We start from the raw sequence: 72,089 nt of genomic DNA, 5'->3' as shown, positions 1-72,089 counted from the left end.
GGATGTTGTGGATGGAACGTTGTTTTAGAAACAATACTGGAAATTTTGTCTGGTTATTAGATATGGCCAATATGGACTCTGTATCCCACTTTGCTAGGAGACTTAGCCATGGCAATCCTCATAAATTTCAGGGAGTTTCTAAGGCCCTAGGATTCTAGCTTGACTAAGAGGTGCCACTCCCACTTCAGTGGTCTTTGCAAAGAATCTGTTCCTTTGTCCTCCCCTTCTATTCTCATCCCACTTCATTCCCATTCAGTCCCCAAACCCTTTCACCCATGGTGTCTATTCTATTTTTGGCTCGCAGGGAGATACATTTTTTCCCATATCGTGCCCTCTTTATTACTTAGCTTCTTTAGTTATATGTAGTGTAACACACCATGGATATTCTTATCTTCCTTATAGGAGGAAGATGAAAATTATGTGCTTAAAATATTAGGGTCATAACTGCCATTCTATTTACTATATCCAGTGAATGTATTCCTTGTAGAAAAAGGAGAAAGAAAAACTTTCAGGATGAACACAATTATAAGACGTCATAAATAATAAATGAGGACTCTGAATAACATTCAAAGAACTCCATCATATTTAAAAGTAAGAAGAACACAAGAGGTCAAAATAAAGTATAAACACCACTAAAATGCCTGACAGGAAAAACAGGTATAAGAAAAATATTGAACACTGAAATAAAACCTAAGTAATAATTTACACATAATTTTTGGTAGTAATAGAGTGTTTGGGCTCATCTTCTCTAAAAAAAAATCACAGAAAATGAGTTTAGTTTATTTGTATTGCTACTGTTATTGATAATATTTTATTGATTATTTTGGAAATTCAAATCATACATCATGTTCATACCCCATTCCTAGTCCTTTCATTTTTTTTCTGTCTAGGAATGCACCCTACAAAAATAAGATAAATTAAATTTAATTTAATAAGATAAATTTAAATAATATAAATTAAACTAAAATTTTAAAAGTTTTCTTTTTGTTATATATATATGTGTGTGTGTGTGTGTGTGTGTGTGTGTACATATGTATATTAGATGTGATGGTTTGTATAAGTTTGGCACAGGAATTGGCACTATTTAGAGAAGTGTTCTGTTGGAGTAGGTGTGTCCTTATTCGAGGAGGTATGTCACTGTGGGTGTGGGTATTAAGACCCCCATCTTAGCTGTTCTGAAGTCAGAATTCTGCTAGCAGCTTTCAGATGAATATAGAGAAATCTCAGGTCCTCTTGCACCATGCCTGCCTAGATGTTGCCAGGTTCCAGGAAGATAATGGACCGAGCCTGTTAGGCTGGAAGCCAGCCCCAATTAAATGCTCTCCTTATAAGAGTTGCCTTGGTACTGGTGTCTGTTCAAAGAAGTAAAACTCAAACTAAGACACTAGAGTATGGTCACACTCTCAATTTCTGCCCCATAAATAGAACTTAGTTATTACTGCTAAAACTCCCTCAAGAAGCAGTCAAGTTTGGAAAGCTAACTTTGTATTCCTTACTATATGTTTTAAGATTTATTTTTATGGTTTCCAGTTTAACCTGCTTCTGTTTCTTGGATTCTGGGGCAAGTATGCAGGTTGGGATGACAATAGGACAGTGAGACCTTGTTTCAACAAAAACAAAAACAAAAAAGAAGAGTTATGTTTAATCATATTTCTGGAGAACATGACATGAGCCTGTGAAGAATACACTCTATGATGGCAACATCAAACCTAACATGATACAAAAGATGCAAATGCAGAATACAGAAATCCACAATATTTTCACCATATTTTCAGGCTCTATAAAGCCTTTTCACTAAAGGAAACACTCCACCTTCCAGCTCACTATACAGAAACTCAGCATCTCCTCACCACAAATGCAATAGAAGTGGATATATGCACCTGTTTTTCTGTTTCTGCTTACTTTGTTAAGGTCTGTCATCCTAATGTTATTGAGGTTATTTTGGTTAGCTAATATTTGAGGTCTTCTTTCCCATGTTTTTTATGTCCTTCACACACAACTGGTTAAGTTGCTCTTATTAAACACTAACTATAAGCAAATTGATGAAGAAAAGTTCAACTTGGCTTATGAGTTACACTCAAGGGAAGATAAGGCATGGATCTGGAAAATGCAACTGAAATGTTGTCACTTAAGGAACTCTGCTTACTGGCCTATTCTGCATGATTTCTAATGTCCCACTCCCTACAGGCAATACTGATCCTAGTATTTTGTTGATATATAATAAGCTCATAAATATCACATTCAATATAATTTTTGAATGGGGTAATTAAAACTCCTGATAGAATGATACATCTATTTTTTTTTCAGTTGCCAACCTCTGTGTGCAGTGCTGATTGTGGTCATGGATTTAGAAAATTCAGTAAGAATGGAATGTCAGCTTGCTGTTTTGATTGTAGTCCCTGCCCAGAAAATGAAATTTCTAATGAGACAAGTGAGTATTTCTTTCAGGGTTAAATTCTTCAAATTGATTATCATCTTGCACCCATATAGGAGCACTGAAGTGGTCTAAAATGGAACGTTAAATTTGTATATCGGTTTTTAAAGTTAGTTATTATAGGAATAAAATAATTAAAATATCCATTTAAGAAAAACAGAACTTGTAATATATCATTGACTCCTTGAAAATTTATACGACATAACATATTCTTAAAGAGTTTTGATAAGAAAACCTCAGTGTTAGCATGTTCTAGAGAAGATCCTTTTTAGTGATTAATTCTCTCTAAAGATTGGGAATCTTTAAATATTTATTAATATTGTCTTGATGTATGTACCCTTACATAAGTTTGTGCATCTCTATCAAGTACAGAAGGACGTGAAAGACAGAATAAGGAAGGTGGTTAGTGGGAACTAGATCCAAGTCCTTTGTAAGACTAATGAAGAGGATAAATAATAATTTGTTAAAATTATCAGAAATTGATAAGCATGAATCAGAAGATTTTGTATGATATAGACACTTTTTGATTAAACAAAATTATTTTAAGAAAATTTGACACAAACTTATATCTTTATTAGAGAATTTTTTTAAAATGTTCAACAATATTTGAAACATAGAAAACTGAGAATCACTGTTGACACATGATGTGTAAAAAGTAAAAGTATTCTACTCAATACTAGAATACATAGTACCTAGTTCATATTTTCCATGAGAGAATAGATTAAAATTGTTTTGTCCTTAAAAGAGTTAGCCACAAGTTTTAAATGTTATCTGAAATTATATAGCCCATATTAGTCAAAAAACTATTTTCAGTATTTACTAAACATAATTGGCAGGCATCCATTTATTCCAACATTTAGGATGCCATCCAACATAATTGAATGGAAGTCCTTAAAGGCTTTTATGGTTAGTAACATGGCTTAGCAGTTAAAACTATTTCCACTAATTATGATTGTGTTAGTTTGTCCCCAGAACCCATTACAAAGGAGGTCACAAACTCCTACATGTTGTTGTTCTGATATGCCTGCAGTTCTACATAAAATATACACTTAAGCAATTCGACAGGGCTGTTTGGGTTCACCTGACATTTCTTCTGGGAACCAAACTCAAGTACTCTCTACGAGCAACACATTCTATTCACAACCAAGCTAAAATCCTATTCCCTCCAACAAATTAACTGATATAAGCTGTCAACAAAAGCAATTTTCCATATAAAAGACTTCAAATCTTGACAGTATATTATTCCTTATTGCAATTATCCAGTAATTCAGAGCAATGGCAATCAGATTTTTCACACATACAATGGTGGGTGTTACAGAGGATTATACCTTCAAGGATAGGGTTATTGCTTTGTATGACAAACCCTCAAGATTATTGTGGTACTATAGCTGAAAGAGGATAAAATTTGATATATATATATATATATATATATATATATATATATATATATATATAATATTTGCAGTTACAAACATTGAAAATATTTTCATATAAGCTTGAATTTTTATTCTCAATGTTATACTTCACCCATACAAAACCAATTACTCTCATGTTCATGATAAAACACCCATGATAAATGATCACAACAAATAAATAGACAAAATAAAAAATATTCTTCCTTTCATTCCCCATAACAATGAAAACCATTTACTAATGGAATCAATTATTTTATGTAGCAACAACCTTCAAAGTATTCTCAGCAACCAGATTCACATATTTCAACAATTTTTCTATACTTAAATAAAATATCCTGACAGTAAAATTGCTGAAGCTGCACTAATAATACTTTCATTTCTCCATTAGATGTGGATTTGTGTGTCCAGTGTCCAGAGGACCAATATGCTAACACGGAGCAGAATCACTGCATTCACAAAGCTCTTATTTTTCTAACTTATGAAGACCCCTTGGGGATGGCACTTTCTTTAATGGCCTTGTGATTCTCTGCTCTCACTGCTATGGTTCTTGGCGTCTTTGTGAAGCACCATGCTACTCCCATAGTTAAAGCCAATAATTGCTCTCTCACCTACATCTTGCTCATCTCACTCATCTTTTGTTTCCTCTGCCCCTTGCTTTATATTGGCCATCCAAACAAGACCACCTGCATCCTACAGCAAATCACATTTGGAGTTGTATTCACAGTAGCTATTTCCACTGTGTTGGCCAAAACAATTACTGTGGTACTCGCATTCAAAGTCACAGCCTCTCAGAGAATGAAGTACTTTCTTGTTTAAAGGACATCTAACTACATCGTTCCCATTTGTACTCTCATCCAAGTTATTATATGTACAGTCTGGCTAGGAGCTTCTCCTCCTTCTGTTGATACTGATGCACAATATGAGCATGGCCACATCATCATTGTTTGCAACAAGGGTTCAAACACTGCCTTTTACTGTGTCCTGGCATACCTGGCCTGCCTGGCCTTTGCAAGTTTCATTCTCGCTTTCTTTTCCAGAAACCTACCTGGTGCCTTCAATGAAGCCAAGTCCATAACATTCAGCATGATGGTGTTCTGCAGTGTCTGGGTCACTTTCCTCCCTGTTTACCACAGCACCAAAGGCAAGATCATGGTCGCTGTGGAGATCTTCTCCACATTGGCTTCTAGTGCAGGGATGCTGGGCTGCATCTTTGTTCCCAAATGTTACACAATACTGTTTAGACCAGACAGAAATTGTCTTCAAAAGATCAGGGAGAAATCATCTTCCCCTACTCACTGTTCATAAAATATAACTGACACATGTATAGTTGGTTCATAATCACCAAATATTAGATTACATTATAATAACTATCCATTTTGGAATGACTCTCACTTTTTTTCTCTAATGATACTGCCTAACAATATCATGTCTACTGAGGTCTACATTTTCTCCTATAACCTTCCCCAATGTCCTACAACAATCTTCTTCTTTGCAAGAAAGAGGTAATATAATCCTGATCCATTCTAAGAGTTAGATGAATTATTCTAGGAATGTAACAGAAAAAAATATTATTATCATCAAGTTGATAGAATATTACAAGAGATGGACTGATGTCTCAGCAATTAAAATCATGCTCTGCTCTTGTAGATGAACCAATTCAATATCAAAAGCCATCAATTGCTACTAACAACCTCCTGTATTAATAGCTACAAAGGATCAGATTGTCTATTCTGGGCTCCAAATTTACCTGAACATATTTATTCACATAATCACACACAGACACACAGACACACACACCTAAAATTACATGACTTTTTAAAAAAATATAGAATATGGTTAAGATTTTACATTGGCATTCTGCTTTTTAATGTTCTACTAAGAAGTCACAATTACAGGAACCTACACAGAAAGGATGAAATATGAGTAGAGATGACTGGGTTTAACTTCATGCATTCTACATAAGAATCCTAAACTTTTAAGTGTACCATAAAAGACACAGTAAAGAAACTGGCAAAGACAGCCTGGTGTGTTGAAACAATCTCTTCAATATATGAAATTTATATGACTCTGTGAAAAAGATAAGCTTTGACATAAAATGAGGAAGGCGTCACTAGGGTGTTGGTGTTGAGAGTAGCTATGGGTGTTGCTGTATGAAATCAACTGGGCCTGATCGTTCTGGAAGACAGCTATTAGCAAAGATAAAGATAAGATGGGGAAATAAAGCACACACACACACTATGCTTGAATAATAACAAGGTCCAGTAACAGACATACAGACAAACATACAGGTAGACAGACTGACAAACACATATTTTTTCACACATAAGAAGACTGGAGAAATGCTCCCACAAAAAGGATTTCACATATACACATATATGCATATATACACATATGCACTTACAAAAGTATGCACAAGTACTGGTGGACAGATGGAACTAAGTTCCAACAAGCAGGCTCCAATAAGTTCATACATAATATTCACATATATACACATAACTGGTGAAAGAAGCAAGCTCCAACAAACACCCAAAGTTTGCATATGTACATACATATACATATAATGTGTGAAACAAAGTTCCAACACACACTCATACAAACTTTTCACAAATATATATACATATAAATGTATACAAATACATACACATATACATATAAACATATACATATATACAAATTTAAATAAATATACAAATATATAGATATTCAGATACATATTTACATAAATACATAGATAAATACTTAGATAAATAGATGCATACACATACCTACACACATACAATAAACACACACACATAAAAGTGTGTGAGTGTGTGTGTGTGTACTTGGAAGGTGGAAAGAATGTATTTACAACATACCCTCAGACAAACTTTATACATGTACATATGTACATAGAGTTGATGAGTGAAAAGAACAATATTCTGACTACTTTATTCTTTCTCCCATGGCTTTTATAGCCCAGAAATTTCTTTCAGAAAGTGTTAGATTATGCTTTAGTTTTCTTCTAATAAATGAGTATGAAAACAAAACAAAACTATGTTCCCAACACCTTTACAAAAAATATATAGAGAACACAGAAACAATTTTTTTTAGCTTGACAAAGTGTAGACAAACAAGATATTTTTCTCAGTCAGTTTCTCTGAATGGAAGGCAGCAATCTGCACCTACAAAGAAAGGAATGATTATTTCATTATTTATCTTTATTAGTAACCTTATAAGAGTCTTAAAAGATTCACATACATAAACTTTTATTTAAAGATCAGTCATACTTAATTTAAATTATCTAAATGTGAGTGTACTGATCAGCAATTCTTATTTAATCATATTGCGAAGCTGAGAGCAAGATGGGTATAGGAAAATGATCATCATTGGTTAGCCTCAGTTAAAGGCACATCAGCCAATACTGCCATTTTCCTTGTTCTGTGTCCTTAAAAAGAACCAAATACATAAACAGCAGAGGACTTCCTCATGTGTCCACAGTGAGAGAAAAGGCACCTAACCCTTGAGAGACTTGAGGCCCCAGGGAATGGGAAGGCCTCTCAGGGGAGGGATGTGGAAGAGTGGTGACATATTATTAAAAAGGGAGCAAAAATGGCATGAGGAATTGTCAGATGGCAGAACAGTAGGATAACTACTGGACTGTTAAAAAAAGATTAAAGGTAAAAAAAATACTCTGGCTTAACTAACCAAATTATGTCTTTCTAAACTTCATACTGTTCCCTAAGATTTTCTACATCAAAGCCAGTAGCAAAAGCACCTTAATAATGCTTCACTAAATGCTATCTAAGGGTGGTGGTTATTGCTGACAATCTACACCTCTTTGTTCTTCCCAAGGGTGGTGATTGAATCATTACTTTGCTCCAGCCTGGAAAAGATCAAGCATTAATATTTTGAGTGCCAGTGATACTACTCAATGAGGTGCTGGACGCCGCTTTTGAGTTTTCATATAATTCTTAGATTAAGAGGAAAATCATGGCAGCAAGCAGAACAGAACTCCATAACAACATGAAACCTTCAGGACACAGTTCTTTGTATTTTGCCTTAACTAGGGTGTACCCATAGTGGTTTTGCTAACTGGTGGGCCATATTCCATAAATTCTAAGCCATTTGTCACTCCTGCATGGTCCTGTCCAAGAGTAGCCCTGAAAACTCTGCATTTATCACATTAATCTTGAAATAAAACATCAATCTCAACACTACTGTATTATATAGGATTTATAAATGATGGTGAATTTATAGTATAAATTCCTCTGTAGCTAGGTTATAAATGGTAGATTTCTTTTCTAAACAAATATTTTTGTTAACTTTCCTATATAAGATTGTTTAAGAATATGCATGTAGAAACCACAGAGACAAGAATAAGGCTTTGAATATTAAGAACTAGAAGTGAAGTGATTGTTGTCTTCCATGGGGAGCTGGCAAGTGAACTCAGGTCCTCTTGAAGAATAGTCAGACACTTTAAGTGCCCATGGTTAGGAGATACTTAACTTTCATGTTTTATCTTCTGCATGCATGAATGTTTGTATGACTGTTCTGAAACTGTGGAACCACTAAAGTGAACTCTAGTAGGAAATATGTCCTGCCCCTCTAGTCATGCTCAGTTCTTTCCACTATTATTCTCTTCCCACATATATTTATTCCATTAAGAAGTCATATAGTATATGGGTTGGAATCAATATTTGGGAAATTGTACTTGCATTTTGATTATTTATCCTGTTGTGTTTGGTATTCTGCGACGACTTAGCATTTAATAGCACATGCTATTCTTGGAGAACAATTCGATTTGATTTCTAGACCCCATATCATGGCTCAAAACTGAGTATAACTCCAGTTCTTAAAAATTTGAATTGCACAGGCACCAGGAATACCTTCGGCAAGACACATATACACACAAACACATATCCACAGGCACAACATGCACATAAACGCACATATATGTGTATATGCATTATAAATATTCATACACATGCACACACACATGTATACAACTTTAATTTCTCAACCTAGAGTTTATATTACTATGATATTTTCCTCACAGTCATACAAGCAAGCGAGCATCTAGAATATAAAACTTAAGTCACCAATGACTTCTAACTTGGGGAATTTAGAGAACTGACTGTGCTTCAAGGGGAACTTAAGTTCACTTCCTAGCACCCACATGGAAGCTAAAACTCATCTCAAATATATATATATGTAAAACTCACGTATACATTCAAATAAATACATGGTCAGGGAAAATTTGATAACATTAGCTGTATCAAGCAAATAATAATCAATATGAACACTCAAGTGGGTCAGGAACCAGAATCCTAGTTGTATTTTTATTCTGCAAATTTACAGTATTTATTGACATATGTTTTCAGACAATACATGTAGATCAAGAGTTAACAAAAGTTAACAATAAGCCAACAAATAAGTATGGATTTCAGAAAGAGGGAGAGAGAGACAGAAAGGGAGAGAGAGAGAGAGAGAGAGAGAGAGAGAGAGAGAGAGAGAGAGAGAAAGACAGAGAATATTTGGCGTATATGGGAACTATTCAAAGAACTTAAAAACGCAGAAAAACTTGTTTAGTTACATTCTAACTTCAAAGAAAAAATATTAAGAGAAGCAAAGTGAGGTATGAAACGATTCTTAAAAAATTGACAATAATGCCATACCAGCAGCAGCAACAATGGGGGACAGGGGTCAGCAGAAAGGAGAATGTACTGGTGAGCAGCCTGCTGGCATATTGGGAGAGACAAGGGGAGAAGAGAGAGCTCTGGCACAGCACCCCACATGAAGTGCTCACTTATTCTACTTGCTTGGCTTGGATGGCACCTCCCATGGCTGGAACACAGGAAAGTCCTCCATGACAACAGTACAGCAGCAGGCCCCAATAACACGAGAAAGTCCAGGGTTCCATAAGCTTTATTGACAAGGCAAATGATAGTTGAATCTGGATGTGCCCCCCCACTTAAGCCAGGGGGGGGGACATGACTTAAATAGGAAGGGAGAGGGGGAGGAGGGTCACTTAATTTAGCTACACCTTCTGGCATTTAGATCATTAATATGGAAATCTCTTGAGGCTGAAGCCTGTAGTCATGCCCTCTCCCTGTGTAGGGTGACTTAAATTTCTTAGGGAGGGGCTTCATCCTACATGACTGGAAGGCAAGGCCAGGATTAATGGAATTTGGGGGGAGAAAAGCCTTGTCAGTAGTCTGGAGTCTGGGGGCATGGCCAAACACTATTGGACAACTACTGGAGTGATGAAGACAGCAAACCACCCACAAACTTCTGACCCAAAATTTGCCCTGTCTAAAAGAAATGCAGGGACACAAAAGGAGCAGAGCCTCAAGGAATGTCCTACCAATATTTAGTGCAACCTAAGGCCTATCCCATGCGCAAAAATCAATCCCTGACACTAATACTATTACTCTGTTATACTTGCACACAGAAGCCTAACATAACTGTCCCCTGAGTGCCTCTACCAAGGAGCTGACTAAAACAGAAGATACACACAGATAAATATTATAAGGAAGTCAGAGACTCTTATGAAAGAATTGGGGAAGGATTGATGGTCCTAAATGGGTTAGGAATCATATAGGAGACCAACAAAGTCAATTATTCTGGATCTGTTGGAGCCCACATAGACTGTGCCACCAAACAAAGAGCACACACAGGTTAGACCAAGGTGCTTTACACATCCATAGAAGATGTGCATCTTATTCTTGATGTAGGTACCCCAACAACTGGAGTAGATGCTCTCAATAAAGCTCTTTCCTCACTGTGACAGTGATTCAACTCCAGGGCTGCCTCTTCTGGCCTTACTGGGAGAGATTGTACCTAATCCTACAGCAATGTGATGTGCTAGGTTGGGGAGATTACAATAGAAACCACACTCTCTCTGAGGAGAATGGGAGGGGCTATGTTGTAGGGACTCTGTGAGAGGGAATGGAAGGGGAGTGTTTCGAATTAAGAAAGAAGGAAAGAAAGAAAAAAGAAAGAAAGAAAGGAAGGAAGGAAGGAAGGAAGGAAGAAAGAAAGGAAGAAAGAGAGAATTGACTACATTTGTGCTGCATATATATATATATATATATATATATATATATATATATATAGAGAGAGAGAGAGAGAGAGAGAGAGAGAGAGAGAGAGAGTCATCAACACAAAATCATCAGTTAATTTTCACTAGCACTAAGGTTCTAAACCATAATAAATATTTGACCAGGAAAATTGCATCAGAACTTTTTATTTTAAACACAATATCAATTTCTACTTACTACTTGCTTCTAAGAAGTTCAATATAAAACTTCTTCAAAGTCACTACTGGAATTTAAAATGAGCAAAATCAAGTCAGAGAATCAAAGATAAAGTATAAGAAACCTAGTTACACAAGTATTAATATGTGAGACCTGTGGATCAGGGAGGAAGATCATGTTTAAGAACCCAAAATTCAGTTTAGTTTCTAATTAATAATGCTTGGCAGAAAGAATGCTAGGTCTTATGTTACATCTGATATGAGTTACACAGTTTTGGAGTTTTCACTTGGTCTTTTTGAATATTTAAAAGCAAACATTTAATACTGTTCTTCTATGAAGTTCTGCATACTTCTGAATAAAGCTGGATGCAACAAATTTCTGGATATGGCTTTATTATGTTTTTTTATCAAAGCAATGAGAGCAATGGTTGAGTATAGCTATTATATATATATATATATCACTGTTTTACCATAGTCCACAGATTCTCAGGGGATTTCATGATTTCAAAATATGAGGCTGTCTTCTCTTTCACAGGAAGTTTGTGACAACTTGGCCAAAGTTTAACCATGAACTCTGACTTTGTGTGTCCTTCTCGAGCCATTAATGCATGGCTTACTGTGGGTCAGCTAACAAAATCTATTCACATAATTTCTAAACGTGTTCATATAAACATATTTTGAGACAGTCTTGGGACCACACTTTCCCAACTTGGCATCCTTTTATGAACCTTAACTTTCAAAAACATGGTGATGTCATGGAACTAACCATCTTCATCTGTATTTATCAACCAGGTTTCACACGCACTGTGAACATCAGATGCAGAGCCCAAGAAAACTGTCAAAGATACTTCCAGAGGTGAGGAGCCACTTGGAACACAAGTAGGCATGAATACACAAGTAATCTCTTCTTTGTCCACAAAAAGAAAAGCAGATTGTAATATATAGTGCATGTTTGATTTCCTGATCTGCATGGCACTTCACCATTCCTACTTACCAGGCTTAGAGCAGGAAAACTACACTCACTTTAATTTTATTCTTCTTGCTCCTGAATATTCCACTCCTCATGGTCAGTTTGATTCATCCCAGGTGCTTTTGGAGAATGAAGCAGAATGAAAAGAAGGATGGAAACCTGAAAACAGCTTGTATCTACACATTTGGACTAGTGAGATGGCCAGTGGAGAGAGAATACTTCAATACTATTCTCAATACTCAGTATGAGCTTTTATATTTTCCTTGTAAATGTCATCATGAATATTTCCCAAGGGTTCTAAGGATGGTTAAAAGGACAATGCTACAAGTCTCTGTCATATTCACCACACCTGATATCCAAGAAACTACAACAAATACTTTTAGACACTCAATAATCTTCTACCAATTTAAAGTGACCCAGTGTGTACTTTTTTTCTGTCTGCTTCCCACTGACAAGGCCATAACCAAATAAAAAAATCAACATTGATCTATCACATGAATCTCTCCTCTTGACAAGTTCAACAGCACAGTAACTAGTGATATCTTCTCAAAAGAGTCCTCAGAAAATTTTAACGAGCTTTATACTAGGTGTGTGCAACCAAATGGTTATTGCATCTGATGATGTTCCTTCCTTCATTATATAATTCCAAGTGCATGTCCATTTGACACTAATGTTGGTACCAAACTTTCACTGGAAGCTTCACATAGATATTCAGTACCTACATCAAATTCCCTACAAGTCATCACTCTATTCCTGTAGATGCTGCATTGAAAATTGAAGGAAGATATCTATCCACTGTGAACATCATATTGCTCTCCATAATGCACTGATATATATAAAACCTTTTAAGGATTACAAACACCAATTCCTTACTGTCTCTTAAGAATAAAGAAGGAGAGGCCTGGACCAGACCTCTGCCCAATCCTCTCTTGAGTGGACCCCGGATTCCACCAGAGACATCCTGGAGGCTCCATGGATCCCACAGCCTTAGGTAGGAAGACCCACACACTGTCCTAAGCCCATAGCTGGGTGCTGGGAGTGCTCGTATTCCAGCGGAAACCCAACACACAATGCCTCCACTATTAACAAAAGTAACAGGAAGCAACATTCTTCTCTCCTTAATATCTCTTAACATCAATGGACTCAATTCACCAATAAAAAGATAGGCTAAAGGACTGGATACACAAACAGGAACCAGCACTTTTCTACACACAGGAGACTCACTTCAGTGACAAAGACAGACACTACCATAGAGTAAAAGGCTGGAAAACAATTTTTCAAGCAAATGGTACCAAAAAAACAAGCTGGAGTAGCCTTCTACTATCAAATAAAAACGACTTTCAACTTAAAGCTATCAAAAAGCATAAGGAAGTACATTTGATACTCATCAAAGGAAAAGTCAACCAACACGCACTATCAATTCTGAACATCTATGTGTCAAATGCAAGGGCACACACACTCATAAAAGAAAGTACGAAGAACACATTGCACCTCACACAATACTACTGGGAAACTTCAACACCCCACTCTCAGCAATGGACAGATCATGGAAACAGAAACTAAACACAGATACAGTGAAACTAACAGAAATTATGAATCAAATGGACTTAACAGATATCTATTGAACATTTCACCCTAAAACAAAAGAATATACCTTTTTCTCAGTGCCTCATGGTACCTGCTCCAAAATAGACCATATGATTGGTCACAAAACAGACCTCAACAGGTACAAAAAAATGAAATAATCCCATGCATCCTATGAGATCACCATGGACTAAGGCTGGACTTCAATAACAACGAAGACAATGGAAAGCCCACATTCACATGGAAACTGAACAACACTCTACAGAATGATAATGTAGTCAAGGAAGAAAAAAGACAGAAATTAAAGACTTTTTAGAATTTAATGAAAATAAACACACATCATACCAAAATCTATGGGACATGATGAAAGCAGTGCTAAAAGAAAATGTCATAGCTCTAAGTGCTTTCAAAAAGAGACTGGAGAAAGCATACACTAGCAGCTTAACAACACACCTGAAAGCCCTAGAACAAGAAGAAGCAAATACACCCAAGAGGAGTAGAAGGCAGGAAATAATCAAACTGAGGGCTGAAATCAATCAAATAGAAACTAAAAGAACTATACAAAAAATCAATAAGACCAGCAGCTGGTTCTTTGAGAAAATCAACAAGATAGATAAACCCTTAGCCAGACTAATCAGAAGGCAGACAGTATCCAATTTAATAAAATTAGAACTGAAAGGGTGACATACCAACAATTCAAAAAAATCATCAGATCATACTATAAAAGCCTATACTCAACAAAATTGGAAATTTTGGATGAAATGAACAATTTTCTAGACAATTCCAGTTACCAATATTGAATCAGAAGCAGATAAACCATCTAAACAGACCCATAACCCCAAAAGAAATAGAGGCAGTCATTAAAAGTCTCCCTATTAAAAAAATTTTTTTCAGAACCAGACAGGTTTAGTGCAGAATTCTATCAGACCTTCAAGGAAGACCTAATACCAATTCTCTTCAAACTATGCCACAAAATAGAAACAGAAGGAACACTACCCAATTCATTCTATGCAACCACAATTACACTCATGCCTAAACCACACAGAGACCCAAGAAAGAAAGAGAACTTCAGACCAATCTCTCTAATGAATATGGATGCAAAAATACTCAGTAAAATTTTCACAAACCAAATTTAAGAACACATCAACACAATTATCCATCATGAACAAGTAGGCTTTATGCCAGGAATGCAGGGTTAGTTCAATGTACAGAAATCCATCAATGTAATCTACTATATAAACAAACTCAAAGGAAAAGAACACATGATCATATCAGTAGATGCTGAAAAAAGAATTAGACAAAATTCAACACCCCTTCATGATATAAGTCTTGTAAAGGTCAGGAATTCAAGGCCCATACTGAAACATAGTAAAAGCAATCTACAAACTAAATGGAGAGAAACTTGAAGCAATCCCACTAAAATCAGGGACTAGACAAGGCTGCCCACTCTCCCCCTACCTATTCAGTATAGTCCTGGAATCCTAGCTCGAAAATTAGGCAACAAAAGGAGGTCAAAGTTATACAAATTGGAAAAAAAGTCAAAATTTTACTATTTGCAGTTGATATATTAGTATACTTAAGTGACCCAAAAACTTCACCAGAGAACTCTAAAACCTGAAAAACAACTTTAGCAAAGTGGCTGGGTATAAAATTAACTCAAACAAATCAGTAGCCTTCCTATACTCAAAAGATAAACTGGCTGAGAAAGAAATTATGGAAATGACATCCTTCACAATAGTCACAAATAATATTAAATACCTTGCTGTGAATCTGACCAAACAAGTAAAAGGCTTGTAGGACAAGAACCTCAAGCCCCTGAAGAAGGAAATCAAAGCAGATCTCAGAAGATGGATAGATCTCCCAAGCTCAGTGATTGGAAGGATTAATATAGTAAAAATGGCTATCTTGCTGAAAGGAATCTACAGATTTATTGTAATCCCCATCACAATTTACACTCAATTCTTCACAGAAATAAAAAAGCAATCTTAAAATTCATTTGGAGTAAAAAAAAAAAAACAGGATAGCAAAAACTACTCTCAACAATAAGAGAACTGGGGGAATCACCATCCATACCGTCAAGCTGTATTACAAAGCAATAGTGATAAAAAAAATGCATGATATTGGAACAGTGACAGGCAGGAGGATCAATGGAATAGAAGACCTAGAAATGAACCCCCATACCTATGGTCACTTGATCTTTGACAAAGGAGCTAAAACCATCCAGTGGGGAAAAAGACAACATTTTCAAAAAATGGTGTTGGTCCAACTGGAGGTCAACATGTAGAAGATTGCAAATTGATCCATTCTTATCTCCTTGTACAAAGCTCAATTCCAAGTGGATCAAGGACCTCCACATAAAACCAGCTACATTGAAACTAATAGAAGAAAAAATAAGATAAAGCCTTGATCACATGGGCACAGGGGGAAAGTTCCTGAACAGAACACCAATGGTTTATGCTCTAAGATCAAGAGTTGACAAATGGGACTTCATATAACTGAAAAGCTTTTGTAAAGCAAAGGACACCATCAATAGGACAAAGCAGCAACTAACAAATTGGAAAAAAGATTTTTACCAATCCTCCATCTGATAAATGGCTAATATAGAAGATATACAAAGAACAGAAGAAATTAAGCTCTAGACAATTAAATAACCCTATTAAAAATGGAGTAGAGCGCTAAACAAAGAATTCTCAACTGAGGAAACTCGAAAGGTTGACAAGCACCTAAAGAAGTGTTTAGCATCCCTAGTCATCAGGGAAATGCAACTTAAAACAACACTGAGATTCCATCTCACACCAGTTAGAATGGCTAAGATCGAAAATACAGTGACAGCAGATGTTGGCAAGGATGTGGAGAAAGAGTAACACTCCTCCATTATTGGTGTAAGCTGGTACAAGCACTATGGAAAGCAGCCTGAGGGTACCTCAAAAAATTGAACATAGTGATACCTGAGAACCCAGCTATACCACTTCTGGGCATATACCCAAAAGATGTTCCAACATATAACAGGGACACATGTCCCACTATGTTCATAGCAGCCTTATTTATAATAGGCAGAAGTTGGAAAGAACCCAGATGTCCTTCAACAGAGGAATGGATACAGGAAATATGGTACATTTACACAATGTAATACTACTCAGCTATTAAAAACACTGAGTGCATGAAATTCTTAGGCAAATGGATGGAGCTGGAAGATATCATCCTGAGTGAGGTAACCCAATCACAAAAGAACACACATGGTATACACTCACTGATAAGTGGATATTAGCACAAAAGCTCACAATACTGAAGATATAACACATAAACCACATGAAACTCAAGAAGAAGAAGGAACACCAAAGTGTGGGTGCTTTGGGTTTTCTTATAAGGAGTATCAAAATTCTCAACCATAGCTCCCAGGATCTAAACCTCCAGCCTGAGAACACAAAGGGAAGGACTCATAGCTCCACCTGTATAGGTAATTGAGGATGGCCTTGTCAGGTATCAGTGGAAGTGATCGGCCTTTGTCTCCAAAAGTTTGGATTCCCTAGTGTTGGGGAATTTGAGAACAGGGAGGCAGGACTGGGAGGATGGTGGGAGCATACCCCCATAAAAATAGGAAGAGGTATGAGATAAGGGATTTTGTGGGGGAATGGGAGAGAAGATGACATTTAAAGGTAAATAAGTAAAATATCCAATTAAAAAATCAGATAATGGGTCTGTCAAAAAAAGGCAGTTTATATTTCAAATTATTTTCAAAAGTTTCTAGATGTTAATTGGCTAAGATCTTATTTTAAGCTCTCCTCAAAAGAATTTAAGTCTCTGTTTAATATTCTCAAGAGAGATGCAAATCCTAATTTCTCTCAACAATTAAGTGACAATAAAGTAGTAATTTTACAAAATGTAGAAGAAGCTATTATTAATTGATATATTATATAGACTGATTAGTTGTTGGCTGTTTTATAACAGTCCTTTTGATAAAAGATTATTAATATAGATTTATATTTCTTTAAATAGTGTCTTCATGACTCTCTGAGTGTGGAAGAAGCGGTTTCTTGTGCTTCTGCCCTGATTTTACAAGAACTCTGAAAAAAAATTGTCTTTAAAAACAAAAGAGGGGGAACTGTACCTTGCAGGAAAAGTATTGCAGAAATACTCTCCATCATGTGAATTAAAGGAGTCAGAAACTAACAGATGAAACATTACAACAGACCAAAAATTTTAAAATACTCTAAAGATGTAGAGAATACTCCTCCCTTGCAGGTGGGACTTCAAGCTGGTAAAACTACTTTGGAAATCAATCAGTCATATCCTCAGAAATTTGGAAATAGTTCTACCTGAAGACCCAGCTATAGAACTCTTGGGCATATACTCAAAAGATGCTCCAACATATGACAAGGACACATACATCACTATGTTTAGAGCAGTCTTTTTATAATAGCCAGAAGCTGGAAAGAACCCAGATGTCCTGCAACAGACAAATGCATACAAAAAATGGGCTACATTTACACAGTGGTGTAATACTCAGCTATTAAAAACAGAGACTCATGAAATTGGCAGGCAAATGGATGGAACTAGAAAATATCTCCCTGAGTGAGGTGTCCCAGATACAAAAAACACACATGGTATGTACTCACTGTTAAGTACATATTAGCTCAAAAGCTCAGAATACCCACATTACAATTTACAAACCATATGCAACATGAAAAGAAGACAGACCAAAGTGTGGATGTTTCAATCCTAGATAGAAGGGGGAACAAAATAATAACAAGACATAGAGGGAAGTAGGGACTTGGAAGAAAGAGAGGAGAGCAAGAAAAAAAAAAGGAAGGCAGGATCAGGTATTAGAAGGTACAGGAGAGAAATACAGAGGGTCAGAAAATCAAATAGAAGTATGTTACAGTGATTGATGGGGAACTGGGGTAGCCACTAGAAAGTCCGAGATGACAGGGAAGGGAGAAGCCTCCTCGACCCAAAGGTGATGACTTTAGCTGAAATACACCACAAAGGGGAGACAGAACCTGTAGAGACCACCTCCAGTGGATAGGCATGGCCCCCAGTTGAGGGATGGGACCACCCAGACATCTCAAAATTGTTAACACAGAAATGTTGTACCTGTCCAAAGGAAAGACAGGGACAAAAAATGGAACAGAGACTGAAGAAAGGCCATCCACAGTCTGCCCCACCTAGGGATCCATCCTGTGTGCACACACCAAACACTGACACTATTTCTGGTGCCAAGAACCACTGGATGACAGGAGCCTGGTATGCCTGTTCCCTAAGAGGAGCTAACAGCACCTGAACAATGCAGATCTTGATACTCAAAGCAAACCATTGTACTGAGTCTGGCCAGGGACCCCATTGGAAGAGCTAGGGGAAGGACTGAAGGAGCTGGAGGGATTTGAACCACATAGGAAAAATAGTATCAACTAACAGGACAACCCAGTATTTCCAGAGACTAAAATACCAACCAGAGAGTATACATTGAGGAATCTGTGGCTCCTAGACATATAGATAGCAGAGGATAGCTTTATCTGACATCAGTGGGAGGGGAGGCCCTTTGTCATGTGGAGGCTCAATGACCCAGCATGGGGGGATGCTAGGGCAGTGAAGCAAGAGTGGGTGAATGAATGGAGAAGCACTTCCAAAGAGTCAAAGGCAAAGGGGAGGAGGGATGGGATGGGAGGTTTCTGGAAGAGGTACTAAGAATGGGGCTATCATTTGAAGTGTAAATGAACAAAATGATTTAAAAATAAAATAAAAATACTATAAGGGAATATTTTCAAAAATTTTTACTCCATTAAGCTGGTAAACAAAAAAAAAAAAAAAAACAGGTAAATTTCTAGGTTTAGCTAAACAAAAAAAATTAAAATTAGATACTCAACAATTAAATATAAATTAAAGATAATCAACAATTAAAATAAAACAATCAACAACCCAAATAGTCCCATTAACAATGAAGAGATTGAAACAGTAAGAAAAAACCCTTCCAACTAAGAATTGAGGACCACATATATTCATAGCAGAATCCAAGAGACATTCAAAGAAATTCTACACCCAGTGTGGGGAAGAAATCTCGCGGGCGGGGAGGAGGGAGTCTGGTGGCTGGTCTCGGTGGCGGGCTTCCCGTCTTGCCCGGAAGGTCCCACATTCACGGGGCTGTCGGTGGGCTGGCGGTGGCTGCATCGGCAAGGTTCCAGGGTTCCAAAAGCTGGGAATCAGGCGGAGAGACCATGGACACGTGGAGTCCGGTTTTCCAAAGCTTTTATTGTTCATGGCATGGTGAATAGGCGCAACTGGTACGCGCTTCCCCCCCCAAAAGCCAGGGGAGACCAGTCTTATAGGGAAGGGAGAAAAGGGAGAGAATAACTTAATTAGCTACGCCCGTGGCCTTTTGATAATTTATTAATATTTAAATCTCTGGAGGTAGAGACTTATTAATCACGCTCTCTACCTATGCCCTATGTGACTGAAGGTAACAGGTTAAATGGAGTTACCTCGTCCAAGGCCCAACAACCCAATACTTCTTAAACTATTCAAAATATAAAAAGAGAAGAATCACTCCCCAAACATCTTCACCAAAATGTGTATTGCTCTAATACCAGAAAGGAAAACAATAAAAAAGTACAGGAAACTATACTTGATGAACATAGACTAAAAAATGCCAAAAGAGCAGGGCCGTGGTAGCACATGCTTTTAATCCCACCACTTGTAAAACAGAGTCAAGTGATTCAAGTTTGAAGTAGCCTGGCCTACAGAGAAAGTTTTACACAGCAAACCCATTTCTCAAAAGAAATACAAAATGAAATACTTGCTATCAGAATATGGAGACATACATTCAAAAATAATGCATCATGACCAAGATGACACTATCCCTGAAATGGAAGGATGGTTCAACATAAAAGCAAGTCAATAAACGTAATAAGCCTCAAAAATAAACCTAAAGACAAATATCACATGCTTATCACAACAGACACAGAAAAGTTCTTTGATAAAACCCAAAAATGGCTTCATGATAAAAACCCTAGAAAATGTAAGGCTGAGGGAAACATAAGATACCACAATACAAACTAAATATGAGAATCCCACAGACAACCTTATCCCAAATAAAAAGCAGTGTGAGGCAAAGCCAATAAAGTCAGGAACAAGGCAGGGATGTTCAATATCCCCACTCCTGTATTGTGACGGGAGCACTGGCTGTAGCTGGATCAATAAGGCAAGAGAAGTAAATTAAAGAAAATTGACAAAGAATAAGTTGGATTATCCATATTTGTGAATAATAAAACAAATAAGAGATCCCAGAAATTCTATGGAAATTTTCCAAACATTATAAACTAATTCAGCAGTTGGGGCAGATACAAAATCAACATGTAAACATAAATGTTTCTCTCTCTCTCTCTCTCTCTCTCTCTCTCTCTCTCTCTCTCTCTCTCTCTCTACATATATATGTATATGCATATGCATATGTATATGTAGATAGATATAGATACATATAGATACATGTATGTATTTATATATATATGTATATATATATATATCAATGACAAATACACAGGGAAAAAATTCATAAACATAATCACATTTACAACACTCTCAAGAATTAACTAGTAACAAACTTAACCAAAAGAAGGAAAGGAACTCTACAATAAAAAATTTTAAACGTCTAAAGAAAGGAGACACAGAAACACAGTATAAAATAGAAAGACTTTTAATGGTCATGGATTGAGAATATTAACCTTGTGAAATTCACAATTTTCTCAAAAGCAATTTTGTCACTTTAATCCCAATCAAAATCTCCATCTCCCTTTTCAAAGAAACAAAAAAAATTATCCTAAAATTTATATAGAATCACAAAATACCTCAGACAGCCCAAGTAACTCAGGGATAAAAACCATGCTGAAGTAATTACCATTCTAGGTCTTAAGGTAAATTACTGAGCTATATTAATAAAATTATGTACCTGGCACAAAACAGACATACATGACAAAGATAACTAAAGCATACGCTGAAGAAGAGAAAAAAAATCCTCAACTAATGGTGCTGAGAAACTGGATCCAAATAGAGAGGAAAGAAGATAGACCAGTATCTATCACCTAATACAAAAATAAACTCCAAGTTGATTAGAAATAAAACCCTAAAACATTGAAACTGCCAAAAGGAGCATGAGCAATATCTCAAATGTCATCAGTATAGGACTTTCTGAATGGGTCCTAGAATTATAGCTAACAGCTGATAAGTGGGATTTTATGAAACTGATGTTCCTGCATATCTACAGTAGTCGTCAAGCAGGAGAAAAGGGATCCACAGAATGATCGAGAGTCTTTGCCAGCTTCACATCTGACAGCAGATTATATCCAGGATACACAAAGAACTCAAGAAATAATGAATCAAAATAACAAATGACCAGTTCAAAGAAATCTGCCAGGGACCTGTACAGAGAGTTGTAACAAGAAGAAAATAATGACTAAGAAATCTCCCCATAATAACATCCTTAGCTTCTATGGAAATTCTAATTAAAAGAATTTTGATGACTCATTTTTACCTCATTCAGAATCACAAAGATTAACCAAAAATTGGATGACAAATGTAGTAGAAAAATCCTATTCAAGCAATGATGGAGTCCCCAGGAGTGAAGGTATAGTGGGAGGAAGGGCTCCTTCAGCTAGACTGTGAAAGTGGAGTAGGGCAGGAAGCATAATGAAACTCACCTGTGTTCTAGCCCAGTAATACAATTCATCCCTATCAAAGAGAAGCCATTATTTACACAATTATTCACTCTATGCTGTGCATAGTTTTCATTGGGGTCATTTGCACTAACATGCATCATAGCTACAGTGCCCCCAGAAAATAGAATCACTGACTTAATTCATCCCTGCGTTTTTGGAAACAAAGCCCTTTTCTCTTGACAGCTTTACTCAGTGTTTGTGGGGGGAGGAATACTTAGATGCATTTCTAAGGTATTATATTTCTTCATGGTACTCTGTTCTCAGATATGAATATTCAGTGGGTGGACCCAATGATCTATTATTATGGGGAATCATGACCATAGGTATTCAGTGATTCTTGGAGGAAAACAGAATATTACAGAAAGTCAAATTTCAGATTCAGACAGATAACTTGGTTTCTGAGTTAATGTGAAGTTGATCCTTTGGAAATTAGTGCAAAAGAACGACTAGTTTCATCTGAAAGAGACACAACTTTTAAGAATGGGGCATGTACATAACAATGGTTGCTGACACAGGTCCATAAAAAAAGGGAACATTATGTGAATCATGGAGATGCCAGAAAGCCAAATTGGGATGGATAGTCTCCAGTTCTACAGAGCATACTATCTGCTATTGGTCATCAAAAGTTTGACAGGCCTGGCATGGGCCTGTTTTTGCCATTTACCCTTTCATCTACCATGGTATCATGTGGTGTGACATGCAACATGTTTGTATCATCATAAATGGCTTTCCCATGAGTAGTCCTTGGTTAACATTTGTGGCTGAATTCACTAAGGTTTTCATGTCTTGGGACTGGATCTCTGTAGTCTTGGGTGAAATCATACTGCCTGTCACTGGAGACGATTCTTAAAAATATTGTTTATTCATAATGAATGTAGAAACTCAGATTTAAAGCTTGTGGGCATTAATTATTGGGCAATTCCAGATGGAGCTGAAGAGTCATTTCAGAAGGAACTTGGGATGATTAAAGTTATAATTTCAGTCACCAATAAAATTCTAAACAAACATGCACACACACATGCGTATGAGTGCTGGACACTACAGAGTTCACCTTACCATGCTCACAGAGAGGCAGATATTTTGCTAATATGCAGTTCTCTTGGATGTCTATCTCTTGGTTTCTGCAGATTCCAATTCTTGCATGCTCTTACAGAAGCAGTGAATGTTTAGTAAGGATGAACTACCGTTTACATGCAAATGGAAATGTGGTGATTGTTGGATTTTTCCCTGCTTATGCTGCCTATCCACTCAACAAAACAACTGATTGGAGGATGACTAAATTTACCAATGAGCTTATGATCGAGTAAGTCTTTTACTCATTTATTCTGTTTCAATATTTGGCATCCCTGGAAAAGTACCCATTCAAACATCATTATTCCAACACTTTACCACTTTAAGACATTTCCTTTTTTCCATTTCTACATCTCTTTACATTGCTGTCTTCTTAGTGATTCATCTGGTACTTTCAAAGGAAAAAAAGTAATTTGGGGTTTTTTACCTTATCCCACACTGGGAATTTACCTGATATGATCTGCTATGCTTATAACTCCTCAGAGTTGAAACGTTTTCAATGTTAGCTCTGCAGGAGAAAGATTATCTAGTAATAAAGTATTTGAGGGGGTTCTGGAAATCTAGCTGTGCTCCTATGAAAAGGGATAATGATACTGAGGTTAGTTTCCAGCAATTTTCTTGTGTGACACTAGAGTGACAAATAATGCATGTGTGTGCTGATAAAGACTTGGGAGCAGGAATGACAAAATTAGACATTGAAACTTACTTTCTGTTTTAGAAATAACTTATTTGTCTCAGATGATTTATCTAACTTTTCATACTTGTATTCTTTGATAACTTACCATGGTTACCTGTTTGTTGCATATATATCCATTGTGTATTTGTTCATTGTCATGATTGTGTTTCTATGTACACTAGATTGTGCTGGGCCTCTGAAAAAACTTTTCTGGCATTCTCAAAGATACAAGATCAAGACACACATCAGACAAGTCAGCTTGAGTTTCTTAGATCCTGATAATGCGAAACAATCACACATGTTAGCGTTTAAAGGAAGACAGTTGCATTTTATCCCAGGCAAACATGCCAGTTGCTATAGGTAACCACACAATAAGTATTTGAAATGAGAATTATAGCTTGTATACAAGTCTCAACTCAGCAATGGAATATGGATTAATACCATAAATTAATCTGCTTTAATCAGGTGGTAGAAAAATTTTGTATATTTAGAACCTATGAAATATTCATATACTGTCTTCTTAATTTTGACAGCAAGAAAGTTAAATTCAATTAGAAAATTAAACCTTTATGGCTTATTTAATATATACAAGAAGAGAGTGCTGTGTAAGTGCAATTTAGTATCTTTTGAAGTTAGAAAAAAAAAAAAACAAATTTACAATTATAAAAGCAATAAAAAATAACGTGTCTGATTTAAGCAACACATTTTTAGATTACACTTTTAGTAGAGGGTAGAGCACATGCAAGCATATATACTTCAAGGCTGACAGTTACTTTCATATATTTGATAAAATTTTTTATATAGGTGTAAGAAACTTTAATTTGAAACAGAAATTGTTCTGTCTTTCTTCATTTAAATTTCATGTTATAATTGTAGCTGCAGAATTATACTTATTTGCCATAACTACAAAAGAACAAAAGTAGTACAAATAGATTATTTTCAATGATATATTTTTGTGTGGTCTAATTTTCTAATTGAATTTAACTTTCTTGCTGTCAAAATTAAGAAGGCAGTAAATGAATATTTCATAACTTCAAAATATATAAAATATGTCTACCACCTGACTAAAGTAGATTAATTCATGGAAGTACATGTGCACACTATAGAATCTTCTAAGCATGATAGTTAATTTTCCTGCGAAGCAATAATGAAAGATAGTTTCTCTCACTGTGTATTGGAGTAAATTAAAAATATAGTTGGCTTAGCACAGACTTAGTATGTCCAAGTTGCCTTTTATCAGTTATATGTGCATTTATATATTAATAACTTGAAAAGATTTATGTATTAGAAGAAAACAAAAAGTCAGATTTTCAGGTTTTTTCTACTTTTCTGTGGATATTTTTCAGTTTTCAGCATTTTTCTAATTCAAGGGCATAATTATCTATTTACTGGTTACTTGACAACTTTTTATAACATGTTTATTTAAAATAGGTCTGATAGTTCATGCTTGAAGGTATAAAATTACATAAACATTTAGTTATACAAATATTTATCAGCTCTTAAACTCTATTTTTCAGATATGGCACATTATTCCTGTTTTGTTCTAAAACCATTTACACCAGTTTCTTTATGTTTTGCATTGGTAGAGCTACAGTCATATTTATACACATTCATTTATCATCATAAAGTCAGTAATTATTTGTGGGATATAAGATGACATTTCATCCTATGTGAAATGTATAATGATTAAATCATGGAATTTAACTTATTTTCTTTTTCAACTATACTCATGTTAATTATACATCTTATTAAAAACCATGTACTCTCAAACCGAGTATCTTGATAGGCATCACGGTGGTGCATGCCTTTAATTTGAGCATTTGTGAGGCACAGACTGGTAGATCTATGTTTGCAGGACAAGCATGATCTACACAAAAATTCTGGAACACTCAAATAAATATATTGAGTACTCATTTAGAACTACATTATTAGATTCTCTTAAGTGCCAAAGTTATTTTTTAAGTAAACGTAGTAAAACAACACAGTATGTAAATACCTTTTGGTGAAATTTTATATAAAATACTGTTTGGGAAGGATATAAATCAGTGTGCTTGTGTCTTGATTCCCAGTAGAAGCAAATGCCAAGTTCTAGGTCTGTGTGCTCACAGTAAGACAGAGAACCATTGTCCCATATATATTTGCATTGTTGTTTATATAGTGTCCTACATAAAGGAGTCCTTATTTACATCATCTGGTCTCTATGAATGTAAAAATGCTTTCAAACTAATACATTTTCTGTTAAAATGGTCTTCTTAAATTTTGAGGCTTCATAAACCATTGGTTGATAGAGAACAAAAGGATTCTTGGGACAGAATGCTCAAATTTTCAAGACATTTGGAAAATATTGTTTTATGTGGGTGGGTCATTGAAGGCTGCCAGGTATATAATGGACAAACAATACTTGCTGTAAACATGACCTTTATCTAGAGGTTTAGAACGTACAAAGTGTTTTACATATAGGAGTAGAAATGACTAATATTATAACTTAACTTCAGAATTTCTCTATTTAATATTTTTGTATTACTTGTCTATTGCTGAAAGAGGGGTGCTGAATTGACTCACCATCTCTGTGCTTGGGTTGATCTGTGCTTTTAAATCTAATACTGCTTCATTACGGAAGTTGGCTGCCCCTATGTTTGAAGTGCATATGGTTAAGATGGTAATATCCTGCAGTTGAATTTTTCCTGTAATGAGTATAAAGTATGCTTAATTATCTCTTCTGAAGATTTTTTAATGTCTACTTTGTAACATCTGAGGATAGCTATGCCTGCTTATATTTCTTTTTATTATTGGTTTTATTTTCAGTTCAAGCCAACCACAACTTTTTCTCCCTCCACTAATCCCAGCCTCATTCCAAATCATTCCCCCTCTGATCCTTGCCTCCATTTCTCTTTAGAAAACAACAGGCCTCTCAGGGGTACCAGCCAAATACAGACAGCAAAACAAGGTTCTATAAGACTCAGAACAAAGATTCACATCAAGGGTGAGTGACATGATACAGAAGGAGGAAAACTGCCTGAAGAGCAGACAAAAGAATCAGACACATTCCAACTCTCACTACACGTAGAACCACAAAATCACCAAGCTAAATGACCATAACATATATGCAGAGGACCCAGCCCTAGTTATTTTATTCTGTAGGCTGTGGATTTCTGGTGTCCACAATATTTTCTGGCTCCTGTAATTCTTCTTCCTCTTCCACAGGGTTCCCAGTGCTCCAAAAGATGAGACACAGTGGAGACCTCCAATTTAGGTTCTCTCCCCACCTAATATTTGGCAGTAGGATCTGCATATGCTGCCATCAGATCCCAGTGGAGGCATCTCTGATAACTATTGAGCTAGGCACTAATCTGAGTAGAACAAAATATCACTGAGAGTCATTTTATTAATTTTTTTATATATGCTTATATTCAACCTCTGGTTCCTGCTCAACTAGACAGTATCCAGCATGGGTTCACCCTCCTGATGTGGGCTTCAAGTAAGACCAATCATTCTTTGGCTACTCCCACAAGTTCTACTTCTCTATTGCCTCAGCACATCTTATAGGCAGGAAAAATTTTAGGTGGAAGGTTTGCTGGCATTGATGTCTGCCAAGGACCAGCCTTGGCTTGAAGAGCGTTTCTGAGAAAGGGGTGTCTAGCAGCAATTAAAAAGCAATTCAATGTCAAATCATGGTTTGCAAGTTGATAGTGTACACTCTGCTCAAGACAATTTTGAGATTTTTCTCTCTCTCCCTCTCTCTCTCTCTCTCTCTCTCTCTCTCTCTCTCTCTCTCTCTCTCTCTCTGTGTGTGTGTGTGTGTGTGTGTGTGTGTGTGTGTGTGTGTGTGTGTGTGTGTGTATTTTCTGTTTAAGGCATTTTTCTCTTGCAATTCTAATATCCCTGGATAGCTAATCTCTTGCAGATAAAAAGCCCAGTGATTTACATATATATCAATTCAGTTATCCACTCTATTCCCTTTTGATCATCCCATGAGTCTGTATTTCATGAATGCAGTCACTTGATTCTTAGAAAGAGACAGCAAGCATATTTTTAACATTACTAAAGAATTCAGAGTTCTGCCTGCCTTTGTTAAACAGGCAATATGCTACTTGGATAAAATTACTATTCTTAGAATGCCTGGATCTGGACCTAAATGCCCTCTGTCCCAAGCTGACCTTGAACTCAGAAATCTGCCTGTCTTTGTAAGCATAAACAAACAATAAAACATAACTGGGTAGGATTTCGCCCAGGAATCACCACTCCCTAAATCTCTTTATCTCATTCTTAGTATATTTCTGATATGCTGGTTCATAGTGCAGCTGCCCCTTTCATACAGATCAGTGATGATCCATAAGCAATTCACATTACAATCTTGTATTTTGTATACTTGAGAAATTTTTTATTTTTAAACTCATGTTTTCAGAGTTCTTTCACACAGCCTTAAGGGCTGTCCTGAATATCATAGCATTTACATTGTGTTGAGAAGTTAGCCACACCCTCACCTCTTATGACTCATGCTGTTTCTGATTACAATGAAGTTATAAACTTTGGCAGGGAGAACATGAACTGATAACCATGGCAGGGAGAATATTTTCCAAACTAAACACACACACCTGTGTGTGTGTGTATATATATATAATATCACATTTCTCTTTCTAGGTGGGTGTTGCCTGACTCAAGATGATTTTTTTCTAGTTTCACCAATTTGACTGAAATTATCATAATGAAATTTTTAACAACTGAATAATAATTAATTATATACATATATCATATTTTTCTATCCATTATTCAGCTGAGGGAAATCTTGATTGCTTCAAGTTTTTGGCTTTTATGAATAAAGCCACTTTAAACACAGTTGAGCAAGTGTTCTTATACAAGTATGCACTACCACCAGCAATGGAGAAATGTTGCCCTTGCTCCTCACAAACAGGTGCTGCCCCTTGTGTTATTGATCTTAGTCATTCTGACAAGTGTAAAATGGAATCTCAAAGTCACTTTGCTTTATCCTGATGGCTAAGGATGTAGAACATTTCTTTAAGTGGTTTACAATCATTTGAAATTTCTCTTTTGATAATTCTTTCTTTAGTTCTCTACCATGCATTTATTTAAATTAATTGGCTTGTTGATATCTAGTTTCTTGAGTTCTTTATATATTTTGGATATTAGCACACTATCAGATGTATCAGGGGCAGACCCAACAAGTACAGGCTATTACTGTTGCTCTTGACTACTGTGTAGAACATATGGTAAGGCCCTACTAAAGAAGAAAGTACATACTTGAGTTAATGCATACAGAAATCAAGCGTATGTGTATCCTCAAGCTTCATTCTTGCTAGCTAGCTTTTTCAATGTGATATGATGCTCTGAACACTGTTAGAGGAAAAGAGTAACCACAAAGCACATGTAACTATCAGCTTTCTGAATTTTATCAGTGAACATGGTAAGATGTGCCACCTGGTACAAGAGTAAAATAAACACTGAGCTGGTTATGCATAAATCTAGACAGGTATGATAAGATTCATTCTCCATTGAGAGTTTCATTCTATAAGGCGGGTGGGTAGGCAAGATTCCATAGAATTTTCTCAATTAATGATTGATGTGTAAGGACTGAGGCTACTGTGTGTGGTGCCACCCTGGAAAAGGAGTTCTGTGCTATATTAGAAATCAGGTGAAGTAATTCATGAGCAGCAAGCCGGAAAAAATTTGCTCTATCATGGTCCCTGCAAAGTAGGTTTCTGTCTCCAGTCTCCTACCTTGATTTCTGCCATGGTTTCCCATGTATATGGACCTGTAATAATTCTTTTCTTCCCTAAGTTGCTCTTGGTCATTGCTTTACCATCAGAACAGAAAGAAAACTAAGACATACATCAAGGGAGTAATGAACCATTCTGTGATTGAAGTAAATCCTTCTTGATATGACAAACTTATCCCTTGTACCAGTGTTGGCCCAAGTATTAACAATGGTACGAAACAAAGACCCTAGCGGGGAAACAATTACTACTATCCTTCTAAATGGACACAATGTAAAACTTAATCCTAATAACATATCGTTATCTCCATTGATCCCTCAACACTTGTCAGACAGGTTACTACTACTGCTATTACTGTATTTTATTATTATTATTATTATTATTATTATTATTATTATTATTGTTATTATTACTATTGGCAACCCAGTATAAGGAAAATGGTTTCAAAGGCCATCAAAAGTACTACAGACATCCCTCAATGCCACTGTTAGGAGTCCTCAAGAAGACCAGGCTCTACAACTGTAACACATATATACAGGGAGCCTAATCAGTCCCATGAAGGCTCCTTGGTTGTCAGTCCAGTCTCTGTGAGCTCCTATGAGCCCAACATAGTTGATTCAACATTTCAGCAGGAGATCATGTATCCAAGAATACGTAAGCAGCACTGATTTGTCTTAAAGGGTTTATATACAAGGACAAAGCATTAGATAGACAGACAATGGGATGTGTCTTGAAAGAGTTAGTGAAGATGCATGTCAGAACAAGATAATTTATCAAAATTCCAGATTATCAGGAAACATGTAAAAACCCTGGCACTCTGTATCTAATAGAAAATAAAGTAGAAGATGTCTCTTGTTTAGTTTGGTTAATGGTTTCTCTATCCTGTTGATTTTCTCAAAGAACTAGCTCTTGATTTTGCTAATTCTTTTTATTGTTCTCTTTGTTTCTAACTGATTGTTTTCAGCCCTAATTTTGGCTAGTTCCTGTCTTTTACTCTTTTTGGTGTGCTTGTTTCTTTTTTGCTAGAACTTTCGGGTGTACTTTGAAATTGCTGATAAATGAATTTTCTAATTTCTTTATAGAGGCACTAAGTGAACTTTCCTCTTAGTACTGTTTTCTATGCATTTCATAAATTTTGGTATGTTATGACTCCATTTCATTTAATTCTGGAAAGTCTTTAATTTTTTTTCTTTATTCCTCCCTGACCATTCAGTAGAGAGTTGTTCAATTTCATAAGCTTGTAGGCTTTCTGGTGTTTCTGTTGCTTTTGTCATTGTAATCCATGGTGATCTGATAATACATGAGGCATTATTTCAATTTTCTCGTATATCTTATGTCTTGCTTTGTGACTGACTGTATGGTCAGTTTTGGAGAAGAACCTATCAATTGCTAAGAAGGTATTTTTTTTTTTTTTTGCAATTTGATGAAATATTCTGTACCTTTCCTTAGGTCCATTTGATTCATGATATCTGTTAGTTTCATATTTCTATGTTTAGATTTTTTTCTGAATGTCCTGTCAATTGAAGAGATTGAAGTCTCCAACTATTAATGTTTGGGGTTCTATATATGATTTATCTGTAGCAATGTTTCTTCTACAAATGTGCCCTTTGTTTGGGGCATAAAAGTTCAGACTTTAGGTATTATCTTGATAGAATTTTCATTTGATACATGTGAAGTATCCTTCCTTGTCTCTGATGATTAATTTTGAATGAAAGCATATTTTATTAGATATTAGATTGTCTACTCCAGCTTACTTCTTGGGCCTATTAGCTTGGACACATTTTTCCAGGCCTAGATTCTGAGGTAATGTCAATCTCTACTGTTGAAGTATATTTCTTTTATGTGGCAGAATGATAGATCCTGTTTTGGAAACTATTGTTAGCCTGTGTCTTTTGATCTTTATATTGAGTGCATTGATGTTGAGAGATATTAATGACCAATGACCTGAGCTGACTCAGCCATATTTCTAGGCATGGTCTCTCATTGTTGGGGAATTGACTGGAATGACTAAATAAGAAAAGAGTAAGATTTAGGGATCCTAAACTGAACTCCTGAACTGGAACTAAAACAGTCCACCAGTGTGCCTTGTGAGATACATGTGTACTGGGGTTCAAACTCATGTTCTCATGCTGAAATGGCAAGCATTTTCCTTAGAAACAACTTTCTCAATCCCAGTGCTCATATTTTTAGATAAAAATAGTGATTAAACATTTAATATTTTACAATCCTAACTGCCTCACAGTTGAGAATTAATCTAATATCTAATTTCTAAAAATAAATACTATCTACTAGATATAATCTACTATCTAAAAAAAAGTCTGCAAACAAATATACTCAAAATATGCATGTGATGTTACTCACAGATTAACAGGTCAAATTAATATATGAATCAACATTAGAACCTTCTGATTTATTATGGAAGTGGGAAAAAAAGCAAAATGAGCAAAAAAACCCACCATCTTACATAAAATGCTGGGATACCTAGAAAGTAACCAACAGAAAATAAGGTTTGTCCCTAGTTTCTCACCCTAAGAAAAAATTAACTCAAATCAATGGATACATGAATGTCAAACTGGGAAACATGTTTAGGCACCTATGTTTTAAGTTGTCCTATTCTTTGTTTCTTCCAAATATCTGTACATTTTTATAATTCTACTTTCCTTAATACCATAAATATCTTAGCACTTGTTTTCCCTGGTTTTAGATTGTTACTGTTCATTGAGAAAAGTCTACAGTACTAACTACACAGGGTTCCTCTGGGTCATTCTATACATACAAATGCCAGGACTGTTTTGTTTTCTTATGAGCTTAAGAGGTTATTCATCTCCTTATCCAAAGCTCCTACCAACATGAAGAAAATAATATTGCATTTTTATGAATCATTAAAGTATATCAACATGAGAGTGAACTTTGAGACACAAATCAAGTAACTGTTTACAAAATACTACCCTAATGAAACTAACATATATAAATATTAATTTTTCTTGTGAGATCCCTACATGTGTATAAATTTTGTGGTTAAAGCATATGTTATTTTCCTCCCTACTGACTAATATTAAGTGAATGAGCAAATAGTGAAAAGGTAACCTGCTTACAGTGATAATGTGAAAACTGAATGTACATCTACAGATTGTTTATTTAAAGGAAAAGAGCAGGGGCCATTTCACAGCCCATGTATAATCCTGTTGCACTTGGTGAAATGAGCGACAGGAGCAAGAGAATCTGCACTGCTCCATGAGCTACAAAACAACCTGGTATTAGATAAGGTAGATAATGATGACCCTCATCCATAAATGTTTTAGTCTAGCATCAATTTTCATACACACATGCAATGCATACACATACAGGGAGGGAGAATGAGAGAGAGAGAGAGAGACAGAGAGAGAGAGAGACAGAGAGAGAGACAGAGAGAGAGAGAGAGACAGAGAGACAGAGAGACAGAGAGACAGAGAGACAGAGAGAACAGAGGATCATGTATACATATCACATAAACACTCACTAAAATTAAATTAATTATAGAACTGGTATCTGATGTCGAGTTGAATGACTTGTCATTCATGAATTAAACAGTGTCTTAGTAACCAGTGGCTTGATAAAGAAACATTTGGTTTTTTTTGTGTGATTGTGCAGATCTAAAGTTGAATATCAGAAACTAGCATCAATTTGCATACACACATACAATGCATACACATACAGGGAGAGGGAGAAAGATAAGAGAGAGAGAGAGAGAGAAAACAGAGAATTATGTATACATATCACATAAACACTCACTCAAATTAAATAAATTAAATTAAATAGAACTGGTATCTGATGTCCAGTTGAATGGCTTGGCATTCATGAATTAAACAGTGTCTTAGTAACCAGTGGCATGATAAAGAAACATTTGGTTTTTTGTGTGATTGTGCAGATTAAAAGTTGAATACCAGAAACTGGAAGACCTGTCCCTATCTCATGGACAAAATTCATCATGGGTACAAAAAAAACGAATTAATCCCTTTTGGAGATCAAGCTATTGAGAGATCCACATGCTACAACATTCTAAAGCATTAAAACCAAGGGCCATTTTAGGCACATGGAAACTTAATATAGTCGAAGCTTCCTAAAATGTATATACACACTTGAAAGAAATCTCAATAGATTCCTCAAATAATAGGGAGAGAAAGGAAAAACTAGGTGTGCCACCAAGGAATGAAACTTACAGTTTATGGAATGCGTTAATTGAGTTGTTGGCCAGATGAGCCCTATGGAAACATCCAAACAACTCAGACTACTTCCAAGGCTATTGGTTGTTCTACATAAAATTAAGATAAAGCCCTATCGTTGGAAACAACAGCAATATAACTTACTGTACATGAAGAAGTTGAGCTGGTGCCTACCTAGAGCCTTTAGGGCTATGAACTAATGTTCCTGGTACTGAAAGATACTCTGTAGTATATCAAAGGAGAAATATAAACATCAATCCAGCTACAAACCTTCTGATTAACAATGGTTTCCTGTCTGCAAGATATGAGTATGCAATAGTGCAATAGTGATACAAAGATTATGGGACTAACCAAGTAATTTCTGATTGGATTTAAGGTCCACTCCTTTTTGAGATGGAACCCAACACTGCTCATGTTTCTGAAACCCTGGAACTAGATAGTCCATGGACCTAGGGAAGAACCAAATAGTACTGTTCTGTTAAAGTAATGTAGCAATAAAATGACTCTATAGATCATTCTATATTCATAGATCTATAGCTCATTCAGTCATCATCAGAGAAATTTCATGAAGCAGGCTGTGTCCATAAAACCTATTCAGGGCTCATGTAATGCTATAGAAGAGGAGGAGGAAAAATTCCACTAGCCACAGAAGATAGAGAACTCAGAAGAAACAAGGGCTTCTAAATAGAGGGACATATGAATTCACAGGGACTGTGAAAGCATGCACAGGACATGTACCATTCTAGGATAGATGGGAAACCAGTGCTGAAAGAGGGAGTGGAGACAAGAACATATCTTTAATTCAGAAGGTGTCTCCAAAATATCACAAGCCCTTGCCAAACACAATGGCAAATATAAAAGTTAGCTTCCTCTAAAGGAGTCTCATTGGTTACACAAACTATCCTTAAGGCCAGGCCCCATGTTCAGTAGTAACTGAAAAACAAAATTTTCAAACAATGGCATTTTGTAGGATAATTTTTCAACCTTACAGGTTTTTGTATATATATATATGGTTTGTACATATTTGTATATATACATATATATTTATATGTAATATAAATATATATATTTATATGTATATATAATATATATTATGGTTTTCTGTACGTGAAAACAATTATTTCTCTATGTCTCCATGTATTTCTCATTCTTATCATTTTTCTTTGATTATTTTATTTTGTTTTCCTATTTATTTCATACTTTACTGGGTTTTTTTAAGGGAGGGACTCATGGCTCCACTTGGATAGGTAACTGAGGGTGGCCTCGTTAGGCAACAGTGGAAGTGGAGGGCCATGGTCCCAGGAAGTTTGGATCCCTAGTGTTGGGTAATGTGAGAGCAGGGAGGCGGGATTGGGAGAATGATGGGATTGGGAGCACACCCTCATAAAAATTGGAAGAGGGGGTATGAGATAAAGGGTTTTGGGGAGAGAAAGGAAGAGTAGATAACAGTGAAAGGTAAATATGTAAAATATCCAATAAAAAAAAATAACAGATAATGGGTCTGGCAAAAAAAAAAAAAAAAAGATAGTTTACTTACTTCAATCGATTTTCAAAAGTTTCCAGGAGATGCTTATTGGCTAAGATCTTATTTTAAGCCCTTCACAAAAGAATTTATGTCTCTGTTTAATATTCTTAACAGAGATGCAACTCTTAATTTCCCTCAACAATTAATTGACAAAAGAGGAGTAATTTTACAAAAAGTAGAAGAAGCTCTCACTAATTGATATATTATATAGATTGATTAATTGTTGGTTGTTTTATAATAGTCCTTTGATAAAAGAGATTATTAATAAATAACTATATTTCTTTAAATACTGTCTTTATGACTCTCTGAGGGTAGAAGGAGCATGCCTTGTTTACTCTTAACTTCTAAAACTGAAAGCTCACAGCAAATCTGCCACTGATTGCCTCTGGCATTGCTGAGACCAATAAAAACTATGTCACAACTATGTGGAAGGACCCTCTTACCCTTAAATGGAATGGCCAGGATATATGGGGCCAAGGATTGATATGACTGTTTGATACAACAGAAGGCACAACTAAATGGCCACCAAAAAGATTAATGAATTAAATAGATACCTCCACAAACCAGGCCCAATTATAAATAAGATGAATAACAATTGACATCCAAGGAAGAGAAATTTCCCTGAGAATTCTTTTTTTCTTTCTCTTCCAGGTAAAAATTAATCACCCGTGATGTCTACTATTACGAGTTCTAATCCTGATGCTGGCCTCCGAACTTATACTACTCAGACATCCGATGGGCCTTTGACAAAGACATCAAACAGCTATAGATCGACACCACTAATATTTTTTAAAAAAAATTTTAAACACTTTATTGATCAATATTTGTATAAATATATATACTTATACACATATACATATATAAACAATAATTAAATAATAAGATGTATTTAAAAAGTATGAGGGGTTGGGAAAAGTGTGAGGAAGGAGAGAAAGGGGAAAATTATGCAAATACAGTGTTCATATATGAAATTCTCAAAAAGGAATCAAGTTCTTTAAAATGTTCAACAGATCAACTAGCATTTTACAATACGAAAATAAATATGACCTATAATTTTGTTAAAGGACATTTTAACTCCTTACAAACATTGAAGTTTAAAATGAGATCAAGAAAAATCATTTTACCCAGCATAATAACAAAAACCACAATAATGTTTTATAATTCAAAGTATTTCTGAGAACAAGAAAATAGATTTTCAGGAGCTAAGTCAGCAGAACCAGGGGTACACTGTGTGTGTGTGTGTGTTTTTTTTTAATCAAATCATAATTCTTACTTTTTAACATGGGGGTTATAAACACAAAAATGCAAGATGTGGGGAAGGGGATGACACAGGAGCATAGGTGTTCAGGGGCAGTAGAGATATCTTTCAGAACAGGGTATCAGCTGTGTGAAGGTTCAGTGGTCAGGTCATTATTCTGGGGTTTTGTTTTTATTTTAATTTATTATTATATTAGATGCCTTTTTTGTTTTCTCATAACAGAAAAAAAATAATGAGTGTAGATTTGGGTGGTACGGGATGTAGGGAGGACCTGGGAAAATGTTGGTAGAGTTAAAACTGTAATTAGAATATGTAGTAAAAAAACAAAATATTTTTGATTAAAAAAAAACAGAAAAAAATGATAGAATACTACTGTTTTACTAAAACCAAATACTGGTAAGATATTTAAATGTGGAGTTTGGAAACAGAAGCATTCAAATTGTGAAAGCCATTACATTAAGCTTGCACATATTTTATGTGATATACCTTAAGAGTCTTCACCCTAAATATTGTTCTCCTTCCATACAGGTTTAAGTTGAGGAACTACCAATGTATTTTGGCCATGAGGTTTGCCATTGAGGAGATCAACAGCAACCCCTATCTTTTACCCAACACATCACTAGGATTTGAGATCCACAATGTCCCACATGGTCAAAGGAACATTCTAGCCTATCTTTTTGGTTCACTGTCAGGGCCTGATCATGCCATTCCTAACTACAGAGTTGCAGGAGAGAGCAATTCAGCTGCTGTACTTACAGGACCATCATGGGCAATATCTGAAAATGTAGGGACACTGCTGGATCTTTACAAATTTCCACAGGTGAGATGGTAATGAGATGGGACATGGTGTCAGCTCTACTTGGTGACATGTTAAGACACTGTGAGGAAATCATGTTTATGGATAGGAAAATTGTGCAGACAGTTGATGGTACATCTATATTTTTATGGCTTAGAATATAGAGAAGACGAATAGTGGGGTAAACACAAAACAATATTGAATCTATGAATAGTTTGTGTACTTTTATGGAAAACTAATAGGAACACAAGTTTGACCTGAAAAACTAGATTGTCCTAAATGCTTCAAACCTTAGCTGTAGAATTGACTTCAACTGTGTGACAATGTTCTTTTTTCTGATTATTTTTCTCTACAGCTAACTTTCGGGCCTTTTGATAATCTTCTGAGTGAACAAAGACGGTTTTCTTCTCTGTACCAGGTGGCCCCCAAAGACACATCTCTGACATCTGGCATTGTATCTTTGATGCTTCATTTCAAGTGGATCTGGGTGGGGTTATTAATCATAGATGATGACAAAGGTGCCCAAACTCTGTCAGATTTAAGAAGTGAGATGGATAAAAATGGAGTCTGCATAGCATTTGTGGAAATGATCCAAGTCAGCAGGGGATCATATTTCACCAAATCCTGGAAACATCAGATGCAGATCCTGGAATCATCATCAAATGTGATTATTATTTATGGAGACTCTGATTCTCTATTAAGCTTAATAGTAAATATAAGGCAGAAGTTGCTTATGTGGAAAGTCTGGGTTCTGAACTCACACTGGGATAATTCCAAATTTGATGATTATTTCATGATAGATTCATTACATGGAGCTCTTATTTTTTCACACCACAATGAAGAAATTACTAATTTTACAGATTTTATTCAGACAGTCAATCCATTCAAATACCCAGAAGATACTTATCTTCATGTATTGTGGCACTCGTTCTTCAATTGCTCATTTTTTAGGAAAGATTGTAAAATTGCACAAAACTGTTTGCCTAACACCTCCTTGGGATTCTTGCCTGGGAACATGTTTGACATGGCCATGAGTGAAGAGAGTTATAATGTATACAATGCTGTGTATGTTGTGGCCCACAGTCTGCATGAGATGATTCTCAATCAATTTCAAACTCACGGAAAAGGAAATGAGATGACATTCTTCCCCTGGCAGGTAGATCACTTCAGCTGTATTGTGACATCAGCAACATGACACTCTAAGGGTTTATAAATACACTAAAACTAGGCAATATATATTGTAGACTATTTTAGCAAAAGCCTACACGATAGACTACAAAAAAAAGAATCATTTTAAGTCAATATATAGTAGCATTACAAAGGGCCATACACTATTTTCCAGGTAAAAATTTTAATATGAGAAGTTCTTTTACCCAGAGATTTCACACAACAAAAAAGATACCAACGGAGATTATCACAATGTACCTGAACACTTGTACAATGCTTATGTTGTTTAAATGGTCACTCAAAAGATCATTCATTTTACAGTGTGAAACTAAATATTTTGAAAATGTAATTGGGTATGACTATATTTTCAAAGAAGCTAAAATTTTTCTTCATGAGCAGTTATGATTTAGAGGTATTTGGCTCTAAATTTTTTAATGAAATTGATTGTAATATTTTAGAAGCATAATGATGTTTTCATTATCTTAAGATATCATATGTTAGATGGGATTAACCCTATATTAAAGACATTTTTCATATCAGGGATTAAAATCAACAGGAGATGTTTCCAGATTCTGCTTCTGATTAACTTCTTGGGAGGTTATGTAACACAAACATATGCATCTTTTTTAGCTTCACCCTTTTCTAAAGAACAAACAACTCATCAATCATGCTGGAGACAATGTGGTTCTGGATTGGAAAAGGAAATCACATGTACAGTATAACATTTTCAACTTTTGGAATTTCCCAAAAGGGCTTGGGCTGAAGGTGAAAGTAGGAACATTTTCTCCAAATGTTCCAGAGGGCCAGACTTTGTCTGTAACTGATGACATGATACAATGGGTCACTGGATCCACAGAGGTAGGTTGCATGTTACTTCAGTGTTTTGGCCAGTATGTAAAAATCAAAACTATATTTCTGAGTGTCAAGACACTTCATTGCTCACACAAGACTCATTCTTAAAAACATAGTTATACATACCAATAAAGAGAGTTATCTTAACACCTAATTTTGCTGAATGAACTATTTACTTGGGAATCAGCTCATTTATTCAATATTATAAATATGTAATCTTTTCAGGATGATTTTCACAGATTATCTGACAGAAGATTTATTTTGATCCAAGCTTGGAAGTTTTCAGTCAATGGTCAGTTGGCCTTTTGCTTCGAGGCTCCTGTCAATACAGAAAAGCATGAGAATGTGTAGCTATGTTAGTAGTAGTTGACATAAAAAATTAATGGTTCTACATTGTTTTACTACTGCAAAAATGCTACCTAATGAAACAATATTAGACGGTTTTCATGGCTCACAGTTTGAAAGTATATTCTATCACTGTAGGAAGCTATATTCTTAGTGGTGGAGACAATGGGTTCACATTACATCAGCAGTCAGAGTGCACAGACTGCTGAGTGCTGATGCTACCATATGTTCTGGCTTTTTATTTATTCTGGAACAATGGCCAATACATCAAGGTCACCCATGACTAGAGATGAGGTTTTTAACCTCCATCAATCTAATCTAAAAAACAACCCAATCCATAATTCCTACAGATCGATTTTTACAAAGATTCTAAAACCTATCAAATTGACAAGAATGACTTTTACAATTGGAAAAGTTATTTGTCTTTGTATCAAAGAGTAAAGAGGCAGTAGGTTTGTAATCATGGCAAGAGATAATGCCAATAACCTAAGATTTTACTTATATGCCTCACCTCATAATCTTTCCACAATTTTCTAACACATTCATGTTATTAGGATCAAGCATAGACCACATGAGCTTATGAATGACAAATTAGTAGCAATTGCAATTCAACCATCTGCATTTAGAGAAATTGACATAAAAAATTAATGGTTCTACATTCAAAACCACTCTATTTGAGATTCCATTAAAAAATTGCTATTATATATTCCATTCTCAGATTCCACAGTCTGTATGCAGTGAGAGCTGTCAACCCGGATTTAGGAAAACCCACCAGGAGGGAAAGGCTGCCTGTTGCTTTGACTGCACTCCTTGTTCAGAGAATGAGATTTCCAATGAGACAGGTAAATATCAGTCAAGCAGAAAACATTTATGTGTAATAATCTAAGCAAATGGAAAACATGTGCACGTGAACTACAAACAGTTCACTTCAATGAAGTTAATTCTCTTCCTTCCAAACATCAGAAAATCACAAGTTACAGTCCAACATACATAATATACTCTCGAAATTAAAATTCATACTTGCTTTGTGTTCTTCATACATTGTGGTTCTGGCTGCCAACAGAAAACCACTCTACCCACAACAAAGTAACATGCTTCCTTTCACCATCCATTTTGACTTAGTTTTTCCTAGTGATATGACAAGCAACATGAGCAAGCAACTTAAAAAGAAAGCATTTAATTGGCTTACATTGGGCATGTGTGCTAGCTTGAATGAGAAGAACCCCTATAATGTTCATATGTTTATATGATCTGGAACTATAGATCTGGAACTATTTGGGAAGGATTAGTAGGTGTGTCAGTGTTCAAAGAGGACTATCACTGAGGGTGGGCTTGGAGGTATCAACATCCCACATCATTTCCATTTAGCATTACCTCTTCATCTCTCCCACCTCTCCCTTTCCCCTCTTCTCCTCCTCCCACATGCTTTTTGGATCAGATGCAAGATTTCAGCTATTTTTCCAGGTCCATTCTGTCTTGTAGCTTTTGATGTTCTCCATATAGAACTGTGATTTTACCAGTTAAATTCTTTCTTTTATAAGATGCCTTGGTTATGATGTCTCTTCTCAGCAGTAGAAAATTAACTAAGACAACATGACAACAATAACTGTTGAGAGCTGACATCCTAATACACTATTAGGAGTCAAAGAAGACACACTGTGAACTGCAAGATCCTTAAAGCCCTTCCACAGCAAAAATAACTCTTTCTCCCAACAGAGCCACACCTCCTAATTCTTTTCAAATAGTTCTGTCCATTAGGGGCAAGGCATACAAATATGTGATGTGGAGATACTTTCATTCACATCACCACATTTTGCTCCCCGACACCCATGTTCTTGTTAGCAAGTCATAATGTTATTTTTTAGTTTAAATTTTACATACATACATATATAAATACTATGCATTACACAACACATCCTGACACATCCCCTCCTCCCAGTCATTACACCCTACCTCCCCTCTCCACACAAATCTATTGCTCTTGCACTTCCCTTTGAAAAATTGCAGAAATGTCAACTGAACATGCCATAGCAAGATGCAAAGAAAATTGGCATGAACCCTCATCCCAGTAGGAAAAAAGGAGAAGAGACAATGAGCAGGCAAAAGCATCAATCACTCCACCACTTCCACTATCAAGAATCCCATTAAATCAAACTCACATTTAAAAACTACAGCATGTATAGGAACAGCCTATCACAGATTAATGCAGACTCCATGATTACTTTTTTTAATATCTGCGAGCCCATCTATAAGCCCTGTTCTGGTAACCCTGACTCCTCTGGCTCCTACAGTCCTCCCTTTCTTTCTCCTGAGAAGTTCCTCAAGATTCCCATAATATTTGGCTGTGGGTCTCTGCATCTACTCACATCAGCTGCTGGAGGAAGCCTCTTTGATGGTGATTTGACAAGGCTCCTATCTATGTGTATAGCAGAACATCATTCAGAATCACATTGTTAACTTTTTTGGTCAGTAATGTTTGGTTCTACCCTAGGTCTCTGAACCAATCACTTTCATGTTCATAGACATCCAGGTAGTGCCAGGCAAAGGATCTCTCTCCTAGCTTGGGCCTCAAAATAGACCACTCCTTGGCTAGTCACTACCACAAGTCCTGAGCAGCCATTGTCCTAGCACATCTTGCATGGAATAGGGTCAAATCTTTTGATGTTGGGTTGGTGTCCTAGTGCCAACACTAGGAGCCTTGCCTGGTTGCAGAACTGGCCAGTTTAGGTTCCATCATATGGTCCATTAGTACAAGTCCTCTGTCATCACTTTCATAGGTTCCGGTATGTTTCCCACTGCACTGTTTCTACATATCTCCTTAAATGTCCATCTATTGAAGGTGGCTCTATGTATATTTTCTCCTTGTATCCATACCTCCTCCATTATATTCTTTCTGTTCCTACCCACCCCCAGTTCACCCCTCAAATTCTTTTCTATTTTAATTTTTCAGGGAGATCCATGCATCCTCCCTCAAGCCATTCATGGCATTCAGCCTCTCTGGAATTGTGGATTATAATGATCCTTATTTGTTTAACAACTAATATCCGTATATAAGTGATGACATATCTTGTTTCTCTTTTTGGGTCTGTTTTGCCTGACTCAGAATGGATTTTTCTAGTTTCTATATGACTGAAAATTTCTTTATGTGTTCATGCATTGAGGGATATCTAGGTTGCTTCCAGTTTCTGGCTATTATTTTAAAAAGCCACTGTAAAAATAGTTAATAAAATATTCTTTTGGTGGAATTGGGCATCTTTGGAGTTTATTCCCAAAAGTGGTCTGGCATTTCTTTCCATTGGTTGCTGGGTGGAACCTCTTAGAGGACAGTTATGCTAGGTTCCCATCTGCGAGCATATAAGAATATCATTAATACTGTTAAGGATTAGTTCTTACTCATGGCATCAGTCTCAATTTTGGACAGTCATTGGTTGGACATCCCCTCGGTATCTGCTCTCTGTATCCCTGCACATTCTGTAGGCAAGAACCATTTTGGTTTTGTCTCTGTTTCTGTGAGTGGGTTACTCACCTTATCCCTCTACTGTGAGTCTGACATGGCTACAGTGAGTGGCTATTTCAGGATTCATATCCCTAACTGCTTTCAGCTATAGTTAACCCAGTAGACCCTATGGGGGTCTCCCCTACCCATCCCAGGCCTCTGGCACGTCCTAAAGATTCTCCCTCTCCCACTGCAGATCTCCCTGCTCTCTTCTGCTCTACCTACATATGATCACTCCCCATCCAGCTCCTCTCCTGATCCCATCATCCACCCAGTTCCCTCCTGACATTGACTTCTGGTTTCTATTTTCTTTTGTCTCCTGAGAAAGATTTAACCATCCTTGATTGACCCTTTTTGTTATTTGGCTTTTTGGCATCTGTTGATTACAGCATTGTTATCCTGTATTTTATGGCTACTATTCACTAATAAGTGAGATTTAGTTATAAGTGTGTTACCTTCCTCATAATGATCTTTTCTAGTTCCATTTATTTGCCTGTAAAACTCATGATGTCCTTGTTTTTAATATCTGTGTAGTGTTCCCTTGTGTGAATTATCCATAACTTTTTATCCATTCTTCAGTTGAGGCACTGTTTCTGGATATTAAGAGGAAAACTGTTATGAACATAGATGAGCAAGTGGCCTTGTGGGATGTTGAAGTATCTTTTAGATACATGACCAGCAGTGGTATAGCTGCATCTTGGGGTAGAGCAATTCCAAATCTTCTGAGACACTGCCAAATTGATTTCCAGAATGGCTGTACAAGTTTGTACTCCCACCAACAGAAAAGAAGTGTTCTGTTTGCATCATAATCTCTCCAGCATGTGCTGTACTTTGAGTTTTTGATCTTATCCATTTTGATAGCTTCAGGGTAGAATTTCAGTCTTTTTGATTTGCATTTCTCTGATGACTAAGGACATTGAACATTTCTCTAGATGTTTCTTTACCATTCAAAATTCCTCTGTAGAGAATTCTCCATTTCGCTCTTTAGCACATTTTTCAATTCAATTATAATGTTGTTGGTTTCTGACTTCTTGAATTCTTTGTAAAATTTGGATATTAGACCTCTGTCAAATGGAGGGTTAGTGAAGATCTTTCCTCAATTTGTAGGCTCTCATTCTGTCCTAATGATGGTGCACCATTTGTTGAAAATGCTGTCTTTTGCCACATTTGTCTTTGGATGATTTTGACTCCTTTGACCAAGTTCAGGTGACCCTAGGTGTGTGCATTGATTTCTTATTTATTTCTTCAAATCTATTTCATTGATCTACCTGTCTCTGTACCAATACCCTGCTGTTTTTGACACTACTACTCTGTAGTATAGCTTGAGGTCAGGGATGGTGATTCCCATAGAAGTTCAATTATTGTCGAGAATAGTTTTTGCTGTCCTGGTTCGTTTGTTACTACAGATGAATTTGAGAATTGCTCTTTTCATCACTGTGGAGAATTGATTTGAAATTTTATGGGGATACCACTGAATCTGTAGATTGCTTTTGGTAAGATGGCCATTTCCACTATGCAAGTACTGCCTATCCATAAGCATAGGAGATTTTTCAATCTTCTGAGGTCTTCTTAGATTTCTTTCCACAGATTCTTGCAGTTCTTGTCACACAGATCTTTTACTTGCTTGGTTAGAGTCACTTGCTTAGGTAGAGCCAAATTATGTTCATACAATATATTTCAGTGTTTTGATGTCTTCTAAAACAGATACAACAGTGTTACTAAATGCAAGAGTACCATGTGTGTAATAACAGAGGAAAAAGCATTAAAGCTGTTTAATTTGAAGTAAAAGAAAATTGAGTTTAGAAATATTATCTGGAAAGTGTTTTTATATTTGTGTCATAAACAAAGCAATTGCTTTGTGCTGGAGCTGGAAAATGCCTTAAGATAAAGGGTAAAAACAGAGTATGCACTCATTATAAACTGAACATTTGGTAGATATGGATCGGTGTGTAAAGTGTCCAGAAACTCACTATGCAAACACAGACAAGATCCACTGCCTACAGAAAACTGTGACATTTCTGGCCTATAATGACCCCATGGGGAAGACACTTTGCTTCATGTCCCTAGGATTCTTCTCACTCACAGCTGTTGTTCTTGGAGTGTTTCTGAAGAACAGAGACACCCCCATTGTCAAGGCCAATAACTTGGTTCTCAGTTACACCCTGCTCATCACTCTGACCCTCTGTTTCCTCTGTCCCTTGCTCTTCATTGGCTGTCCTAGCACAGCCACTTGTGTCCTGCAGCAAAACATTTTTGGACTTCTCTTCACCGTGGCTCTTTCCACTGTGTTGGCCAAAACTATTACTGTAGTTATAGCCTTCAAGATCACGTCTCCAGGAAGGAAGAGATGGTTACTGATATTAAGAGCCCCTAATTACATTATTCCCATCTGTACCCTGATCGAAGTTGTGCTTTCTGGAATTTGGCTGACAACATCTCCTCCATTTATTGATAAAGATGCTCACTCAGAACATGGACACATCATCATCATTTGCAACAAAGGCTCAGCTATTGCTTTCCATTGCACCCTGGGATACTTGGGAGCACTGGCCCTAGGGAGCTACTTTATGGCTTTCTTGTCCAGAAATCTACCTGACACATTCAATGAAGCCAAGTTCCTGGCTTTCAGCATGCTGGTGTTCTGCAGTGTCTGGCTCACCTTCCTCCCTGTCTACCACAGCACCAAGGGGAAGATCATGGTGGCTATGGAAGTCTTCTCTATCTTGGCTTCCAGTGCATCACTCTTAGGCATCATCTTTGTCCCCAAGTGTTACATCATATTATTAAGGCCAGAAAAGAACTCACTTCGTTATATCAGGGACAAAACATATACTAGGAGAAAAAAACCTTCTTAAAGACTAGCTTCTGCGTTTCTTAAATTAAACAATATATTTGAAGGCTTATTATTCTTCAGCATCTGAAAACTTACATATAAAGTTGTAATGTGGTAGTTGATGCCACAAGGTATTATTTCTTTAGTGAATCATATTAGGCTAATCTGTTTTTCATGTTGAAATATATGCTCTGGTTTTGTCTAAATCCTGTATTCACTATAATTTTTCTTTATTTAGTTTGCTTATGAAATCCTTATTTGTGAGTTCTTCCCCTTGCATCAATTCATATATCTAATTAATTTGACAACTATGTTTTATAAAGCTTTGTCTCCTCTTTCAGTTACATATGCTGAAAAACAGATTCAAGTCATATATATCAACTTTGCCTTTTTGAAATAATTTGTAAATTTGATATTCAATACAGTAAATTTGTGTCAATATATAACTTTGTCCTAAAGTTTTGACATTTCACAAAATTTTCATGTTTTCTTTTCATATATATTTTATTCTGAAGAAATCTAATTTCTTTGTAGTTGGTGGAAGCTTTGGTGAAGATTATTCTATAACAGGTCACTGCATAATGAGCTCCATAGTACAGTATTGCAAACTTAGGACCTCATTTTATTACACAATGACAAATGTCAACCTGAAAAACATAATTGTAGTCAATATGTGAAACCAGTCTTTGAATTATGGTGACATCACGATTGCAGATGTAACTACTCCCTCTGACTCTGTATTCACTTTTCTATTTTAGTCTAAATACCTAAGCAGCCTTTATCCTTTTATTTCTTCAAAGTTCATCACCTTTGTTAAATTGGTAAAAATTGATGTTATTAAAATATGTTTTTTAAAAAATGTTTTATTGTAATTATTTGACTATGTTCATCGGGAAACCCAATATATATATATATATATATATATATATATATATATATATATATAGAGAGAGAGAGAGAGAGAGAGAGAGAGAGAGAGAGAGAGAGTGTGTTTTCAAGACAGAGTTTCTCCATGTAAAAAAGCCCTGTCTTTCCTGAACACATTTTGTAGACCAGGCTGGTTTCAAACTCACAGAGGTATACCTGCTTCTTCCTCTCAAGTCCTGGCATAATTAAAAGCATGTACCACTACGCCCAGCATATAATTTTCTTCTTTATTGTGTATCTTTCTGGATTTGCTATCAGTGTGATACTAGCTCTGCAGAAAGGTTTTTTAATTTATGGAATAATTTGACAATAATTGAGATCTTCTACAAGATTTAATGAGATGGCTTAGTAGTTAAGAGCACTGGCTGTTCTTCAAGGGTAGTAGTTTTTGATTCCCATCATACACATGATGACTTACAGCTATCTGTAACCCCATTTCTGAAGCACAAAAGACCCTCTTCTGATATCTACAAGCACCAGATATGAACATATTGCAAGACATAAATATAAGCCAAGCACATGTATGAATGCAGTAAAACAATTTGGGGGCAGTTTTCAAGGCAGGCTTTCTCTGTGTAGATCTGGCGATCCTAGAACTCATTCTATACACCAGACTGGCCTTGAACTCACATAGATTCATGTTCCTTTACCTTCCAGTAGCTGGGACTAAAGGAATGTGTCACCACATCTGGTGACAAAACAAAATTCTAAATATAAAATTAAGATATGTAAAAGTTCTCTGATAAATTCATTACATTGTATTTTGTTGTCTGTTTTCTTGTTAGTTTATTACAGGTTTTTTTTTCTTTTTTATGCATACTGGAGTTTTCCTGAGTTCATGTCTGTGTATTCCAGGCATGTACATCAAAAGATTGTTTTAGATTCACTGGAACTGGAGTTATAGATGATTATCAGCTGCCATATGAGCACTGGGAACAAAATCCAGGTCCTTTTGAAGATCAACCAGTGCTCTAAACTGTTGATCCATCTCCTGAGTAGTTGAAATATTTTATGACTGTTTCAATCTCATTTTTTGCTACATATTTACCCAATAATGTGTTATAATTTGATGTTTGACATCCATCAATTTATGTCATATTCCTGAATTAATGCAATACAAGTTTGTAATGTATATTCTGTAAGGTTTTGGGATTTCATGGTGTTTCTATTTTCACCTCTAATCCCAATAGTTTGCATCTACTAGAACTTGCTTTTGATCAATTTAGTTAAGGATTTGATACACTTATCAAATTTTTTTAAATTATTTTTTAAAAGAATAATTTTTATTTCATCTACTCTTTACATCATTATTTGGTATTTGTTGTCTGTGTACATTTTTTTCATGCCAAGACACAATTTTTCTATACTAGTGTGTTTTCAGGTCTATGGTGTCTTAAGATACATTGTTACTTGTTTGTGATCTCTTTTGCTTTGTAACTTAGGCATTTGGAACTACAAATGTACCCATCAAGGTGGCCTTTATTAGATCTCATACATTTTGACATTTTGTGATTTATTTTCAGCCAATTAAAATACATTTTCATTTCTATCTTAATTTTTTCTCTGAGCTATCCAGTACTCATTAATGTGCTGTTTATTTTTCATGTGTCTTTATGTTTTCTGACATTTTTCTTGCAGTTGATTTCTGTCTTTATCCCTTGTAGCTCAGAATACAAAGTTATTCCAAGTTCTGCATATTTACTGATACTTTTTCCATGCCCTAATGTAAGATCTACTTTAGGCGGAGTCCTATGGTCTTCTTTGAAGAAAATGTGTTCCACACTGATTAAGTAGAGTGCCCTAAAGATATATTTCATTTTACCTTTGTTTTAATTTAACTCCAGTTGATCTTTGTTAATTTTTTGTCTGGATGACTGTTCATCCAAGCATCAAAAGAGGGCATCTCAACAACTCACAGACATTTCTAGAAAATGGGGTAAATGACACTAAAGTTTGAAAATGAAATCTGCTCTGTACATCGTCTCTCAACCACAAGTTTTACATTGCTAAGTGAAGAATCACTCATAACCCCTGAAAATGTAAACAGAATATGAAAAGGTATGTGGCAGCTGGGTCAGTGAAGTAGAAAGCAAGCATCACTGACTATAGGACAAGCACAGTAAGGAAATCTAAAATTCAGAGATGTCCACAAACTCCTGACCTGCAACCATAGTATGAAGGATCCCTGTATGACAAGTTTTTTTTCCACCAGTAACTAACATGCTAAGTATAATGTGAATATCTCTAGGAAGCCTTTTTTCCTTAATGGAAATGGGAGGCTAGTGGATCCGAAAAAGAGAGGAGATGAGATAGGATGAAATATAAGTGATGGGAGAGTGAAAAGTTAAGTCACAATGTATTGGGGGAAAATATCATTCTGAAAATACGGAGCTACACTAGGGTACCGATAAATTTTGGTGTATTCACAGTCTGCCAGAATAAAAATTTTCAATTGGCTATATACTGTGTCTGAATGGTCATCTCTGGTGTGCTTCCTGTAGCAACACTGATGACAAACAACCTTTGGAAGAAATCAGAGAAATAAGTCCATTCACCATTGTCTAAAAATAAAATATAACATAACTAATATGATACAAGATCCCAGAATAACAAACCAAAAGTTAAATACTATAACGAATCACTTTATTAATGGTCCTACAACTGCTAATGCCCCCAACATGGACCACATTTTCCAGAGGCATCTCAGTGGTGCCACTGCAGCTGAGATGCATGTTGGGAAAGAATTGCCATCAGTGGGATGAAGAGTTTTACACATCATATATAAATATGAAATTATCAGTGAATGAACACTGTTTAAAATAATGATAGGCATTCTTCTGCTACCTCCTCTCCCACCTTCATCAGACAAGCTGAGCCTGAGCCATACAAGTAAACTTCTCTTCCCCCACCCATACTCAAAACATGCTGAGTTCTCTGTAGCAAGCCCAGCTTCCCTGAGCAGCCTGCAATCCCAGAGGGACCTACCTCTCCTACCCACCTCTCCTCCCACATTCATCAGGCCTGCTGAGCCTCAAACATACATGTAGGACATCCAGGGCTTGCTGTAGATAAGTAGCTATTCCCTTCCAACACCCATCTTCTCTGCTCCTATAGTCCTCTCAGCACAGCAAGCTACCCTGAGCAGCCTGCTAGCCAAGGTGGCCAACCATTCTCCCATCACCTCTTTGTCTACCTTCATCTGATCTGCAGCTTGTGAACCAAACAGACTGCATGACTGGAACCATGTGGGGTGGTGGGTTGTGAGAAGCAGCTGGGCACCTGGTTGAGCACAGGCCTCCAACCCTGGACCCTAATCAGACGGCAGGGGTTAGGCTCTGCTCCCGGGCCCTGGTTCTTTTCATTTAGCTTCAGCCCTCTACAGCCCCTCCCACAAAGAGGTCTATAGGGATCAGCCTCTCCCACATGTAGATGAGGTATCTCCAGGCTCTCAGACCAAGCCAATAGGTTCTCTGCTGCTAGACCCTGACCCACCCCAAAACTCTATTATAAAAGAGTATAAAAGAGCTCTATTCGGGAGAAGTAAAGATGTGCAAGAATCATCCTGTTGTCCAAGAGTTTCTGTTGCAAGAGCTGTAACACTTGGGAAGAAATCTGCTCTCCCTGTTCTCCCAAAGCGCCTTCGGGCCCCTTTCCCCCTTGCTAGCTAGCAGGCTTCTTAACGGCCCAGACTGGGCTCAGGGACAGGTGCAGCACCTGGGAGTGACTGGGAGGCAACAGCAGAGACACAGGTGGAGGCAGCAGCAGCAGAGGTGATTCCCCCTCCCTGCTCGCACCCCCCGCCCCCGCCCTGCAACCCACACCAAGCCAGGCCTGAGATCATCATGGGATGCTCTCCAGAACAGGGACCCACAGAATCATACAGTGCAAGGATACCCACCAGAGGTAACCATCAAGGTTAATCCCTGTCCCAATAAATATTACATCAGAAACATCCAGGGACCAAAGCCATCCAGATGACTAAAGATCCTCAAAAGAACACAACAAAATAAAGCCAGAGCAATATGTCAAATTACGAGCAAAACTACTTATCTACAGCAAGCTCAGGATATCCTAACACAACTAAAGCAAAAGAAAATAACCTTGTATCTAACCATATAACGATGATAGAGGCCTTTAAAGAGAAAATGAATAAATCCCTTAATGATACATAAGAAAACACAATTAAACAGGTGAAGAAAATAAATATAACTGTGCAAGACCTGAAAGTAGAAATAAAATCAATGAAGACAACCCAAACAGGGACTCCTGAAAATGGAAAAATCTAGAGAGGAGAACAGAAACAACAGAAACAAGCATTACCAAAATAATACAGAAAATAGAAGAGATAATATCAGACATAGAAGATATGTAGAAGAAATTGATATAGTAGACAAACAAAATGATAAATCTAACAAGGAAAGTTGAGAATCACTCTTTAAAGTCTGAATAATTGTGTTGTGGGTTTTATTGGAATTGAATTGAATCTGCAGATTTATTTTTAAGATGGTCATTTTTACTATGTTAATCCTACCAATTCATGTGTATGTAAGACCTTTCCATCTTTTGAAGCCTCTTCAATTTTGTTTTTCAGAAAGTTGATTTCTTGTCTCATAGGACTTTTAATGGCATGGTTCAAGTTATGTCAAGGTATTTTATATTATGTTTGGCTACTGCAAAGGATGTAATTTCCATAACGTCTTTCATGATCAGTTTATTGTTTATATGAAGTAGGGCTGGTGGTTTTTTGTAAAGTTAAATTTCTATCCTGCGACTGTGCTGAAGGTGTATCAGCTATGGCTATGGGAGTTCTCTGGTAGAAGTTAAGGCTTATTTATGTATACTATTATATCATCCATGCTTAAATAGTGATGTCTTCACTTCATTTTTTTAATTTATATCTCCTTGATATATATAATTTTTGTCTTTTTGTCTTTTTGCTCTAGCAAGAACTTCAAGTATTGTATTGAATAACTGGGCAGGGGGAGTGTGCAGCCTTGCTTTTTCCCTGATTTTAGTGGAATTGCTTTCAGTTTCTCTCCATTTAGTTTAATGTTGGTCATCTGCTTGCTACATATTCCTTTTATGTTTAGGAAAGCCTTGTGTCCATAATCACCCCGAGACTTTTAACATGAAGGCATGTTGAATTTTTCAAAGGCTTTTTTGTCATCTAATTAGATGATAATGTGTTTTATTACCTTATTTTATTTATGTGGTGGATAATGCTGATGCAGTTTTATATATTGATACATTCCTGCATTTTTAAAATGAAAAGTACTTGATCATGATAAATGATGTTTTGAATGTGTCCCTAAACTTGATGTGCAAGTATTTTATTGTGTATTTTTGCATTGATATTCATAAGAGAATTTGGTTGTAAATTCTCTTTCTTGGTTGAGTCTTTGTGGTTTAGATATCAGGGTGACTGTGGCCTCATAATGAGTTTTGCAATATTTTTTATGTTTCTATTTTGTGGAATATTTGGAGGAGTATTGTTATTATCTCTTCTTTGAAAGTCTTGTAGAATTCTGCATTCAAACCATCTGTCACTGAGTTTTTTTGTTTGGTTTGTTTTATTTTTGGTTGAGAGAATTTAATGACTCTGTTTCCTCAAGTGTTACAGGAATGTTTAGATAGTTTACCTGATCTTGATTTTACTTTGGTAAATGATGTCTGTCTAAAAAAATTATCCATTTTATTTAGATTTTCCAATTTTGGGTAGTACAGGCTTTTAAACTAAGATCCAATGATTTTTAGAATTTCCTCAGTTTCTATATTATGTCTTTTTATTTCTGATTTTTAAATTTGGTAAAGGTATCTCTACCTTTTATTTATTTGGATTAAGAGTATGTCTATCTTGTTAATTTTCTCAGAGAAGTAGCTCATGGTTTTGTTGATTATATTTGTTGTTTTTTGCTATAGGATTGATTTCGTTTTGTGTTTGACTATTTCCTGCCTTCTTCTCCTTTGGCTGAGATTGCTTCTTTTTGTTGTCAAGCTTTCAAGTATACTTTGAAATCATTAGAATGAGTTATCTCCAATTTCTTTATGAAGGCACTTAGGGCTATGAATTTTCCTCTTAATACTGCTTTCATTGTATCCCATATGTCTGGGTATGCTGTGTCCTTATTTTCATTGAATTCTAGAAAGTCTTGGATTTCTTTATTTCTTCCCTGACAAAGAAATTATTAAGAATAAAGTTGTTTAGTTTTTGAGTGTGTTGCTTTGTGCACATGTGATTTTATTTGTATTTGGAAGCCAGAAATGGTCACTTGATTTCTTGGAGCACTTGTTACAAATGGGTGAGAATTGTTTGATGTGGTTGCTCAATATTGAAATTAGGTCCTCTGTAAGACACAGTACATGATATTAACTGCTCAGATATTTCTCCATCTTCTGCAATATTCTTTCTATTGACTGAGTAGGTGATTATAGGAGATGTTATATAGAAACATACTATATATATATAACATAGGTAGGCATCATAATTAAAAGAAATAGTGAGTCAGTACCTAATGTACTAACACTACATTATCAGTTCAGAAAGGTGTGTTTTCCTTAACATCTGAATAGAATTTCTTTCATGAATTTAAAAAATAAATAGCACTTATGAATGCATCCCTGTAGGCGTGCAATGGAAGCCAAGATGGAGAAAACTTCCACAGATTTCATGACTTTTCATATGGTGCTATAATAGACACAGAGAAAGGTGATCTAGGCACTAAATATCTTGCTCAATATAAAATACTAGGCCTTACGGAAAATGTCATCAAGATGTCTTGCTAAAAATGCCACACTCACTCTCCATAGGGGAAGGCAGTCATGGCATCCTAAGACAGGAGAAAGGCAGTAACTAAGCCCTTGTTGTACACAATGATATGGTTGTACTCAGAGTGTTCATCAATATCAAAGTGAGGAAGAGAAAACTTCCACTCAGATATCACAGAGACTAATTTCAATGAGGCACTAATGGGAATGATAAAATTTGCTGCCACTAACACCAAAAATTACCTCATCTTCCATCCAGGGGCTGTGATTTTGGAAGCCAGAACCACAGTAAAGTTTTAGGCCAATACAGTGAAAACAGCCATAGTGAACCAAGTCCAAATATAATTTGCTTCCAGATAAATGGAACTGAGTTATAATGACCAATGAAACAACAGAAATCCTACTCACTCATGCAAACTGAATAGCTTCTACTCAGTGATATGTAGGTCAGGAAGATATAAAGAAAGAAACTAAAGACTTTCTATAATTCTTTCAAAAACAAGGTACAACATACACAAATTTATGGGACACAAGGGAAGCAGTGCTAAGATGATAGATCATAGCACTGGTGCCTACATAAAGACATTAGAAAGTTACTATACCACCAATTTAAAGGTACACCTGTAAGTTCTTAAAACAAAAGAATCAAATACACTGGAGAGGAGTAGAAGATAGGACAAAATCAAGAACAGGGCTGAAATTAATGAATTAGTAACAAAGAAAACAATAAAAAGAATCAAAAAAAAACAAGATTTGGTTCTTTGAGAAACCCAAAATAGATGAACACTTAGCTGAAGTAACCAAAGGACAGAAAGAAAGAATCCAGGTAAACAAATTCAGTAATGAAATGGTAGACATAACAACTGACACAGAGGAAATTCAAAGAATCACTTCAAAAGCCTGTACTCCATAAAATTAAACAATCTTAACAAAATGGAAGTTTTTCTATACAGATGCCACTTACCAAAATTAAATTAAGATCATGTAAACTATTTAAACAGCCCTATAAACCCTAAAGAGATAGAAGCAGTCATTGAAAGTCTCCCAACCCAAACAAGCCCAAGGCCTTAGTTTTAGTGCAGAGTTCCAAAGCAGCCTTTTTTAGAGTAAATTTATCTTTATTCAGAGAATGATCCTATATGTAGTCTATTAGGAAATTGACAAAAATAGTCAACACTAAGTTGTGGCCATAGCAAAGTCTCAGGGTCACAACACAGTTCACATGCAAATGCCAGCCACATTTCTATATGGTACTGATGAACATTTGGACAGCAGCATTTTTAAGTGTTGTACTTAGGAAACTATAGCCCATTTATGAAATTATATCTTCATCTTGATAATAATGGTACAGATTTCTACCAATAGGTTATGGCTACACAATAAATCCTAGCTAATCCTCTCTATCCCCACAAAACCACTACTTTTCCCTAGAAAGACAGCCCAACATTTACCACCTTAGTCCCCAAGCCCAGGGAATAGGGGCTCTGACTCTTCATTAGCTTCTTCAAGCTGATTATGGGCGTTGAGATACTAGAAGAGGAGTGGGGGGAAAAGTAAATTGATAAGCCTCTGATGCTGTGTCTTCACAGCATCCAGATGGAATTTCAGCACCTTCAAGTTTGAGCAGGTCTGCCCAGCTTGCTTGATGAGTAGATACACCAAGGCTGATTATTCTGCAATATACAATTCTCAAAACAAATTTTAGTATCAAGATAATTTTTAAGAGGGCTGACATTTTATTAAGGATGTTGGTTCTAACCGCTTTTCTTTTTTCCCCCTCTTTTATTGGATATAATATTTACATTTCAAATTTTATCACCTTACCTCATTCCTACCACCACCCCGGAACTCCTTATCCCATCCTCCCTCCTCCTACTTCTATGAGGGTGTACACCCACCTACCCCTCACTCCCCCTCCCCACCCTCAGATCCCCCCCCACTCAGTGTTCAGCCTTCATGGGACCAAAGATCTCCTCTCCCACCTGTGCCCAACAAGGACATCCTCCACTACATATACAGCTGAAGTCATGTGTCCCTCCATATGTGCTCCTAGACTGGTGGTTTATAATTTCTTAAATGACACCAATTTACTTTGATTACAAATTTTAAGGTTTTCATTGGTACGAGCTTCTTATTGATATAAAAGTGAGATGAATATTGTTACTCTCATAGACATTGTACCAGTATAACTCATTTAGGAACACAAGGCTTAGACCCAGTCCTTCTTTAACTTTTTTAACTGATTTGAGATGGTTAGCCTGTGAGTTGAGGGACTATAGCAAATTCATGGCTTGGAGTTTATTGTTAGGGTGTTTTCTATGTTTTATTCAGAAATAGCTGAGTGGAGTTAACAGGCAACAGTCCAGATTACCTTACATGGATAGTTGGTTTTCAAAACATTAGAAGTCGACAGAATTGACATGACAAACATTTCTGTATTAATGTTCATTTTCATTAGAGACCTGTCTGCTCCTGACAGATTCCTGTCGTGGATTCTAAGAAGAAATTGAACATCTTTGGAGTTACTCCAGTTGTGGTGAGACAGCCACTAGACAAGAATTGCCTCTTTCCATCTACAGACAAATTACTGCCCAGAAAAGGACACACTTGCAGAATAGTCGACTGATTGTATCTGCCTAGACAGAGTAATCAGCCCTTAATAATTCTGCAGCACTAAGGTCTGTCAGATGATCCTGGGCCAGAAGGCAGAACAGATACTCCAACATTTTGTAGTAGAGGGAGTGTCCAGGTGTTCAGAGGTCTCTATAAATTGGCTAAGGTTTAGAAGCTATGCTTTGTGCTCCCCAAAATTATAGTTAACTCAGTCATTCTGGATTTCTGACGGGGTTGAAAACTTATAGTCTCATAGCCAATCCTGGCTATTTACCTTGAGAGAAAAGATTTGAGTGGATGGTTTTCAGCTGATATTCATTCTAAAGCCAAGAAAAAAGCCAGGTTCAGAAATAAATGTTTTAGTTAGGAGAGATGACAGAGGTTCTGGTTAGTCAACAAAATGATGGACTGGGTATTAGGACTATCTTGTACCTCACTGGTACAAATTGGCATAATTATGCTCTAATTGTATTTTGAGAGAAAAGTTTCATTTTAACAGGAAGGGTGATATGTAGGACGAGCTAAGGTAGGAGAAGTACTGAGAGGTAGAGAAGGGGTAAGGAGAGGAGGAGAAGAGGGAGAGGAGAAACTAGGTGATGAGAGAGAGAGAAAGAGGGGGGAGACAGGGAGGCAGATGTTCACGTATCTCCACCAGTCAAAGATAGTTGATATATCTAGGTTGGGTAGTGGGTTACACTTCTGATTGAGCATTACCAAACTTATAAAGCCTTTGATTAACATTTTTTAAAAAGTGTATAAATGCAAAAAAAGGGGGCATGGGATAGGGGTTTTCTAAGGGGGGGATGGGGAAAGGGGATGGCATCTGAAGTGTAAATAAAATATCCAATAAAAAATGAAAAAAAGGAAAATATAGCCCCTGACCATCTTGTTGATTTAGCAAAGTAGACTTTCAAAGAAGAGCTAATACCAATACTCCTCGGATTATTCCACAAAGTAGAACACTACCAAACTCATTCTATGAGGCCATAGTCACCTAGATACTTAAACCACACAACGACACAACAAAGAAAGAGAACATTAGACCAATTTCTCTTATAAACATTGATGCAAAAATACTTATTAAAATACTCACAAACCAAAACCTGGAATACATAAAAGAAATCATCCATCAAGGTCAAATAGACTTCATTCCAGGAATGCAAGGATGGTTCAATACATGACTATCCATCAAGGTATTCAATCAACAATAAATACACTGGAAGAAAAAAAATCACGATTATTTCATTGGGTGCTGAATATTTCTTTGATAATATCCAGCACCTCTTCATGATAAAAGTATTAGAGAAATCAGGAATACAGGGCACATATCTAAAAATAAATCAAAGCAATGTACAGAAAACCAATATCCAACATCAAACTAAATGGAGAGAAACTTTAAAGCAATTCCTCTGAAACAGGGACACATAACAAGACACCCTACTCTTTCTCTCAATCTATTGAATATAGACCTTGAAGTTCTAATGAGAGCAGTAGTACAACTAACAAAAATCAAGAAGATTCAGATAGGAAAGGAAGAAGTCAAAGTATCACAATGTGGATAATATGATACTATAAATAAGATATCCCCCAAATTCTACCAGAGGACTCCTACAGCTGAAAACAACTTCAGCAGTGTGGTTGAGTACAAAATTAACTCAAACAAATCAGTAGACCTCCTTTATACAAATAATAATAAGGCAGAGAATGAAGTTATGGCACAGTCTGAAGGCCTCCCAGGAGATCTGCTGCATGCAGGGCAACAAGTAAGGGAACCTCCCAAATAACCACAGGTGCTGGGAACCCCAAAGAGCTCCACTGACTCAGGAGTCATCCTCATTCTCAACACCTCCTTGAACTCTACCCCCTTTATGGTTTGAACTTCAACTAGGGCAGATCATCAACTTTTCTGCTCCTCTGAGGGCCCCACACACTGTCTGAGGTCTCCCAGATCTGCTACATCCAGGACCATGGGCCTCCATGGAGACCTGCAGCAACCCATGGATACTAAATATATTGAATGAAAACATATTGAGGAGTCTACTAGTCCTTGGAATTCTCCTGTACTTGTAATAAAATATCTAAAAATGTAAAATGTTAACAGATTTATGACCAGTTGTGGGGAGCCGACAGAAGGCGGCTATCATCCTTGCAGCCATCTTGAGCCATATACCCTGACAAGAGACTTAATTACATCAGCCTACAACAGCTGAGCACACTCTGATAACATCTTGCTTTAGATACCCAGGATCTTCCCTTGGGTGTGTGAGACTTAGTGTGAGACTTAAGGGCATGACTTAGAGATCAGATTTAGAGACAAGGCCTAAGGGCATGACTTAAAGGTGTGACTTAGAGGCATGGCTTAGAAGTGAGACATATAAAAGGCAAGAGGCAGACAGAAGAGTTCAGTACAACTTGGAACTAGGAATTAGGTTAGAGAGTACAACTTGCAGTACAACCTGGAACTAGGAATTAGGTTAGAGAGTACAACTTAGAGTACAACTTGGAGTAAGAATTAGGCATTGAGGAAGAAGAATTATTAGTTATTAGGCACTTGGCACTTGGAGGAAGAACAGAGAATTAGACATTAGACATTAGGCACTTAGCACTTGGAAGAAAGAACTTGGAACATGGAAGCCCTAGGGACTAAGAACTAAGGACTAGGAACTCAAGACTAAGAACTTGGACTAAGAAGAGAGACTGAAGAATAAACGGGATCGAATCACACTCTGTCTGGTCTCCATTCTTCACGTCCATCCTCACTCTCTCTCTCTTGCTGAACCCCTACCCGTGGACCGGAGCAGCTTGGGGCAGTGCAGGCTCTAACAGTTTAGCCCCCAAGGCTTTTGGCAGTGTAGGTTCCAACACTGACAGATCGGTCTGTGACATTTTGGCCCCCAAACATGGGGCAGCTCAGGCCGCAACTCTAAGGAGTTATGTGTAGACCATGATATTTCTACTGATGCTTCTCTAAGAGGAAAGGATCCACTAGAAAATCAAGAGCAGGTGTCTGAAAGCTCAGAGTCAGAGGTACAGGCACTTGCATGTACAGAGAGTCCTCCTGAAGATTTTCCTACATGTCCACCTTCTGACATTGAAGAACACCAACCAGTGTCCAGTCCTTTGGGTGAAGTATCTGATAACACTGCACCAGTTGTTAGTGATGAAAAAACAGAGGAGAGTCTCATTGTAGAAAGTACTGATTTGAACAATTCTGCAGTAAACACAGAAGCATTTGTAGAGAGCCCCAAAATGGAATCTTCTGAAGGTGAAATTCCACCTACTGGACAGAAATTGTGTTCCCATCTCAGACGCTGAGTTGCCTGAGCATATTCAAACAGAAAATATAGAAATAATTCCAATATATGACACTTCAGAAAATGAAAGTTCTGGTGTTGTTCAAGATTGCAAAGATAGCTTACTAAAACATTAATCTTGACAATGCCCAATTGGATAAATCCTTAGAAGAAAAGACAGACTCTCTGGTTGAACATCACATCCATGCAGAGTTACTTCACAAAGAGGTTGAACAGAGTGAGAAACATTCCAGTGAAGATAATAATGAAACAGTACCTATGGAGTGTGATTCCTTCTGTAGTGACCAGAATGAGTCTGAAGTAGAGTCATCGGCAAATACTGACTCTAAACAATTGAGTGAAAATTCTGTGATGCACAGTTTTGACAACAAGCTGTCTTCTGGTCTTGTTATTGAGAAGATTAAAAGTGTAGCTCAACCAGCTGAGAGCCTAGTGGATAAAGCCCCAAAGCCTCGAACTCAAAGATCTAGATTCCATTCTCCATCTACAACTTGGTCTCCCAATAAAGATGCTGCACAAGAAAAGAGGCTTGCTCAGTCTCCATCTCCAAAAAGAAAGACTGCAACAGAAAGTAAGAATTCTCAGTCACCATCACCCAAGAGAGAGTCTGCCACAGAACGGAGAAAATCTCGTTCTCTCTCACCGAAAAAAGATGTAGCAAGAGCAAAGAGGCAGTCTTGGTCTTCAAACAGAGAGAGAGAATGCTAGGGAGCTAAACGGTCTGAATCAGGCTCCCCAAGAAGAGATACTCCTAGAGAGAACCAGAGGTCTCATTCCAGAGTGAAAGATTCTTCCTCAAGAGAAGTATCTAGGTCCCAGAGCAGAGAAAGAGAGAGCGACAGAGAGAGGAGAGCCAGAAAATGGTCTTCATCCAGATTTTGCTCTCGATCGCCATCAAGAGTAAGAACAAAAAGTAAGAGTCCATCATTTGGTAGAAATCAAAGAGATAATTACTCTCCTCGGTGGAAGGAAAGATGGACAAATGATGGTTGGAGGTGTCCCAGAGGAAATGACCGGTACTAGAGGAATGATTCAGAGAAATAAAATGAAAATACAAAAAAAAATGAAAAAATGACGTCACTGCAGATGCTAATGATCCAAGTTCCACGGACAAGCATAGAAATGACTGTCCCAATTAGATAACAGAAAAAATAAACTCTGGGACATATTCAAGGACCAGAAATCCAGAAAAGTTAAAAGATTCCCACTGGGAAGAAAATAGAAAGCCGGGTGGTGGTGGCGCACGCCTTTAATCCCAGCACTTGGGAGGCAGAAGCAGGCGGATTTCTGAGTTCGAGGCTAGCCTGGTCTACAGAGTGAGTTCCAGGACAGCCAGGGCTACACAGAGAAACCCTGACTCGAAAAACCAAAAAAAAAAAAAAATAGAAATGAAAATTCAGGGAAATCTTGGACTAAAAACTTCGGCTCGGGCTGGATGTCCAGCCGTGGTCGAGGTAGCCGTGGGAAAGGTGCTTACATATGTAATTTTGCCTGTAGTGACCAGAGCGAGAACAGGTGGCAAAGCCGTACACCCATCTCAGGGAGTGACTCTTTCAAGTCTGTGGAGCAGCAGCCCTCTAAGCTGAAAAGTGAACAAGAACTGTCCTTTGGTACGCCAGCAGACAGGTCAGGGTGAACATCTGCATCTAGTTGGGCAGTAAGAAAGACTCTGCCATCAGATGTGCAGAACTATTACTCTCGGTGCGGCAGGAATTCTTCAGGTCCACAGTTTGCATGGATGAGACAGGAAGAGGAATCACCTGAGCAGGATTCTAACTTAAAAGACCAAACAAATCAAGTTGACGGTTCTCAGCTGCCTGTAAATATGATGCAGCCACACATAAGCGTAATACAGCCTCCAGTGAACGCCCAGCATCAGCCTATGGGTATCTTCCCATACCCAGAGGGTGTTCACCCTCCTATGATGAACATGCAGCGGAACCCATTCACCATGCACCGTCCAATGCCCCGCATCTCCACACAGGAGTACCTCTCATGCAGGTAGCAGTCCCGGCAAGTATACCTCAGGGACCGCCACCACCACCTCCTTCCCCCGCCATCTCAGCAGGTCAGCTACATCGCGTCACAACCAGATGGGAAACAAATTCAGGGCCTTCCAAATGCTTCTCATGTAAGTAATAACATGAATACACAAGTGCTGCCTGCTCCGTCAGCAGCCCCAGCAAACGTGAGATCAGTTCAGGGACCAAGTTCTGGTAATACTTCGTCATCAAGTCACTTCCAAGCCTCTAACACTGCTGTAAAATTGGCAGAAAGAAAAAAAAAAATGCAAATTCAAGAGAAAGCAGCACAGGAGGTGAAACTGGCTTTTAAGCCATTTTATCAGAATAAAGACATCACTAAGGAAGAGTACAAAGAGAGCGTGCGTAAGGCAGTGGACAAAGTTTGTCATAGTAAGAGCAGAGAAGTAAATTCTACTAAAGTGGCAAATCTGGTTAAAGCATCCGTAGACGAGTACAAATACTCACGGAAGGGGAACCAGAAGAAAACTCTGGAAGAACCCGTGTCTACCGAAAAAAATATATAGGCTATTTTGAAACTATTCTATGAAGAGGGGACACATGCTGTTCCTGATTCTAACTTTATTACATCTTTATAGCAAAAATAACTAAAACCATCTCCTTAAACTTTCTTCCTAAAATCATTTGAATCAAATCATTAATTCTAAAAGATTTTCAATTCATCTAAATAGCATTACTTCACAAAAACTCATTTTCACGTTGATCTGCAGGAAATTTTCCCAATAGGGTGGACTACCAACCAGGAAGTAACACACCAGAATACAGGCAGTGAGGGTCTCCCAGTATCCACTCACACCAATAAATAAATAAATAAATAAATAAATAAATAAATAAATAAGAATTATGGCGATGACAAACATGAGAAAGCATAGCACTAACAAGAAGCAATCCTGGGACAAAGTCTCTGGGGACATGCCACACCAAAGCGCACCCATCATAGCTGGGCAAAATGGGGAGACATTTCCAGGGAGCTCAGCACGGCATTTAAAAATCCCTCATGTCAGAGGAAGACCCAACTGAGGATGAATTAACTTAATTGTTTACTGCAGTTTTCAAACATTAATATTTTAAATTTAGGAGTTTCACCACTCACTCTCACCCTCTGACTCCCCCCCCCATATAAAACCCACTAACTCCCAAAATTATAAATACTTTTATTACTTTTATATGTACACACACACATACAAACACACACTCTACTTACTCATTACATTTAGCATTGCTCGGCATGTCAGAGTGTTTGGGCAAGTGAAATTATACTAGAAAACATATTCCATGTCGTCTACCACTAGAAGACAGTCTATATTTCTCACAGGGACAGCATCCATAAAACCTAGGATGGCAGTGAATCCATCTGACTTGAAACTTTAAAATACACTCCAAATATTGTGAATAATAATGTTAGCATCTGTAATTCTGTCAGTCTTGGTCATTTGATCATAGCATCAAAACTGTACAAAACAATCTCTGATTGCCGACAACATAATAAATGCTATCATCAAAATAAAGTAAAATAGGTAAGAAATTATTGCTTCATTTCATTCCCTATAATGATAATGAACATTATGAAACTGAATAATTGATGTGCAAAAAAATATTCTTCAGTTATATCAATTATATTCATATATATCATATGTGTGTGTATGCATGATACATACATTCTTGGGAGATGGGAGGTCTGCCTTTACCAGGGACACAGGTGAGACACTATCCCTATCCCCAATACTAATGCCAGCTGAAACCCACTCACAGAGTCCAGCAGATGTGGGATCTATCCCACTCTGCCTGAGTCCCATTGCCTTTCAAGGCTGTACTTCCACCTGTGGAAGATTGGCATACCTGCCCCCAGACTCCACAGTATGCCTATCTCCCAGAGGTCCACCCTAACCAGGGACACAGAAGGCCTGCTCTAACCAGAGACAGCACTGCCTGTCCCCAAGAGCCCTACCTGTCTCAGAGAAGGCCTTTTCCAATCCAAGACACCCAGGCCAGTTAACACTAGAGATAATCAATGGCAAAGGGCAAGCACAAGAACAAAAACAAGAGAAGCCAATATAATTTGGCACCATAAGAAACCAGTTTTACCACAGCAAGTCCAGGATATGCTAACACACCTGAAGAACAAGATTCTGACATAAATTCCCATCTCATAAAAAAAAGACAGATGCCTTTAAATAAGATATAAATAAATCCCTTAAAGAAATACAGAAAAACATAGGCAAACAAAGAAGCCCTTAAAGAGGAAACAAGTAAATTCCTTAAAGAAATACAGAAAAATTGAATCAAAAGGGTAAAGAAATTGAACAAATCAGTCCAAGATCTAAAATGGAAATAGAAACAATAAGAACATCACACATGTAGGCATGTGGAGATGAAAATTCTAGAAAACAGAACAGGAACTACAGATGCAACACCAACAAAATACAAGAGATGTCTTCTCAGGCATGGAAGATATCATAGAAGACACTGATACATTGACCAAAGAAAATGCAAAGTGTAAAATGTTCCTAACCCAAAACATTTAGGAAATTTGGGACACAATGAGAAGACCAAACCCACAAATATTGCTAATAAAAGAGGGTGAAGAATGCCAGTTCAAAGGACAAGAAAATATCTTCAAGAAAATCCTTCAAGAAAAACTTGCCCAACCTAAAGAAAAAAGATGGTCATAAACATACAGGACGACTACAGGACACCTAATAGATGAGACCACAAAAGAAAATCCTCTAACCCCATGATAATCAAAACACTAAATGTTCAGAACAAAGAAAGAATATTTAAAGCTGTAAGTGGAAAAGGCTAAGTAACATATAAAGTCATATCTATCAAAATTACACCAGCCTTCTCAACAGCGATGCTAAAAAAACCCAGAAGATCCTGGACAGATGTCATGCAGACACTAAGAGACCACAGAGCTCAGCCAAGGCTACTATAACCAACAAAATTCTTAATCACTGTAGATGGAGAAAACAAGATATTCCATGAGAAAACCAAATTTAAACAATATATTTCTACTAATCCAGCCCTACAAACGATACTAGAAGGAAAACTGACAAAAGGAGGTTAACTACAGCCACAAAAATACAAGAAATTAATAATCTCACAGCAAAACCAAAAGAAGAGAATCAGAAACATACACAGTAATACTTCCAACAACAAAATAACAGGGACACAAAATCATTGGTCATTAACATCTCTCAACATCATTGAACTCACTTCAATAAAAAGACATAGGATCATGGAGTGGATGCATAAACAGGATCCATACTTCTGCCTCATAGAAGAAACACAACACTGCAACAAAGATAGACACTACCTGAGAGTAAGGAGATGGAAAAAGGTTTTCCAAGCAAACAGACCCAAGACAGATTCACCATTCTAATATCTAATAAAATAATCATTCAACCAAAAGTTATCAAAAAAAAGATTTTATAATATCTTTACAGGATATTTCATACTTATAAAAGGAAAAATCTACCAATATGATTTCTCAATTCTGAGTGTCTCTGCCACAAATGCAAGGGCAACCACAATGAAACTAATAGATGCTATGAACAAAATGTATTCAAGAGATATCTACAGAAACTGTCAACGAAAAACAAAAGAGTATACCTTCTTCTCAGCACCTCATGGAACCTTCTTCAAATTTGGCAATATAATTGGGCACAAAACAAGCCTTAACAAATAAAAGATTATTTAAATAACACCTTGAATTCTATCAGATTATCAAGGATTAAGGTTGGACTTTAACAACAGAAAACTCACATACTCATGGAAACTGAACAACTTTCTACTCAATGAGAGTCGAGGGTAGGGAGACAGAGAGAGAGAGAGAGAGAGAGAGAGAGAGAGAGAGAGAGAGAGAGCTAGAGAGAGAGACTAGAATTCAATGGAAAAGAAGGCACAAGAGACGAAAATTTATAAGACATAATGAAAGCAATGTAAAGAGAAAAAATCAAAGCATTAAGTGCCTTCATAATGGTGGCGGACCACTTCTGCGTTCTCGAGTTCGAATCCCATGTGACTCCCATTGAGTCTATGGGAAAAAAAGTGCCTTCATAAATAAATTGGAGAAATATCATATTAGCAACTTAACAGCATTCCTGAAAGCTCTAGAATAGAAACAAGCAAGCATACTCAAGAGGAGTAGAGGAAAGGAACTTGTCAAATTCAGAGCTGAAATGAACCAATTATAAACAAAAAGAATACAAAGAATAAACAAAACCAAGAGCTGGTTCTTTAAGAAAATCAACAAGATAGATAAATGCTTAGCCAAACTAACTAAAAGGCACAAAAACAGTATCCAAATTAATAAAAATCAGAAATAAAAAAGGGAGTCATAACAAGAGAAATTGTAGGAATTCAAAAATCATTAGTTCTTATTTCAAAAACCTGTAATCAACAAACCTGGAGTATCTAAACAAAATGAATGATTTTCTAGACAGATACCATTTGCTAAAAGTAAGTCAAAATCAGGTAAACTATCTCAACAGATTCATAACCCCTGAAGAAATAAAAGCAGTTAAAACACCCCAACAAAAAAAAAAACCCAGGGACAGATGGTTTCATTGCAGAATTATACCAGACCTTCAAAGAAGAGCTAATACCAATATTCCTCCAACTATTACACAAAATAGAAACAGAAGAAACACTACCTAACTTATTCTATGAAACCACATTTACACTGATACCTAAACCACACAAAGAGAAAATCAAACCAATTTCGCTTATGAATATTGATTCAAAAATACTCAATGAAGTTATTAGTAACCAAATCCAAAAACATATCAAAAACAGCATTCAACACAATCAAACACATTCAACACAATCCCAGGGATGCAGGATTAGTTAATATAGGAAAACACACCAATGTAATTCACTGTATAAATAAACTGAAAGACAAAAATCACAGATCATCTAATTTGATACTGAAAAAGCCTTTGACAAAAGTCAACACCTCCTCATGTTAAAAAGCTTGAAGAGATCAGAAATTCAAGGTACAAACATAAACATAGTAAAAGTAATATATAGCAAGTCAGTAGCCAAATTAAAAGGAGATAAATTTGAAGCAACCTCACTAAAATCAGAGACAAGGATGCCCTCTCTCTCTTCCTATCTATTCAATATAGTACTTGAAGTTATAGCTAGAGCAATAAGACAACAAAAGGAGGTCAAGGGGATAAAATTGGAAAGAAAGAAGTATCACTATTTGTGAATGATATGACCTCAACTTAAAACTGGATACAATTAATTTCATAGAAGAGAAAGGGGAAAATAGCTCTTAACGCATTGGTGCAGGAGACAATTTTCTGAACATAACATCAATGGCTCAATCTCTAAGATTAACAATTGATAAATGGAACCTCATGAAACTGAAAAGCTTCAGCAATGCTTGCATAGGACACTGTCAATAGGAAAAATGGCATTCTGCAGATTGGGAAAAGATCTTCACTACCCCTACATCCCACACAGGACTAATGTCCAAAAATAAAAAATAAAAAAACTCAAGAATTTAGATTCCAATAGCACATATAACCCATATACCCAATTTAAAAATGGGGTACAGTGCTAACTAGAGAATTCTCCAGCAAACCAAAAAAAAAAAAAAACTCAACTAAAAAAATTGGGCAGAGAACTAAACAGAGAATTCTCAACAAAGGACTCTAGAATGTCCAAGAAACACTTAAAGAAGTGTTCAACATCCTTAGTCATCAGAGAAACGCAAATCAAAATAGCCCTGAGAGTTCACCTTAGTCATCCTAAGTGAGGTAACCCAGATCTCAAAAGGCATGCATTGTATGTGCAGACTACGTGTATATTAGCCGAGATGACTGTGAGGAGTTAGAACCTGAAGAGGCCACCTCCTGTAGGCAGGTAGGACCCCAAGTTGAGGGATAAGGACACAAACCCACCTACAAAACTTTCAACACAAAACTTGACCTGTCTAAAAAACATTCTGTAACAAAAAATGGAGCAGAGACTGAAGCAATGGCCAACTAATAGCTGGCCCAACTTAAGACTCATTCCATGGGCAAGCACCAATCCCTGAAACTATTAATCATACTCTGTTATTCTTACAAACAGGAAGGAGCCTAGCATAACTGTCCTTTGAGATGTTCTACCTAGCAGCTGATTGAAACAGATGCAGACACCCACTGCCAAACATTGAACAGAGTTGGGCCAGTTATTCATTGGGGGAAGGACTGACGGCCCTGAAAAAAGATAGGAATCCCACAGGAAGATCAACAGTGTCAACTAACCTGGACCCCTGCGAGCTCTCAGAGACTGAGCCAGTAACCAAAGAGCATACACAAGATGGGTAGAGACCCCTGGCACATATATAGCAGTGGGCTGCTTTGTCGGGACTCAGTGGGAGAAGATGTACCTGATCCTACAGAGTTGTTGCACCAGGGTAGGATGATACCTAAGGGGGACACATCTTCTTAGAGGCAAATTTGGGAGATCTGGGAGAGGGGACTAGGAAGTTAGGCAGAGTTTAGGATGTTAATTAATTAGTTAATTGATTAAAAACAGTAGTAGAATGCAAACAAAAATGAGAAACATCAAAAAGATCATGTGAAAACAATATGTTAATAATAAAGACATCGTGCATGTAAAGTATAAGAATATTAGGACTGATTATGTTAGGCATTTTATATATAATAAATAATATATAATAAATATATAATGTGTAATGCATTTATAAATATATATGTATATATGTGTGTATATGTATGTATATATGTATATATACACATATATACATATATATATATATATATATATGTATATATTGGTGTAAATGGATAACAAAGAATTGGTACCTTAGTCAGGGCTACTACTGCTGTGATTAAACTCAGTGACCAAATTGCAACTTGGGAAGGAAAGTGTTAATTTGGCTTGTCATCATCACTGTTCCTCACTGAAGAAGTCAAGACAAGAATTCAAGCAGGGCAGGAACTTGGAAGCAGGAGCTAATGAAGAGGCCCTGGAAATGTGCTGCTTACTGGCTTGCCCCTTGTGGCTTGTTCTTTTTTCATTCTTATAGAACCCAGGACCATAAGTCATAGTGTGCACCCACCCACAATGTAAGAACGTGCTATAGAGCTCAGTCTTAAGCAGGCATTTTCTCAGTTGCAGGTCCTCGATTTTCAACCAACCTAACTTGTGTCAAGTTGACATGAAACCTGCCAGTACAATTATAATACATAATTTTATTTTTGCATTTATGTTTATGCAAGGAGGCTGCATGTGGTGTTTGATGCCTGGAATCCTAATACTCGGCAAGAAATGGAAGCATGAGTTTCAAGATCCATTGTCAGATACACTGTGAGTAAAGCCCAGTTCTTTTCTCCAAAAATAGAAGTGAATATATATTTGTAGAAAGAAACACACAAAAAATGACCTGATAAAGGCTTTACACCATTTGTGAAGCCAAGACATTATGAATATGTAAGCCGTTTCTTACAAATGGTCTTTTGAATTTTTGTACTGGAAGAATTTACATAATACGAAAATATTCCTTTTTCCTGGTGCTCCATTCATCCTTAATAAATAGAGGACCAAGTATTGCCTTACGTGAAAATTCAAGAAAACACAACCATATTTTTCTAGGTTAGGAGTGAAATTTTTACATGCAGTTCTCAAGGTAGGAAGATTTTGAGACTAATTCATCTCCAACTTGATGAAAAGGAGAGAATTGGGGCTGCAAGCCCAAATTAGTTCTCCACAGACAGAAGTATGCCTTCAATCACTGTCTCAATTGGCTGAGTCTGAGGGGCACAGAAGGACTCTTTGTTTCATGTAGTACAAAGAGTTGTTCTTCACTTGGGTTCTAGGTATTCTCCTGGGTTTGTTTTCAACCAGACCTCATCATTTGAGTTTCTCCCCCTTTGTTTAGTTTTACTGTGAATCATGCTAATTTAATCATGCTAATCCAGTATAGATATAGACTCTCAAAGTTGACAACGCCCTCATCATGAGTTGACATCTGATTTCACAGACCAACAGTAAACACAAACCTTGTTAACTCAGTGCCACCAGCGCCTCGTATTCCTCTTTTGTCTTAGTCATTTTCTGTATCTTACCTTTCACCCACATGCCTGCCTCTTCAGTATGAGCTAGTTCATTCAGAATTGTACACATTCATTATTCTGGGGAAACTACCCTGAAGTGTTTTCTATGTCTGTAATAAAACTTCTCTTCAACAATCCTTATTACCCCCTGGGGGGTGGGAATGATCATCACTGAGAATTTCCCCATCACTCACTAAGAGTTTAAGATCAGAAGGTTGAACACAATGAAAATAATACACAAATGTATTTACAAAAAATTTCCTAAGAGAGCAAAAGAGAGATGGGTATGGTGTAAATGTCAAAGAATAAAAGATACAAAAACTCCAGAGACACACATCTTCAGTCAGGTCAAATTGACCCAGTTTACAAACCTTCCATTCCTACTGTGTAATATTAGCAGCTACAACAGACGTCACCAGTTGCCCTCTATGAAATGTTGACATTTATGACAGGCAGCACCTGTCCATTTCTGTGAAACGTTGGCAACTACTACAGCAGCAGCACCGTCATCATTTTTACATTATTGAGACATTATTTTATTATTTCTGCCCATTTGAAAGACCACTCCTCTGCCACCAATTCCTTTCTTTCCAGATGGTTCTAGTCTTCTGGAAAAACCTGGGACATTTTCTTCTTCATGGCTCTGCATTCCTGATCCTCAGTGCAAGTGATAAACATGAGTTGAAAAATATCAGGTCTGAGGACATCTAAGCCTCAAATGTAATGATGCCATTCACATCCTCATACATTAAGACTTCTGGGAGAAAGACATGTTGTACATATTTGTTCCCAGACCACTAACAACAAGCTATTTGTATGACCACCATTAAGAGTGTTATTGATGGTGTGGATCAGAAGATCCACACTTAAATATGAAGCTAACGTTCCTGAAGAACCTATGACTGTCAGAATTCATATGTACATCTGTATACAAAATCTAGGACAGGGATAGGCAACCTCATTTTTAAAGTATCCAGAGCGAATGTGCAGTGGTACCACTGCTACACCAATCACAGATACAGATACTCAACTACGGCTTGTGCTTCTCATGGAGTGTGGAAGCAACAACCAGGCAAAACTCCAGAAATTCCATGATTTATCCTGAATCTATTAGCATTCAATCCACTATTAACCATGAAAAACTACTGAGTTATAAAACATGACTTTCTTCCCTGTCCCTTATTTCCTACAGATCAATACCCTTGGTGGTTCATTCATCTACACCATTGATTTCCTCATCTTTAGAGCCAGTATTGGCTGGGAAGCAGCCCTATATTTAATGCTTAGAACACAGTGGTAGCTGAAAATAGCCTTTGTTTAATATGTGTGTTCTTACTCTATTTCACAATAGATTTTCTTCTTTCTTGTGAATGCATTCACAGCTGTTGTCATGTTCCTGTATTCAATGGCTATTCAGTTAACCTCTGAAAGTGCTGCACTGCCGATGACTACTATCTCTGTGACAGTCTTTCTTACAAACAGTGCTTGTAAAACTAAATAGCTGAGCCAGGAACGATAGCATGCACCTTTAGTTGCAACACTCAGGAAGCAGTTGCACATGGATAGATATCTGTGAGTTGGAGATTATCCTGATCTACACAGGGAGTTCCAGGACAGCCAGGCTGCACAGTGAGACCCTGTCTCAAAGAGGGAGTGGAAGATAGAGAAAGGCTCAGAGGTTAAGAACATTTGTTTCTCTTGAAGAACACCCAAACTTGTTTTTCAACTATAGCATCTCACAACCATCCATGTCTCCAATTCTAAGGGATCAGACTCCCTCTTGTGCCTTCTGTGGCCCTCAGGCACTGACATGGTCCACACACAAACATACATGCAAGCAAAACATCTATACACATAAAAAAATAAATTTAAAAATAATACCAGATAGCTGTACATATAAAAATTAAATTAGATGCTTATCAATTCCAAAGCCACCAGAGACCTTCACTGATGTGCTGACAACAGAACTGCAAAAGGAAAGTGCAGGTGGCTAGAGAGACGGCTCAGGATTTGAGAGCACTTGTTGCTCTTGCAAAAGAACTAGATTCAGCTCCCAGC

General features: G+C 36.8%; 1 protein-coding gene and 2 pseudogenes across 1 annotated transcript; all 3 read left to right on the top strand.

Moving 5' to 3' along the window:
- Positions 1-5,154, top strand: part of LOC143440667 (vomeronasal type-2 receptor 116-like) — a 13,093-nt pseudogene extending 7,939 nt beyond the window's left edge.
- An 18,276-nt stretch (positions 5,155-23,430) lies between these two features.
- Positions 23,431-46,317, top strand: LOC143440666 (vomeronasal type-2 receptor 116-like). The gene is made up of 6 exons (XM_076927450.1): positions 23,431-23,645; positions 37,335-37,626; positions 37,958-38,758; positions 39,400-39,627; positions 40,685-40,808; positions 45,398-46,317. Exons 1-6 carry the CDS (start codon positions 23,431-23,433, stop codon positions 46,315-46,317), a joined length of 2,580 nt encoding a protein of 859 aa, XP_076783565.1.
- Positions 46,318-58,304: 11,987 nt separating this feature from the next.
- On the top strand, positions 58,305-62,462 carry LOC143440598 (protein SCAF11 pseudogene; annotated as a pseudogene).
- Positions 62,463-72,089: the final 9,627 nt, after the last annotated feature.

This window comes from Arvicanthis niloticus, chromosome 30 (genome assembly GCF_011762505.2).
Source record: "Arvicanthis niloticus isolate mArvNil1 chromosome 30, mArvNil1.pat.X, whole genome shotgun sequence".
Lineage (NCBI taxonomy): Eukaryota > Metazoa > Chordata > Mammalia > Rodentia > Muridae > Arvicanthis > Arvicanthis niloticus.
Note: the sequence above shows the minus strand (reverse complement) of the source record. Positions and strands in the feature narration are given on the sequence as shown.

Bases quoted from the DNA above. Each gene is read 5' to 3' on its own strand.
- LOC143440666 (XM_076927450.1), top strand. From the start codon at position 23,431: ATGCAGTTCTCTTGGATGTCTATCTCTTGGTTTCTGCAGATTCCAATT. The intron at 23,646-37,334 runs GTAAGTCTTTTA...CCTTCCATACAG, and splicing joins ACCAATGAGCTTATGATCGA to GTTTAAGTTGAGGAACTACC. The intron at 38,759-39,399 runs GTAGATCACTTC...CATCTTTTTTAG, and splicing joins TGACATTCTTCCCCTGGCAG to CTTCACCCTTTTCTAAAGAA.